Genomic DNA, 72,089 nt, shown 5'->3' with positions numbered 1-72,089 from the left:
GCTTCATAAACTGCCCATTTCTGTGTCAGTCAATGAGGATTCTCAGTGTGCGGAGATCATCGGCAGAAGAACGTGTTCAAACTTGTTCTCCCATCGATTATCTCTGTTTCATAAACCGTTTATGGACTGTGATCAGTGGCGATCCTTGGGATCACCGCTGTTCACTGCTTCATAAATGGACACCTTAGAGTCATTCGACAAGAGAGGTCAAATGAGCTTTTTTGTGGTCTAAGTGACTAGAACATCCATGAACCGGCTCAAATCCTTCTCTCCTCGCTGCGATCTGTAATCAAAGGATTAACCTTGTGGCATTAAAAAAGAAAGCGGACTGCACAGACATCTGGCCTGTTAGTGGGTCCTGAGGACAGGAGTTGAGAACCACTGTCCTAGACTGAGCCTGAATTGTCAGTGTGCATGGGGCTGTGCTTGTGTGACTGGCAGGCTGCACTAAATTGGGAGAACCTGTCTATTCTCAGTGGCCCCTCCAGGGATAAACGCTATAGAAATAAATGAATGTACTGTACTGTGTGTATACATATGTGTTAAATACACACTGCATTTACAGGCACCAGGCTTCAAAACTGCAGCCACGCACAAAGTCTAAATTTAGGCTAATATTTTAAAAATTGATTCTCTCTATAAAATCTGACATCTTGTTTAAGGGCATGAAAAGTTTTCTACGACAAAGCAATGTTGCAACCATCCACAGTGACTAACAAATTTTCAAACCATTTTCAGTGTGTTGATGGAATTACATATACTGTTTGAAGTTTTTATGTATATCTTACAAATAGCTCATAAGAAAACAATACCAGAAATGTAGTAAATGGAAAATTCTCAAGTTTGTACTAACAAAGACCTGTGTTTATCACATGATGGAATCATAGACCAGCACTGTGTGGTGCCCTTTTATACAGATTATACCAGAAATTGAGTGTATATAAATGGTTAACAGTTTTTTTTACAGGTTTACATATATGGGATTGCTAAGACATTGGCCATGAGGCTTTGTCCGATCAATAGCATTACCAGGTCTCTGGGATGTGGGGAATTGCCTGCAGTTTGGCCACTTAGTGGCTGACTTGTTGGGACCACTGCAATCATTCAGGAGCTGGAGTGACAAACTGATACTATAGAGGAGAGTGGGAAGAAGGGCAAGCTTTCCTCCATGGACAGAGAAAGGGATAAGGGGATCAATGCATAAAGCTTGGAGGCCTGGAGCATAGGTAAGGACAGAGAAACTACCGTAGGTGGAAAGAGTGGCTTCCAGTGATTGTCCCTACATTTTATTTATATGTATCGCCACCATTGTCTTTTTTTTACCATATATTGTAATATTTGCCTGATTGTTGCATGCATATTGTCAGAATTGCCCTTTTGTTGGCTTTGTAGTGCCACAAGTGTCTTTGGCTCATGTCTTGCCTGTTTGTTGACCATGTATTGTCATGATTTACCTTTTTTGGGCATGTATTGAACATTTGTTGAACATTTGTTGCCCCTGATTTGTCACAGTTGCCAAAGTGTTATCATGAATGCCAGTGTTTTATCAGCATGTCACAATCATTGCCAGTGTGCTAGCCAGCACTGTTTGTTTTTGGGACCATAATAGTGTAGGACTTAGGGTGGTGGGGGCCCCTGGACTTGAGTCACTTTCGGGCCCTACCTTCTATACATTACCGTATTGTATTTATTGTGTATAACATGCACCGGCGTATAACACGCACCTCAAGTTTAGGAGGGAATTTTAAGGAAAAAAACTTTTAGGAAGGAAGTTTAAGAAAAAAAAACGTACATTTAAACACCCATCAATGCAGCCTTGTCAGTGTCCATCTGCAGCCTTGCCCATCCATCTGCAGCCCTGTCCGCTTTAATTGCAGCCTTGTCAGTGCCATTTTCAGCCTTGTCAGTGTAGCCTTGTCATTTGCAGCCTTGCCCCAGTGTCATTTGCAGCCTTATCAAGTTTAAAAATGGCGCCATCGACATACAGAGTCCTGTGTATCTCGGTGGCTCTTGGGTCCTTTTGGTGGCTCTTGGCGGCTCTTGGGTCCTCTCGGCGGCTCTCGGGTCCTCTTGGCAGCTCTCGGCTCGGCTCACAGTCATACCCAGTCCTTGTGTTATGTCCATCATAGGGCGGGACTGGGCGTGACTGTGAGCCGATTACACTTGACTATGTATCTCGGCCGTGCCCGCGGGGCCCCCTATTGGGCGGGGCCCAAGGGCTTGAGCCCAGTCAAGCCCAATTGTAAGTCCTGCCCTGCACGTCTCTATTAACCAGAAAACGTAAACGTTCTGATATTTTGGCCTTGCCCCCAATTTGTCCCTTGGCAATTTTACAGGATTGTGTATACTGTATTGTGCATAAAGCTATCTCAAAGCAAGGCAATTTTAACTAGAGTGGTATCACAAACACTATAACATGGAGTCTGAATTTAGTTGCTTTCTTATAGGAAACTACAAGCCTCAGTAGGAGCTGTTCCATCAAGTGGAATACTCAAGCCAAGTCCTTTTTGCAAAGCTGGGCTACAAGTACGTTCCCATTTTTTTCAATTTGCTTATACCAAAATTGGTAACAATTGCTAAGAAAAGATATTAGGATCACATCCAATGTCTGATTCTTGTTGCCATCTGTGCAGGGGCAAAAGCCTGTACACATTACAGGCCCAAAAAATCAAACATCGGAGTCCTGTTGGTATGTAAGTCAATATATGCACCAAACGAAAAAAAAAAAAAAATGAATTGTGGACTCAATGATAACTTTAAACATGATTTACAAAAAAAAAAAACTACAGACCATGAGCTGTTTGTCACCAAGCCTCCCATCATAAGATTAATTGTATAGCACATGTAACTAGAAACATGTTAAAAAACATGGTAAGTATTAAAAAATATAACACACCCCCACTGGAGTGTAATCACAAAGGAATAAAGGAGAATATCTTCTTATAAAATTAACCTCACCGGTAAAAAATATATCACAAATCACTAAAAAGCGACAGACGTAAGCATCTTGAATCCAGCATACAGCAGCAGAAGATTGAGCTTCCCAGCCACCAAAAATAAGGATCTAAACTTAGTAATGACAATTAAAGTAAAAAGGGGGCAATTGCAGGAGTCACAAATAGTAGTTATCTGACAAGAAGTGTCTTCTTTAGGATTAAATGCCAATACAGACTGGGACATGGTGGACTTAGCAGCTGGGTTCCTGCCCAAAAAATGTATTTTACCAGTCCTATAAAGGGGCCTAGCAACTTGGGTATGACAGTTGTATGTAATAAACCTGCCAAAACTGAACTCACTGGTGATACCTAAATGACAGGTCACACAATGGTATAAATACAGTAAGTGCCAATAATCAACCCTCTGATGAGGGGCAAGACATTGCAGTCATAGTAAAACTATCACCTGCAAAAAAAAGCTCCCCACTTTGAGTAAGAGGCCAATAAATAAAACACATTTACTTGAATCTCTATAGAAAATGCAAAATACAGTTAGAGAAAAGATTCTGATAGACTGATGTCTGTGATGCAAACTATATGATTTTGTTCATCATATTCTGTTTATTGATTTTAAAGTAAAAAGATAAAAAAGTACAAAATACAATACAGAACAAAAAAAACATGTTAACAGTTAGCAGCAGGTTGTGCTCCACCCGTTAATGTCCACAGAATAAGTCATTAGCAGTAACTAAATATTGACATGCCATGCCAGAGAGGGACTCATACCAACCATAGCCCTAGGTACTAACACACACACTACCAACAGGATCTAAAGGAGTAGTGTGGCAACTCAACAGCAAAGGGCAAACTATATGATTTCACAAGACCAAACAATAATACATATGAATTTCATCACAAAAATAAATGTCCATTTGGTAAGGTGCCTTGTCCTGTCAGAAGTCTCAAACAGTAAGTCCAATAGTGTATATAGAACAGTTCCAGAGACATGAAACATATCCAAATGAGACAGTTATTAATGGCAAAATACAGCTTCAATATAAAGCTAGGGATCCATATTATGTCAACAGGTAGGCATCCTAATCCTGAATGGTAAAGTAGTCCAACAGATGACTGATAAATAAAATAACATACTTAAGGTCTCCAAAAGAAAAGCCTGGATAACATATTCAAAGTGTCCTAAATGCACGAGATGAGTCCAAGTGCCATATCAGAGATATCCCAATGTCCAAAGTCTTCTAGCTTGTGAGGTATCTGAGGTATCTAACCAAGGACAGAATCAAAGGAACAGGTAACAGAAATTGTATATGTTAAAAAAAATTACTTTCCACTTTTATGTGCAAATAAATGATTATGTTTGTATCAGATGAACCTCAGAGACTGAAGAAATGCTTGTATAAATTTAAAATCAGCATACTGAACTGGGATTTGGGGCCATCAATAAATATATATAGAGCCACCCAGCAGAGATGCATAGTCACTGTCATGAGTTATTAACATGTGTAAATTACATAATTTTATACCTCTCTTGCAATATTGCTTTAAATCACAGAGAACAATGAAAAGAAAGTTTAGCTTTGTGGGATAAGATCTGAGGTTAGAACAAGATTCTACAAGTCAGAGCAAAGTCTGGGAAGCAATGAAAGAAAACAGAGGCAGTTGGGACTGTGATACAGACCAGGGAGGTATCCAACATCTGCTCTGTAACATCTTAATGTAATTCTGCATATGCAGATGTTATACTATGCAGTGTGCACTGTTCTGTGTAGACCCCTGGCTATGCCTAGAGCTCCTGTATTCAATTAATCAGGAGATCCCTTGTATAAACAAGATGTCAGCTACTAAGTGTCCACAGTGACTGGGAGTGATGGAGGATAGTTGGTGAAATATGTAGAGGTTGCAGAATCCACACTGGAATGCTCAGTGGTGGGAAAGTGTCACTCTATGACAGACTGTAGTAGGGAAGATCAGCAAAGAATTCCTGGAAAGGCTTTGGGTCCCAGTGATAAAGAGGACATGTGTACGTGCTAGTGTAGCAGAAGTTCTGTAGACATTGGAAACATCATTATTCTGTTAGAAGTGCCACATTGGAACCTAAACATAATACTAGTATGTAAAGTGTATTATTCATCATGGGTCTGCATGACTAGTTTGCCAGGCCAATACAAGTATGTGTATTCGAAGAATATAATTCATTGTTTCCAAACTCTATTTAACCATAAACCCCTTTCAAAAACAATGTTTGTCAAACCCTTACTGGTGAAGGGTCAGCTTATCTTAACTACCTCCTAACTTGGCCATATTTGTGGGTATCGCCTTAATCTGTTTCAAAGGCTCCTCCATACCTTTGTGTAGCAGGGTGGGCATATAAAGCCTCATGCAGTTAGATGCAGTGTACCATCAGAATTGCCCTTTTATTGTTGTTGCCATAGCATACATAAAACCCATAGCAATTATTGCTCATCTTTACCTCAAATTAGGGGTTTATCTATAAAGAAGAGTGGATATTGCTTTAGATTTTGCTGGGGAACACACACAGTGGTCTGTGTTATATAGATCATTCATAAAATGCGGGCCACAATGTGGTACCTGTAATGTCCCATGGAGTTCTCCCTGCTCTACGCAGCAGAGACAGCTTTATGATTGGAGGAAAGCAGGTCATGACACTTTTTTTTTTTGTGTGTTTCTACTCTACCATTGATTTTTAAGACACTCCATTCCAGAAGCCAGAGGCATGCAATGCACATTTTTAAAAGCGCACCACTGTACCCCATAAACGTGTTGCCATTTTTTTATAGGCATTGGGCACTTTGGACAAAACGATATCTAGTTTTGAGCAAGGGGCCTTATGTGCTTGGGCTATACTGCTGATTTTTTTTATTGTCTAAAACAGTGTTCTCAACATGTATTCAGTCACAGTGACCCTTAATTGTTTGCTGACAGCTGAATGGGCCAGTAATGAGCTAGTAGCTGCATATCCAACAGCGTCCTAGCAATGACATAGGAGAATACTGACAGTGGGAAGAGCCTGATGTGAATGCTGAGAGACCAGTTCCCCACCAGGTCCACTTGCCTTGTGATTGACAGCAGATGGCAGTGGGCAGATTCCATATTCAGTCTTTTAGCAGCTAAGGAATCTGACCTCTGTCTTCTGCTGTCAATACATGTAGGGCCGTAGATAATTTTTTGTTTTGGGTGGGCAGTAGCAGGCAGAGGAAAAACACACTACTGCTTAGGAGATACGCGGAGATTAGCCTGCACCAGATCACATTCACAAAACGACCATGCGGTGCAGTTCCAAAATCAGTGCATGCATGACTTCGGAGCGATTTGAGCCCATTCAAAATGAATGGGCCTTGATTGCACCACAGTCAGCCCAGTAAGCGTGTTGTATAGTGTGGGTTCACACTATAGTCTGCATGTAAATCGCACAGGAACTGCACTGCATTCCTGTGCAATTCACATGCAATTCTGTGTGGTGTGATTTGAGCCCATTTTGAATGAGATATCGCACCACATCACACCAAAGAAGTGCAGGCACCTTTTTTTAAAAACCAACCATGCGATCTGGTTCAGACAAAGACTGAATTTGTGACCTTCTTTTGGGGAGTTGTTAACTTTGAATTGACACCTGCAGCAGATCAAAAACACAGTGTGATTGCAATGCAGATCGGGAAATGCACAGGGATCACAGTGTTTCCTGTACCACATATGTAGGGATGAGCTGAACACCCCCCGGTTTGGTTTGCGGCAGAACATGTAAACAGACCACAATTCTTGCGACCACGTGAACCCCGTTAAAGTCTATGGGACTCGAACGTGAAAAATCAAAAGTGTGAATTTTAAAGGCTAATATGCAAGGTATTGTCCTAAAAAGTGTTTGGGGACCCGGGTCCTGCCCCAGCGGACATGTATCAATGCAAAAAAAAGTTTTAAAAACATCAGTTTTTCCGTAAAAGTGAAATATTCCTTTAAATGTCATGCCTGGGGGGTGTCTATAGTATGCCTGTAAAGTGGCGCATTTTTCCCATCTTCAGAACAGTCCCTGCACAAAATTACATTTCTAAAGGAATAAAAGTAATTTAAAACTGCTTGCGGCTGTATTGTAATGTTTCTCCCCCCCAGCCCATTACCAGGCCCTTTGGATCTGGTATGGATATTAAGGTTCACCGCACACCCAAATTAAAAAAAAGGTGTGGGGCCCCCAGGCCATATATACTCTGAACAGCAGCAGTATGCAGGCGGTCCCCAGGTTACAAACAAGATAGGGACTGTCGGTTTGTTCTTAAGTTGAATCTGTTTGTAATTTGGAACAGGTACATTTTGTACGTGTAGCTCCAGCCCAAAAATGTATTTTTAAGCTTTTTGAATAACATAGGGAAGGGTTATCATCACCCTGCAACATTTGTTTTGCTTTTTGTGCCCCTGTTCAGAAGATTTCACCTCACTTTCTGTCCCAATGAGAATTGGATTTTAAAAATTTTGGGTTGTTGTAGAAACAAGGATTGATGATAAAGCATCAGTGGAGACACCTTTATCCCATAGTAACTCTTAGCCCTTGTACACACGGTTGGACATTCCGATGGAAAATGTCCGATCAGACCATGCTGTCAGATAATCCGACAGTGTGTGGGCTTCATTGGACTGTTTCTGTTGGAATATCCGACCGACAAAGTTTTAGAGCTGGGCTATAAAGTTTTCCGACTACATGATCCGATCGTTTGTAGAGAATTCCGATCGGATAAAGTGCCACGCATGCTCAGATCAAATTCCTAGACCAAAGCTATTGGCTACTAGCCTGAACGTAGTCCCGTCGTAACAAAATAACGTCATCACGTTCTGAACGATCGGATTTTGTCCGACCGTGTGTATGCAACACCAGTTTTGGACAAAATCCGTCAGACAAAATCATGAGTCATTTGTAAGTTAGATTTTTGAAAATAGGGGACTGCCTGTATATGCTATATGGCCTGGCCTATACACTCAGCGTAAAATTGGGCCAGTTACTCTTAGTGGGCGCTGGAACGGGCCCTGCTGTGAAATATTATATCAAGAATTTTAATTACACGTCCCTGTTAAACAGGGGCATACAAATTGGGCCTTAGGCAATAGTGGTGGTAGCACAACACTGTAAAGCCTCACAGATACTTTTGTTGAGCGTAGGAACAGCTCCTGCTGTGAAATATTAGATCAAAAATTGTAATTGAGCGTCCCTGGTAAACAGGGGCAGAAAAATTGGGCCTTAGGCAGTGGTGGTGGTACCACAACACTGCAACCCCTCACAGATACTCTTGTTGAGCACAGGAACAAGCCCTGCTGTTAAATATTTGATCAAAAACTGTAATTACGTGCCCCTGTTAAACAGGGGCATAAAAATTGGGCCTTAGGCAATAGTGGTGGTAGCACAACACTGTAAAGCCTCACAGATACTTTTGTTGAGCGCAGTAACAAGCCCTGCTGTGAAATATTAGATCAAAAATATAAATTACGCGCCCCTGTTAAACAGGGGCAGAAAAATTGGGCCTTAGGCAGTGGTGATAGTGCCCTGAACTGAAAATATTCCTATAAGCTATCATCATTAAGATTGAGGAGGAATAGGATAGTCACTCGGCATAATAGGATAGGCACTCAGCATATGCAGTCTTCAAGTCTTCAAGGGATCCCACATTCATAGAAAAATCTACATCAGCATCAGGTGCTTGGTAGCTGGTGATCCAAGACTGATTCATTTTTATGAATGTGAGCCGATCAACAGAGTCTGTGGACAGGCACACTCTGTGATTGGTTACAAAGCCTCCAGCACCACTGAATGTGCGTTCAGAAAGAACGCTGGATCCAGGACAGGCCAGTAGCTCAATTGCATATTGAGCAAGCTCTGGCCAGCGGTCCATCCTCAAGACCCAGTAACCCAGTGGATGCTCTGTTGGAAAGATCTCCAAGTCTGATCTTGCCCCTATATATTAATGCACCATGTAAATCAGATGCTGGCGATGGTTGCTGGAACCAATCAGACCTGGGTGCTGAGGACTGAAGAATTGTCTGAAGGTATCGGTCAGCCGACCACATTCTCAACCGCTCTTTCTGTGACTGCACAAAGCCTCAGCAACACGTTGTCCAGCACCAGGAAATTGCAACCTCCCAGGCTCTGAAAACGCATTGCACAAAGCTTTCTGAAAGGCCTCCCAAAGATGTTTTATCCTCTGCTCCCTCTGCAAAGGCTGGATAAGTTGTGCAACCTTACCCTTGTAACGTGGATCAAGAAGGGTTGCGAGCCAGTAATGATCCCTCTCCTTGATACCACAAATTCTAGGGTCCTTTTGCAGGCTTTGCAGGAGCAGAGAGACCATGCAGCGTAGGTTTGCAGAGGCATTTGATCCTGAGTCCTCTGGGTCACTAAGGATCACATGATCCTCAACCACTTCCTCCTAGCCTCGTACAACTCTATGGGTTTCTGGTGACTAAAAACGATCCCTTGAAGACTGCTGCTGATGCTGAGTGTTATCCTCCACCTCCATGCATGTTATCCTCCACCTCCATGCTGACACAATCCTCCTACTCCTCTTCTTCTTCCTGTGTGTGCCTGCAGGAATACTAGTATCTGGATAAAGGGGGCCTTGAGAGGTAAGGAAGTCCTCCTCTTCCTCCCGCTGTTCTGCCTCAAGTGCCCTGTCCATTATTCCATGAAGTGTGTGCTCCAACAGGAAGAAAGAGGAACAGTATCACTGATGCATGCACTGTCACTGCTTACCATCCTCGTGGCCTCCTCAAATGGTGACAGGACAGATCATGCATCCTTGATCAGTAGCCACTGGGGTAGTAGAAAAAAAACAAGCTCCCCTGACCCTGTCCTGGTGCCATACTCACACAGCTACTCATTGATGGCCCTCTGCTGCGTGTGTAGCTGCTGCAGCATTGCCAACGTTGAGTTCCACCAGGTTGTATTCTCTTTAAATTTCAGACAGCCAAGCACTGGCATTACATGACCGGCAGAAATGACCACAGACTTTCCTGGCCTGCCTCAGGAGATACTGTAAGCCTGAGTACCTGCTCATGAACTGCTGCATCACCAAATTCAGGATGTGAGCCAAACAGGGAACATGGGTCAAGTGTCCCTGTCGGAGGGCGGAGAGGAGGTTGGTGCCATTGTCACATACAACCATACCTGGCTGGCGTCAACGACATCTGAGCCTGCCCCTGCAGAGCTGACAGAATCTCTGCCCCAGTGTGGCTCCTGTCCCCTAAGCAGACCAACTGAAGCACCGCATGGCATTTTTTTGCCTGAGTGCTTGCGTAGCCCCTTGAATGCCTATGGAGCACCATTGGTTCAGAGGAGAAATCTGTAGAGGAAGAGGCCATAGAAGAAGAAGAAGCGGAGGGATGGAGGAGACAATAGGGGTGGAACAAGCTCAAACAACACTGCACCCTGTCCTGCACCCTTCCCAGCTGCCAGCAGAGTTACCCATTGCGCCATGAAAGAAAGGTAACGCCCCTGTCCATGCCTTCTGGACCATGAGTCAGCAGTAATATGCCCCTTACTGCTGACTGCCCTGTCCAACGAGGCCAAGACATTGCCTTCCACATGCTGGTAGAGCGCCGGAATGGCCTTCCGTGAAAAGAAATGGCATTTGGGAACCTGACATTGAGGTACCACACATTCCACAAATTCACGAAAGGGGGCAGAGTCTACCAGCTGAAAAGGCAGCAGTTGCAGTGCTAGCAATTTGGCCAAGCTATCATTCAGACACTGAGCATGTGGATGGCTGGGACCGAATTTCTTTTGATGGTTTAGCAACTGGGGTAGGGAAATTTGCCTGCTAAAATCTGATGTTGTGTACCACTAGCAGATTGGCGGCAAGTACTTGGGACACCTATTTCTATACTTTCATTCCTCTCGGTGCAGGTTTCTGAGAGTACTGGAGGTATAGTGGAGTTGGAGATCCCAGCTGATGAGGAGCAAAGAGAAGTCCGCCTTGTTCTTTGATGTGCGTCTTTGTGATGCAATAGGGTGGCTACCCTTAAGCTGCCCCCTGGAGGGCATCCTGCCTCGTTGGAGATGTGCCTCCTCCTCCTCTCTTTTATCAGGCACCCAAGTAGAGTCAGTGACCTCATCATCCACTCTCTCCTCATCACTGGTGCAAACTTGGCAGCATGCCACAGCTCGGAGAACATGACTGCCAGTTTCTTGGGCACCCCCTCTTTCTAGGCTCATGTTATTCCCTTCCTCAACCTGGGTACCATCATAGGAGCCTTCCAATTGCCGCGCATCCTCCTGCAGCATGTACCCGACACAGTAGTTGAATAGTTTGGGGGACTCCTCCGTGCATGGTGGGGGGGCTAAGGAAGGAGTGACTGCTTTGGCAGCTGCATTGGCAGACAAACTACTCTGAGACTGAGTGACAGAGGATAAGGAGGATGAGGAGGGCTTTGTTATCCATTCCACCGACCCTTCTGCATGTTGTGGTTCAATAACACGGCCAGCTGCAGAAAAAAAGGACAAGCGTGCCCCACTGCCACGTGCTGAGCATGCACCGTGTCCACGGCCAGCACTGTCGACTGTAGACACAGAGTCTGTTTGCCCTCTTTTAGTAGCATGTGAGCGTCTGCCTCTCCTTGGTGGCCTTTCGGACATGCTGTAAATTCTGTTTAGCAAAACCACCCTACACTTTATTGTGTACTGTTTACACCACCAGGAAAGTAGTAGCAACTGCACTAGGGGTGTACTGTACTGTGTACACCAACAGAAGTTTAATAACTATGGGTACACTGTATGTATTGTGTACACCACCAGGAAGGCAGTAGCAACTGCCCTAGGGGTGCACAGTACTGTGTACACCAATAGAGGTGTAATAACAACTATGGGTGCACTGTATGTATTGTATACACACCCAGGAAAGTAGTAGCAACTGCACTGGGGGTGTACGGTACAGTGTACACCAACAGAAGTGTAATGTATAATGTGTATGTATATATATATATATATATATATATATATATATATATATATATATTCAAGACTATTTGTATATATATATATATTAGCTAAACTGTATGCAAGGGATATATATATATGCCTGCAGTATATTAGAAACAGTACACCAGGAATGGCCTGCAGTGAGATATAGCTAAACTGTATGCAGCGGATATATATATATATATATATATATATATATATATATATATATATATATATATATATATATATGAGACTCTCTGTGTATATATATTAGACATGTGCATTTCGTTTCGTTCCAAATTGAAATTCGGATGAATTTTCATTATTCGGACATTCGGATGCATCCGAATAACCAAATTACAATGCTAACGAATGCAACCGAATTCGGACGAAATTCGAATCAAATTCGAAAAAATTACATTTTTCGAACCGAATTTTGGGCCACGTATCTCAGGGTCACTTGGTGCTAGAAACACCAAATTTGGTGATTTTGTAGTGCTAGTTCTATTGTGTTTGCATACCAAATTTGGTGTTTCTAGCTATAAGTGACCCCGAGATATGTGGCCCAAAATTTGGGTTGCAAAATGTCATTCTCTTCTGCAGAAAAGTACTTGACATATTGTCCATATCTCGGGGTCACTTGGTGCTAGGAACCAACTTGTGGCAGGTGACGTGGCAAGTGGACAATACACAATTTGTGGCAGGTGACGTGGCAAGTGGACAATGACATACAGCATATGTACTTGCCTTACGATCGACATCCGTAACTTCTTCAATCAGGCATGCTGACAACTTCATTGATGTGATAAATATAAATGAAATAAGATGTGTGTGTTTTTTTACACTGGTACACTGCAAGTATGAGAAGTTAATGTGACAGATGTATATAAGTAAGTAACTAACCATCTTCCAAAATTTCTAATTCAAATAGAAAAGATTAGAAAAAAATATAATTTAATAGAATAAAATAGAAAGAATATACAACCATCTTCTGAAATTCAAATTTCAAATAGAATAAATTAGAATTTCGAATAGTATGAATTCAAATTTTTTAATTAATTAATTTTAAATTTAGTTAGAAAAGATTATAATAAAATAGAAAATAGACTAGAAAAAATAAAGAACAGAACAGAATAGAATATATTATATTTTATTCTCTTCTGTTCTATTGTTTTTCTAGTCTATTCTTTTATATTTTATTAAAATCTTTTCTATTAAAATCAAAATCATTATATACTAAATTCGAATTTCGAAAGATGGTGCCGAGTGCCATGTGACCGGCCACGAGTGCCACATGACCAAGTTGTGGATTGTCCACTTGCCATGTCACCTGCCACCAAGTGACCCCAGATATGGGCAATATGCCAAGTACTTTTCTGCAGCAGAGAATGACATTTTGCGACCCGACTTTGGGGCCACATATCTTGGGATCACTTATAGCTAGAAACACCAAATTTGGTATGCAGATGCAATAGAACTAGCACTACAATATCTCTAAATTTGGGATTTCTAGCACCAAGTGACCCCGAGATACATGGCCCTAAATTTGGGTCACAAAATATTTTTGAATCCAGTTGAAATAGTTTCGAATGCGGTTGAAATGAATTTCGAATCATGTTGAAATCATTTCGAATCCGGTAGAAATTGGTTGAAATATTTTCGAATGCGACCGATTTTTCGAATTCGGTAGAAAATGAAACGAAATCCGAAAACGAATTTAATGAATTTAACGAATATAACTAAACAAAATTAATTCATTAACGAATTAAAACGAAACGAAACTAAAAATGTTGTTCCTTTTGCACATGTCTAATATATATATATATATATATATATATATATATATATATATATATATATATATCAATACACTGCAGCTAACTGAATCACCTGGCTGAAGTATATTATAAACAGTACACCAGTAACGGCCTGCAGTCAGATCTAGCTAAACTGGATAGAGTGTATATATATTAGACATGTGCATTTCGTTTTGTTTCGATTCGAAATTCGGACGAATTTTCATTATTTGGACATTCGGATGCATTCGAATTACAATGCTAACGAATTCAACCGAATTCGGCCGAAATTCGACTCAATTGAAAAATTGAATTTGAAAACAATTCGAATCGAATTCGAAAACAATTCTAGTTGAATCGAATTTGAAAACAAATTTGAATAAAAATTGAAAAAATATAAATCGATTTCTAAAAAAGAATACAGTAAAATAGAATATAAAATAATAACACAATAGAATGAATATATATATATATATATATATATATATATATATATATATATATATATATATATATATATATATATATATATATATATATATATACCATCTTCAGAAATTTGAATTTCCTATAGAATGAATTAGAATAGAAAAGATTTGAATACAAAAGAATAGACTAGAAAAACAATTGAACAAAATAGTATAAAATATTATTTTTCTATTTATTTTTATTTTATCACTGAGTCCAAGCCATATTCTTCAAGGGGAAACCCTAACCCCAACCCTAACCCTAAACCTAGCCCGAACTCCAAGTTGGGGATTGTCCACTTGCCACATCACCTGCCACAAGTTGTGTATTGTCCACTTTCCACGACACCTGCCACAAGTGACATGACACCTGTCACGAGTGCCACGTGACCAGCCACGAGTGCCACATGACCGGCCACGAGCGCCACGTGACCGGCCACAAGTTCCACGTAACCTGCCATGTGACCAAGTTGTGGATTGTCCACTTGCCACGTCACCTGCCACATGTTGTGTATTGTGCACTTGCCACATCACCTGCCACAAGTTGTGTATTGTCTGCTTTCCACATCACCTGCCACAAGTTGCGTATTGTCCACTTCCCATGTCACCTGCCACAAGTTGTGTATTGTCCACTTCCCACGTCACCTGCCACACGTTGTGTATTGTCCACTTGCCACGTCGCCTGCCACAAGTTGTGTATTGTCCACTTGCCACATCACCTGCCCCAAGTTGTGTATTGTCCGCTTGCCACATCAACTGCCCCAAGTTGTGTATTGTCCACTTGCCACAACACCTGCCATGAATGCCACGTGATCGGCCACGAGTGCTAAGTGACTGGCCATGAGTGACACTTGTCCGGTCATGAGTACCACGTGACTGGCCACGAGTGCCACGTGACCTGCCATGGGTGGCACTTGACCGGCCACGGGTGCCACGTGACCGGCCACGAGTGCCACTTGACCGGCCACGGGTGCCACGTGACCTGCTACGGATGCCACGTGACCTGCCACGGGTGCCACGTGACCGGCCACGGGTGCCACGTGACCTGCCATGAGTGCCACGTGACCAAGTTGTGGACTGTCCACTTGCCACATCACCCGCCAAAAGTTATGGGGTTCCTAGCACCAAGTGACCCCGAGATATGTATCTCGGGGGCCACTTACAGCTAGAGTGTGGCCCCCGAGATATGTGGCCCCAAATTCGGGTCGCAAAATGTCATTCTCTGATATGAACAATATGTCAAGCACTTTTCTGTAGCAGAGAATGACATTTTGTGACCCGAATTTGGGGCCACATATCTCAGGGTCACTTGGTGCTAGAAAACGCAAATTTGGTGATTTGGTGAAATCATTATATACTAAATTCGAATTTCGGAAGATGGTGGTTTTATAATACATATATTTTTTTTTCCGACATTCGAATTTCGTATAGAATGAATTCGAATTTGAATAGAAAAGATTAGAATGGAAAAAGAGAATAGACTAGAAAAACGATAGAACAGAATAGAATATATTATATTTTATTCTGTTCTGTTCTATTGTTTTTCTAGTCTATTCTTTTATATTCTATCGAAATCTTTTCTATTAAAATTCGAATTCATTCTATCCAAAATTCGAATGTCGAAAAAAAAATTATATATATATATAATTTTTTTTTTATTTTTTTTTTAGACATTCGAATTTCGTATAGAATGAATTCGAATTGGAATAGAAAAGATTTCGAATAAGTCTATTCTTTTATATTCTATTAAAATCTTTTCTATTCGAATTCATTCGAAAAAAAAAATGATATAGTTTCTAATGCAGTTGAAATCATTTCAACTCCCATTGATATAGTTTCTAATGCAGTTGAAATCATTTCAAATCCGGTTGAAATAGTTTCAAATGCGACCGATTTTTCAAATTTGGGCGAAAATGAAACGAAATCCGAAAACGAATTTAATGAATCTAACTAAACAAAATGAATTACTTAAAGAGGGATTTCACTGTGGAAAAAAATATTAAAAGCCAGCAGCTACAAATACTGCAGCTGCTGACTTTTAATAAATGGACACTCACCTGTCCCGGGGTCCAGCGATGCCGGCAGCCGAGGCCGATCGATCGCTTGGCTCTCGGCTGCTGCCGCCACCATTCTAGGTGAGGGAATCAGGAAGTGAAGCGCTGCGGCTTCACTTCCCGGTTCCCTACTGCGCATGCGCAAGTCGCGCAGCGTAATAGGAATTGTCTGCGCTGTCTCTGGGACTCGTGTGCGCGCAGGGACAGGAAGAGGCATAGACTCCCGTGGGAGTCTATGCCTGGAAGTCGGTGTAAATACCTGTCTTTCACAGGTATCTGCACCCACCTCCCCCCTGAAAGGTGCCAATTGTGACACCGGAGGGGGGGAGGGTTACGATGAGCGGAAGTTCCACTTTAGGGTGGAACTCCACTTTAATGAATTAAAATGAAACAAATTTTTGCCTTTTGCATGGCACGGATTTCATTCGCAAGGCAAATACATATGCTGTGTATCATTGTCCATTTTGCCAAGTCACCTGCCGCAAGTGCCACGTGACCGGCCACAAGTGCCACGTGACCTGCCACGAGTACCACGTGACCGGCCACGGGTGTCACGTGACTTGCCACGGGCCCACGTGACTTGCCACGGGTGCCACGTGACCTGCCACGGTTGCCACGTGACCTGCCACGGGTGCCACGTGACCTGCCACGGGTGCCACATGACCAACCACGAGTGCCACATGACCTGCCATGGGTGCCACTTGACCGGCCACGGGTGCCACGTGACCGGCCACAGGTGCCACGTGTCCTGCCAGGGGTGCCACGTGACCTGCCACGAGTGCCACGTGACCAGCCACGAGTGCCACGTGACCAGCCATGAGTGCCACGTGACCTGCCATGGGTGCCACTTGACTGGTCATGGGTGCCACATGACCTGCCACGGGTGCCACGTGACCTGCCAGGGGTGCCACGTGACCTGCCAGGGGTGCCACGTGACTTGTCACGAGTTTCACGTGAATAGCCATGAGTGCCACGTCTACCACGTGACCTGCCACAAGTGCCACATGACCTGCCACATGACCAAGTTGTGGATTGGCTACTTGCCACGTCCCCTGCCACAAGTTGGGGTTCCTAGCACCAAGTGACCCATAGATATAGGCAATATGTCAAGTACTTTTCTGCAGCAGAGAATAACATTTTGCGACCCGATTTTGGGGCCACATATCTCGGGGTCACTTATAGCTAGAAAATTTGGTATGCAAACACAATAGTACTAGCACTACAACATATCCAAATTTGGAGTTTCTAGCACCAAGTGACCCTGAGATACATGGCCCTAAAGTCGGGTCACGAAATATTTTCGAATGCGGTTGAAATAATTTCGAATCATGTTGAAATAATTTCGAATGCGGTTGAAATAATTTCGAATCATGTTGAATTCATTTCGAAAGCGGTTGAAATCATTTCGAATCATGTTGAAATCATTTCGAATCCGGTAGAAATATTTTCGAATTTGGTTGAAATATTTTCGAATGTGGCCGATTTTTCGAATTCGATAGAAAACTAAACGAAATCCGAAAACGAATTTAAGGAAATTAACGAATATAACTAAACGAAATTAATGAATTAACGAATTAAAACGAAATGAAACTAAACAAATTTTTTCCTTTTGCACATGTCTAATATATATATATATTATATATATATATATATATATATATATATATACATATATATACAAGACTGACTATATATATATTAAATAAACTGCAGCTAACTGAATAATCTGCCTGCCTGCTCAACATAAATGAGACTCTCTCTCTGTCCACGCCAACAACACACTACAAAAGGACGATGTACAGGCAGCTTTATATAGTGTGGGGTGTAGTCCCCCTGAGCCATGATTGGCGAAAGGCACCCTGCTTTTGGCCAATTATGGCTTTCTTAGCTGAGGGCGCTGTGATTGGCCAAAGCAAGCAGGTCATGGTGCATGCCAATCGTCATACAGCAATGCAATGCACTACCGCAGTGCATTATGGACCGTTACGTGCCGCTCGAATTTGGGGAGAACGGCCCATAATGTTCTGTTTTCGACGAACAGGCGAACCGCCAGTGTTCAAGTCAAACTCATGCTCAACCCTGAACAGAAAGCTCATCCCTCCACATATGTATGAGCCAGGGGTAATACACGGTTCATACACCACTGAGGGCCACTGAGGGCAGCAGAAAGTCCAGCCTGGCTCTGGCATTGACAGACTGGCGTCAACTGCTGAATCAGTAAGCTGGTGAGCACCACAAGAAGCTTGCCAGTGCCAAGCTGGACTGTCAGTAACACAAGCAATAGACAATTCAACTTAGCCTCAGTGAACTGTCAGTAACACAAGCAATGCAAACTTTAGCCCAGCCAGCCTCAATCACATACTTTGGCAGTTGCCACACAGAATCACAGACAGTCTCTCACTGACTCACGATTACCTAGTATGAACAGCAGAATGCCAGCAACAGCACACCAGTCTGAGCAGTGGTAAGTCTGAGGACACTCTCTGAGACTAGGCCAGAAGAGAAAGAGGGACATACCTGGACAGGACAGCAGCAGTTCATCCATGTGGGGGGCCGACGGCTACACAGCACTTTACAAGCACTCTGCGCTCCAGGGTCCAGGCAAAGCTCCTCTCCCAAGGCCAAGGTGGGAGTGGCACTGCAAGCCAATGGGAATACATGGTGTGCAGTGGGCAGGACTACATGCACCACTGGTTCCCACTGTGCTGCCTGGTTATATATCTGTCAGCCTTCACCCCGAGCCCGATAGACCAGCCTGGTGGTGTATCACAACATACATGCGGATATGCCTAATGATCTATTATACTTGCTGCAGCGGCATTATTACACTCTGTGTGCCACTGACTGCAGTGCTGCCTGTCGCTGGTGCCATGTGCGGCTGCAGAGCAGGGACACCATGCATTTCATTTTGGCCCTGGGGGGTTTGAACACCCCTGGCCCCCCATTATCTACGCCCCTGATTACATGGGAGGAGGAAATAATGAGAAACTGGTTATTATCAGGCTCTGCTCACTCCACAAGAAAACTTATCACATGCTGCGCAGGTCTGAGTGCTGGGCGCAGTACCTGAGGTGGGATGTTAGTTAAGCTGTGCCTGTGATTTGATCTGGTCAGGGTTAATGAGCTACAGTGGGAATGAAGTATGGACACTCCAGCCTCAGTGACAGCTGCCTCCTGTCGGGAACAAGTACATGAATCTGTTGAAAGCACCCACATTTGTGATGCAGAGGTGCAACAGTATTCCAAGAGTGTGTACGACACTGTTTACAAATTCCTCTGAACGTGTGTTGAGGGTTCTACATAAGTCTCCCCCTTTCTTTAGGCCTCACAGTAGGTTTTTCTGTGCAGGAGGAATCTGGGTGAGTCATTAATCCAGGAGTTTAATAAGTCTGTCATCAGAGGCTTGTTCTATCAGGTTTCCTAGCAGCACTTCACTCCCTTAAGGCCCCATGAACACTGGACGTTTAGCTCCGCTGTATGAGACTCTGGTGTTTAGGTGTGGGTGGAGGGCATAGGTGCACTGTCCAGCCTCGCTGCCAGCAGCCTGTCAAGCTCTATGACATGCTGACAGTTGGTGAGGCTGGACAGTGCACCTAGCAGTACTTATGTTTTGGACAGTATGCACCTAGAGATGAATGCTCAGAACCAAAGACTGCTTGCTTTCCTGGTCCACCAACAGTGGGGATGGACAGTACATCTGTGCCCTCTGCCCGCACTTAAAGCGGAGGTCCACCCTAAAGTTGACCGTCCGCTCATTGGAATCCTCCCCCCCTCCGGCGCCACAATTGGCACCTTTCAGGGGGGAGGGGGGTGCAGGTACCTGTACAGTACAGGTATCTGCACCCACTTCCGGGATAGCTCTCTGCGGAAAGGGGCGTAGATTACGCCCCTTTCCGAAAGTCCCCCGCTGCCTGCTGGGAAACACACAGATCCCAGAGGCAGCAGGTCCATCCTTATTGTGCAGCGCGACTCGCGCATGCGCAGTAGGGAACCGGGAAATGAAGCCGAAAGGCTCCACTTCCTGATTCCCATACCCAAGATGGCGGCGGCAGCACCCGAGAGACGATCGAGAGATCGGCTTCGGGTGCCGACATCGCGGGCACGCTGGGCGGGTAAGTGTCCTTATTTTAAAAGTCAGCAGCTGCAGTATTTGTAGCTGCTGGCTTTTAAAAAAAAAAAACGGCGGAACTCCCGGCAGACTCCCGCTTTATGCCTGAGGCTTTTGTGGCAAGGCTAATTGCCCAGTGTGCATGAGGCCTAACTTTAAAATGTTTCTCTTCAACAAGTATTGAGGGGTTATATTTTCTGGCAATATTTTTATTACTGTCACTGCCTTCCTGGCTAGTGGCAAAGGGAAAAAAAAGGCAACACCATTAAAAAAAAAGCATGTGGCACTGGTGTGGAAGCTTGTGTGCAGAGGCGGCTCTAGACTTTGTGAGGCCTTAGGCAAAACTTAGACATGAGGCCCCATTCACACCCATAATGGGAAAAATATTATAAAAACAATAAAAATTAACTGTATAAATGTGCATATATTAACTTAAATCCTATGAACCATGAATTCACAGTTTCTATAAATTTGTCTAACCAATTATTCTTTAATCAAATATTAAACATATGGTGGGTTGGTGTGTGTGTGTATATATATATATATATATATATATTATAAATATATATGTTACACGCACACAGATATAGATCAAATTGTGCAGCTGCCTGCTTATTATGCTCTGTGATGGTCATAGACTGCGGAAAATTATACAGGAGATGGTCAGAGCCTGCGTGTGGACAATGATATAGGAGATGGTCAGAGACTGTGTGCGGCCATAATACAGGAGACGGTTAGAGACTGTGTGCAGCCATGATACAGGAGATGGTCAGAGACTATGCAGCCATGATACAGGAGACGGTTAGAGACTGTGCTGACAGTGATACAGGAGACAATCAGAGACTGTGCAGACAATGATACAGGAGACGGTTTTATGGTAATGACAAGCAAACCCTTACCTGGCTAACACGGTAAGAAAAGTTGAAGCCACAGACAGGGTGCTGACAGACAATCACACCAGAAAGATACAGGAGATGGTCAGAGACTGTGCGGAAAATGATACAGGAGATGGTCAGAAACTGCGCAGCCAATGATACAGGAGACGGTCAGAGACTGCACAGACAATGATACAGGAGACGGTCAGAGACTGTGCAGCCAATGATACAGGAGACGGTCAGAGACTGTGTGGCCACGATATAGGAGACAGTCAGAGACTGTGCGGCCATAATAGAGGAGACGGTCAGAGACTGTACAGCCATGATACAGGAGACGGTCAGAGACTGTGTGGCCATGATACAGGAGACGGTCAGAGATTATGCAGCCATGATACCGGAGACGATCAGAGACTGTGCTGCCATGATACAGGAGACAGTCAGAGACTGTGCAGCCATGATACAGGAGACGGTCAGAGACTGTGCCGACAGTGATACAGGAGTTTTATTATGGTAATGACAAGCAAACTCTTACCTGGCTAACACGGTATGAAAAGTTGGAGCCACAGACAGGGTGCTGAAAGACAATTACACCACAAAGATGCAGGTGATGGTCAGAGACTGTGCGGAAAATGATACAGGATATGGTCAGAGACTGTGCAGACAATGGTACAGGAGACGGTCAGAGACTGTGCGGACAATGATACAGGAGACGGTCAGAGACTGTGTGGCCATGATACAGGGATAATCAGAGACTGTGCGACCATGATATAGGAGATGGTCAAAGACTGTGCAGACAATGATACAGGAGACGGTCAGAGACTGTGCGGACAATGATACAGGAGACGGTCAGAGACTGTGTGGCCATGATACAGGGATAATCAGAGACTGTGCGACCATGATATAGGAGATGGTCAAAGACTGTGCAGACAATGATACAGGAGATGGTCAGAGACTGTGCGGACAATGATACAGGAAATGGTCAGAGATTGTGTGGACAATGATACAGGAAATGGTCAGAGATTGTGTGGACAATGATACAGGAGACGGTCAGAGACTGCGCAGCCATGATAACAACATACCGTATTTTTCGGACGATAAGGCGCACCGGATTATAAGGCGCACTAGCAACGACCGGCTGATATGATGGATATTTCCATATATAAGGCGCATCGGACTATAAGGCGCGCTGGATTATAAGGCGCATTTAATGAAACACAACTCGGATGCGGTACTGTAAGTCAAATTTTATTCAACTCTTTAGCAATAACCATAAAATGGTCTATAACAATAACTCTTAACACTGTTCAATTAAATACAAAACCAGACACTCACTTTTTCACTTTATTCTTCAATAACTCTTAACACTGTTCAGTTACCGGTGAATACCGTACAAAACCAGACACTCACTTTTTCACTTTATTCTTCTCCCGCAAATCCATCAAATTCTTCATCTTCAGTGTCTGAGTTTAACAATTGGGCAATTTCGGCATCAAGCACGCCCGTATCCCTCTCATCATTCTCATCAGTATCCGAGTCAGTCTCGTTGCTGTCATCGGTACCGGTACTTAGCTGTTCAGTGATAATTCCGGACTTCTTGAAAGCTCGGATTACACTGGTGACTGATACCTTCGCCCAGGCATCCACGATCCACTGGCAGATAGTGGCGTAACTCGCCCGGCGTTGCCTCCCTGTGTTGGTGAATGTGTGTTCGCCTTCTGTCATCCAATGCTCCCACGCAGCTCGCAATTTAACTTTAAATGACCTGTTGACACCTATATCTAGTGGCTGCAGTTCTTTGGTTAATCCACCCGGAATGATGGCAAGCACCGAATTAGTTTTCTTCACTTGGGCTTTGACAGTATCTGTCAGATGGGCGCGCATGGAGTCACAGACCAATAGGGATGGAGATTCGTGGAAAAAGCCACCCGGTCTCTTGACGTAAACCTCTCTCAGCCACTCACTCATCTTCTCCTCGTTCATCCAGCCCTTCGGGTTAGCCTTGATGATGATGCCAACCGGAAACTTTTCTTTTGGCAGAGTCTTCCTCTTGAAAATTACCATGGGTGGTAGTTTCTGGCCATTAGCCTGGCAACCGAGAACTACAGTGAAGGATGACTTCTCGTTTCCTGTAGTGCGTATAGATACCGTACTGGTCCCTGTTCTCTCGACAGTACGGTTTACAGGGATATCAAAGGTAAGGGGGACCTCGTCCATGTTGGTAATGTGTTCTGGTCGGATTTTCTGTTCATTGATCTTGTTCTTGCAGTAGGTATGGAAAATGGCCAGCTTTTCTTCGTAATCCTTTGGCAGTTGCTGTGACATAGTGGTTCTTGTGCGGATAGAGAGATTCCGCCTTTTCATGAAACGGAAGCACCAAGAGGGACCTCCTCGAAAGTCGTTGATCTCCATGTCGCGTGCGATCGCTGTTGCTTTGAGTCGAATAGAGACAGTAGAGACACTTCTACCTGCGGTTCTCTGTTCAATAACCCACTGTTCAATTTTGTCCTCCAACTGTGGCCATCTTGCTTTGTTTCCTCGGAAACTCAGTTTGGTCTTCTTTACCTGGCGCAGGGCATCTTCTTGCTTCCTCCACTTCCGTACCATTGATTCATTAATGTTGAATTCTCTCGCAGCTACTCTATTTCCATGCTCTACTGCATGACTGATAGCCTTCAGTTTGAAATCCGCTTCGTAAGCATGTCTCTTAACAGGAGCCATTTTTGGGGCAGCGGGTATACCGTAGAAAATGAACGAATGAATGCGCACACCTCCTGACTAAGATGGCCGTAATGCCCACGAAGCTGCACTGCTTGGATTGGGCATTACGGCCATCTTAGTCAGGAGGTGTGCGCATTCATTCGTTCATTTTCTACGGTATACCCGCTGCCCCAAAAATGGCTCCTGTTAAGAGACATGCTTACGAAGCGGATTTCAAACTCATCGCTATCAGTCACGCAGTAGAACAACCTGAGAGAGGTTTACGGTACGTCAGTTTACGGTAAGAGACCGGGTGGCTTTTTCCACGAATCTCCATCCCTATTGATCTGTGACTCCATGCGCGCCCATCTGACAGATACTGTTAAAGCCCAAGTGAAGAAAACGAATTCGGTGCTTGCCATCATTCCGGGTGCATTAACCAAAGAACTCCAGCGATGTCAACAGGTCATATATAAGGCGCACCGGATTATAAGGCGCACGGTCGATTTTGTGAGAAAATTTAGGCTTTTACGTGCGCCTTATAGTCCGAAAAATACGGTAATTAGCATAATTGATAACTGTCTAATGCTTCTTCATCGTCAGCAGGTTTATGGAGAGGGTAACACTGCTGTATTACTTAACTGTAATAGAGAAGGTGGTACTGTCACACCATTCTGGGTGTACTGTCTGGCAGAGGAATATGAATCACAAAAATATCTGCACAGAATTATATATCTTTTGGTAGAGGAAACATTTCACATATGTGTGTGAATAGATGTTTGCCTGGCGTTAATTTTGAAAGCAGAATGAGCAAGATAAGTAGCAATATAAATAATTAAAATAATTAAAATTAAAAATAAAATAAGCCCTCCAGTTTGAACAACAGCCAGCCTCATTAAATGGCATTCAACTGGAATGTACATGCCCTCAGCCTGTCATTCAACAAGTAAGGAGAAGGGCACAATGATGATCCCATCCAGTGGTGGCTGGCGCTCAAAATTTTTGGGGGGGTGCAAACAAACTGTGCCATCAAACGCAGCCACTGTGCCCATCAAACGCAGCCACTGTGTCATCAAACGCAGCCACTGTGCCCATCAAACGCAGCCACTGTGTCATCAAACGCAGCCACTGTGCCCATCAAACGCAGCCACTGTGTCATCAAACGCAGCCACTGTGCCCATCAAACGCAGCCACTGTGTCATCAAACGCAGCCACTGTGCCCATCAAACGCAGCCACTGTGCCCATCAAACGCAGCCACTGTGCCCATCAAACGCAGCCACTGTGCCATCAAACGCAGCCACTGTGCCAATCAAACGCAGCCACTGTGCCCATCAAACAAAGCCATCAAAAGCTACTAAGGTCCAAAGAGAATAAGAGAACCAACCTTCAGTATGGTGGAACTATTTTAATCCTATTGATCCAGGCAAACCAAAACCTCAGTAAAGCAGATGACAAGTTATTTTTACAATATGGGAAAATAAAACTGTACATGATACATGAACTATTATTAATTTGAGAAAAGAAGCATTTTGCCATGAATGAAGAAGCTACTCCAAAAATTGATAATATGACCTAAAGCCCATGCAGAGATAATATAGTCTTTGACTTGGGGGTGCATTGTTGTAGTTATATATATATATATGCACTATAATATATATATATATTATAGTGCATATATATATATAAAATATAGTGCATATATATATATAAAATATAGTGCATATATATATATATATATATATATATATGCACGCACTATATAATATATATTATATATATATATATATATATATATATATATATATATATATATATATATTATAGTGCATAATATAATATATATATATATATATATATATATATGCACTATAATATATATATATAAAATATTGTGCTTTCGGCTAAGTCAATGCTGTATTCTAACTTGACATTACATTGGAGCAAGTACAATTTACATTATATATATATATATATATATATATATATATATACATATATATATATATATACATATATACATATATATATATATATATATATATACATATATATATATATATATATATATATATATATATATATATATATATACATATATATATATATATATATATATATATATATATATATATATATATATTACAGTTATAGACACTACCTACCCCTGCTCCTCGCCTTGCTGACTAAAGGTGGCAGGATTTAGAGAAGCAACACACAATGCTCTCTCTGTGCCCTGCAGTGCAATCTGGGAGTTGTAGTCTCTGCAGAGCACAGGCACCAGACGGCCATGTTGAAGACTGTGTGCCTGTGCTCTGTGGGAGAACTACAATTCCCGCCATGCACTGGGGCCGCCGTTGGTGACTTTAGGGGAAGGGCTAGGACACGGAGGACGGCGCTGCAGCAGTGGAGCCTGCTATTGGACGCAGGCAGACTGACCATGCCCACACCATGTTGAGTGACTGTGGACATTAGTGTTATCCCCCCCCTCATCCACCAACGCGGAGCGCGGCGATGGATCAGCTCACTCTGCACCACAGCTGTGTGCAGCGTGCCCGCCGCCCACTCCACCTGCCGCTTGCAAATCCCATTCCCAGTGTCCCACACTGAGACACAACAGCAGCACAACACCTGAAAGGCAAATTAGGCAATTGCGCGACGGCGAGGCCCTTTCTGTAGGCGAGGCCTAAGGCAATCGCCTAATTTGCCTAATTAAAGAGCCGCCTCTGCTTGTGTGTATTGCAGAAGCAAGCCTTTAACAATACATCAGGCTCCAGCCACCAAAGGCAGCACCTTTCGACGGGTTCCTACAAAAGGAACCATTTCACACAGTGGTTGCACAGACTTAACAGTGCACTTGGATGTTACCCCTAAAGATTGCAACTTTTGCTTAAAGGATGCTCCACTCACAAATTATATTTTAGTAATAGTTGGAGCCTGGTGGACTGAGTCATCCTTTGGCTTAAATATCTTGGATACTCCACCAGAGGGATCCCCCTGTCATAATGTGTGATTGTTTCTGTCCACTCGGGAATTTGCAGTGCTTCCGTTTCCCTTTGGGTTTTGATTACCTTCTGTTGCATTCACCATAATATAAAATAATACGTCAAAAATACAAGAGGGAGTGAGGAGATCGCACCAATAAAGTGAAGTAGGATTCTGTTAGGTGATATACTGTACTTCAGCACCCCGTCGGGCACAATGACCGCGGGCTCCTGCGATCGCTCGTGGCAGAAGGAGAACCTGGGATCTATGTGTATAAACACACAGATCACGGTTCTCTCAGGGGAGAGGAGGCAGATTGTGTGTTCATACTATGCATGAACACCGATCTCTCTCTCCTCCTAGACAGTCCCGGACCCCACTGTTAGAAACACACATAGAGAGCACAGTTAACCCCTTGATAACCCCTTAGTGTTAACCCCTTCCCCATAGCTTTTCAATTGTCCCTGATTTCGAGGGACTGTCCCTGATTTAGTGAAATGCCCTTCTGTCCCTCATTCCTCCTCATTTGTCCCACATTTTGGTCTGATCTATATAGATGTATATAAAATACATTTTTTATCTATCAAAAAATGTTTCCCAGCTAAACCTTTCATCTGATTTCTAAATTGCTGCATTTGTAAATTCCAAAAGCCAATATAAAGGAATAGTAGTGGTTAGAAAAAGCACTTGTGGGTTTAACCAATCTTGTTTTTTTGTACAATTCTCCTTTATGTGGGTGTGACAAGGGGTGTGTCCTATGCCTGCATACTTTTTCTGATAGGTATCCCTCATTCCCATCTCAAAAAGTTAGGAGGTATGCTCTTCCCTGCAAGTGACATTTACACAGTAATCAGTGCATTTTTATAGCACTGATTGCTGTATAATTGTCAGTGGTTTCAAAAATGTGTCAAGTGTCCGATGTGTCCACCATAATGTTGCAGTCCCGATAAAAATGGCAGATTACCGCCATTACTAGTAAAAAAAAAAATAATAATAATAAAAATGCCATAAATCTATCCCCTATTTTGTAGATGCAATAACTTTTACGCAAACCAATAATTATACGCTTATTGCGTTTTTCTTTTACCAAAAATATGTAGAAGAATACATATCGGCCGTAACTGAAGAAAATAATAGTTTTTTTGATAAAAAATGTGGGATATTTATTATAGCTAAAAGTAAAAGATACTATTTCCGAAAAACAAATCCACTTTGCACATCAAGTGCAAACTGCACTTGAAATTGCACTGAAAGTGCACTTGGTAGTGCGGTCGCTGTAAATCTGAGGGGTAGATCTGAAATGAGGGGAAGCTCTGCTGATTTTATTATCCAATCATGTGCAAGCTAAAATGCTGTTTTTTTTATTCTCCTTGCATGTTCCCCTCGGATCTACAGCAACTGCACTTCCAAGTGCACTTTCAGTGCAATTTCAAGTACACTTTGCACTTGTAGTGCAAAGTGGATTTGCCTTTAGTAAATAACCCCCCCCCCCCCCCCGCCCCCTAGTTTTTTTCAAAATTGTTGCTCTTCTTTTGTTTATAGTGCAAAAAATAAAAACCGCAAAGGTGATCAAATACCACCAAAAGAAAGCTCTATTTGTGGGAAAAAAGGACGTCAACTGTGTTTGGGTACAGCATCGCACGACCGCACAATTGTCAATTGAAGCGATGCAGTGCCAAATCACAAAAAATGGCCTGGTCATTGAGTAGCCAAATCTTCTGGGGCTGAAGCAGTTACGCTTACAAATTTGCATTGAAAATATAAATAATGGTGTTTTTGGAAATTCTGATGCAATGTAATGTGTTGTTATCCTCAGAAGTGACTTTAAGGTTTGTGTATGGTGGTGGCAGTGAGCACAGAGATAAATCAACTGTAAACATGTATCTTGGAATCCTCTTTGAAAGATGGAATTTGAGAAGGCTTTGAGGTTACAGACTAAGAGAACGGAACATGCCACTCGGCTGTAGTTTGGGCGATTTTCCACATTCTTGAATAGGCTGACTTTTCCTTTAGTGGCTGAGTGTTAATGCTGTTCTGATTGCCCTCCAAATTGCTCAAAATAATGGACTGATGATGCCCTGAAAGCTCTTTAGCACCGACATCACACGCGTCACTGGAGGAAAAAAGGATGCAAGATTTTGCTCAGCAACATTCCTTGAATTGTTTCTTGATGACGTTCTGAATTTTAAATTAAAACAGCTTTCCATTCACAAATATCTAATATTACCTTTCGACTGGTACACTCATAAAATTTGATGAAAATCTCAGGAACTGCAATTACTTAAATTTGCCATGTTTTGTTGGGCAGTGTTGTTTACAGATTCGATGTATATGAGATTAAAGTAATATTAAACCCACAGTTTTTTTTTAAGCACTTACTGACTATGCACCTTTTTATCTTTAATCCTTGCCTAGGTTCTGGTTTAAGCTGGTGTCATGACTACTGCTCCAGGTTTTCTGTTTCAGGGTGGCTCCTTCCTTTTTCAGCATCCTTTGAAGTCACCCTTGCATGCAGGGACTGGAGTTATGTCTTCTACACTGTGCACATCAATAGAAACACACAGCCCCATAGCCTAGGATGGCAAGGCACTCCCATGCGTCTCCCTCCTCCAAGCTAACAGACTGGCTTGAGATTGCACTATCCATGGTTAACTCTTTCTTGTGAAGACTGGAAGTTCAGGGAAGCAGCTCTGAGAGAGCAGGAATCAGCAGCATTGAAAGTTGTAAACTGCTGAGGTAAGAATTTTAGTAAATAGGTTACTAGGGGATGTTTATTTTTATTGTGCTCAATGTGCTAAGCTAAAAAAAGCTGAAGGTTTACTACTACTTTAAACATGTACCTACCGGATTAGTGTACTGTATTTTCAATTGAAAGTATATCATCATGCTGTCTTGCATGTGTCCCCAACCCTTACCTATTTGATTATTATTATTATTACTTTTATACAGGTTTTATATAGCACCAACAGTTTAGTCGGCATAGTCACTGTCAGAAAGGGCTCTACCTACATTAGAGAAGACTAACATGTTCCAGAGTGACTTGGTATAGCGTTCCTGTTGGTGGCTTGCCGAGAGGACGAGATCCTCCAGCGCATTAATTTCCTCTACCTTCTTAAGCCACATCCTGACCATCGGAGACTGTGGGGATTTTCATTCAAGAGGAATGCATGCTTTGGTGGCATCAAGCAGATGGTGAATAATTGATTTTTTGTAGATTCTCTCTGGGGCATTGGAGGCATGGAGGAGGAAAAAGGCTAGGTTGTCCGATACCGGCCACTCTGTGAATTTTTGGGCAATGAGTTTAACCTCCTTCCAGAAATGTTTTAGTTTGGGGCAGGCCCAAAAATAATGGAGAATGGTGCCCTATTCTTCCTGGCATCTCAAGCAATAATCAGAGATTGCGAGGAAGTTTTTTTGTAACTTCACTGGTGTTCTATACCATCTGTTGAAAAGTTTAAATTTAGTTTCTTGCACCTTCGTGCAGATAGAGGAATTGTATGTAAATTGGAAGATATGTCGTCTTTGTTGTAAGCTGAGAGTGCAACCAAAGTCTTGCTTCCATTCGTGGAGGAAGTGCAGGGAGTGGGGTTCTGGAGGTGTGAGCAATAGGCTGTAGTTTTCCAAGAGTGTGTGTGACATCACCCCGAATCCGAGCAGTACTCTTTCAGAGTTGTAAGAGGTCTACTGAAGTTGCTGGGGGGCAGAATAGATCTGAAAAAATGTGTGAGTTGTAGAGCCCCCTAAAATCCCAAGCAGAAGGAACCCATTGGGTTGGTGAGGGCAGAGATGGATGGCCAACACCTGTCAATTAAGAATTGAGAGGCCGGTGAACGTTCATCGTCCATCAGATCCTGAAAGGCTGTATCTTGGTATCCCAGGGTAAAAAGTGGATTTCCCAATATCTGGAATAATGGGGAGGTCGGAAAAAGAGAGACGTTGCATAAACAAAGATGGAAAGGGTTTCGCAGTCTGGCCTATTAAGGGGATGGTTTTTCACGTCCCTTGGCAGAGAGACATAGCACCAAGGTGCCCAAGGTGTTCCAACTGAACCCACACTTTGATGGCACCGTGCCTATTCCAATCAATGAGTCTACTTAATTGCATAGTCACGCATGTTTGGTACCGCTAGGCTCCCATATTGTTTAGGTAGTGTAAGTTGGCTTTGTTTTAATCGTGGGTGTTTATGGGCCCATATAAATGAAAAAAATGTTCTTTCTTGTCTAGGCAGGGTACTCATTTTGAGGATGTTACATCGGCCAAACCACGAGTGGATCCATTCCATTTGTCCAGAAAAGTACGTACTTTTTTCAATAATGAGTGGAGTTGTGAAAGAGTAGTTTGCGAGAGGTTAATTTCCGATCGCTTCTGATTTGTTAAAGTTGATCTGGAGATTGGAGAGGGCTCTATATCTCTCAAATTCCTTAAGGAGCTTCGGAAGGGAGATCAAGGGGTTTGTAAGGGAAAATAGCATGTCATCAGAGTAGGCCGAGAGCTTTTGTTGTGTGTCCCCGATAGTGATGTTAGTGACACCTGGGTTTAAACATACGGTACATAAGAAAGGTTCCAGTGGCAGTGCGAAGAGGAGAGGCAACAGTGGGCATCCTTGCCACATCCCATTCATGATTTTAAAAGGCTCCGACAAGATTCCATTGGCTCGAACTCAAGCTGAGGGGTGGGAGTAAATTGTGGAAATCCACTGAAGCATATTGGTGCAGAAACCAGCATGTGTTAAAACTGAGAGCATGAAGTTCCAATTCACCCTATCAAAGGCCTCTTCCACATTGGTGCCAAGAAACACACATTAAGTATGGGATTTGTTGACCACGTGTAGTAGGTTTAGGACCTTGGCGGTATTGTCTCTAGCTTCCCGGGTTGGGACGAATCCTACTTGATCTAAGTGGACTAGGTGCAGTAGATGATGCTGAATCCTAGTCGCCAGGATCTTCATGAAGAGTTTAAGGTCCGGGTTAAGCAACGAGATCAGCTGATAACTCTCGCACGAGGTTGGGTCTTTGCCCTCTTTAGGGATCACTGATATGTGGGCCTGTAAGGTATCTACAGCAAAGGATGCGGTAGATCCCACTGCATTAAATAGTTTAACCTTAAATGGGCCGAGAGAGGGTAGTAGGGCCTTATAGTATTGGATAGTAAGTCTGACTGGGCCTGGTGCCTTCCCTGATTTAGTGGCCCCTATGGCTCTCTGAAGTTCCTCTATGGTGATGGGGGGTTCTAGGACAGGTAGGAATTTATTTGTTCCTGTGATGGGGGCAACGTTTTCAGATTGTATAGGTAATCGTAAAATTTATGGAACTCCCATGCGACATCGTGGGGCATTGTGACGATGTCCAGGTTTGCGTGGTGGTATAAAGTACGGCACATAAGTCATCAGTTTCTGTTCCCTCAGGGATTGAGCTAGCATTCTGCCACATTTGTTCCCGGATTCATACAATAGTTTCCGACAAATCTGCAGTGCTGCTTTGGCTTTAAAGTGCAAGAGATTTGCAATTTGTGTACGTCGGGTGGGGAGATCCTTCACCAAGTAAGGTAACGGTGCATGTTTATGGCGGGCTTCTAAGGCTCTTGAGCCTCAACCCATGCTTGATAAGCACACCGTGAATGGAGCCTATAGAGGAGGCATGTACTGCATGTAGTTGAGCGTGTGGCACCAAAAAGTAGTCAATGCGTGAGTATAGCTTGTGACATAGGGAACAGAAAGTGTAATCCCTCTCAGTGGGATGTAGAAGGCACCATATGTCCACTAGTCTACTACTGGTTCTTATACAGAGACTGAGCAATGCATTTACGAGAGATTGGGGGGGTGGGGCAGAGGATAGACCCTAAGAGGTGTCCTCAGAAGGGAGCAAGGGGACATTTAAGTCTCCTCCTTAAGGAGGAAGGAGGAAGTGCCCTTCTGCGAAATCCATTAGGCGAGCTAACGCCCTGTTTAAGAAGACGTCTTGGTGGTTATTAGGGACATAACAATTCGCCAGAGTCACCTTGACACCGCCAACCATTCCCTTCAAAAACAGGAAGCAACTCCCAGGGTTCGTAATGCAATCTAGGCAGGACCAGGGTACTCTGCTCGAAAGAAGAATAGACACCCCTCGTGACTTTCCTGTCAAATTGATTGAATGGTAGGCCATCAGGAAAGACCCATTCTTGAGTATGGCCAATTTGTTGTCTCTAAAATGGGTCTCCTGCACGAAAGCTACATCCTTTTTAAACCGATGTAAGTCTTGCAAGAGCATCCGCCTTTTCTCTGGAACATTGAGTCCCTTAGCGTTGAGCGAAATGCAAGATCAGTATCTCGTACCAAAAGGGGGAGCTACATGCCAGCAGAAGCATTAAGCTGTAAAAGTGCCTGACGTGGCTAAACGCTTGTTAACTCTGTATACAGCGCTCGGCTGGGTACACACTATTGCTGAATGTGGCTCACAGCAGGGGCCCAGTACATTCCAGTTCACTGTTTCAGGTCTGATTTCAGCCCAAATTTTTGGGCTGAATTCGGACCTGAAACAAACCAAAAGACACACAGGAACCCTGTGCAAATTTGCACTGGAGCCGCAGCAGATATGTGCGAACCGACTCCATAGAGAACCAGTCACAATCTCCTGCCATGCAAATTGGAGGAGGAAAAAACCCACATCCAATTTGCATAGGTGTGAACTCAGCCTTAAGCATTTTCAAGCTGTAGTAATTGGATTTGGTTGAAGAAAATAGAAGAGGGAAGAGAAACGCTGCTAAACGCGGCTAAACAGGCATGGACGCCAATGCAAAATGCTTCTAAAAACACTTTTTTACAGCAGCTTTTTCCTGGCATCGGTATTGGCTTTGCATCTTGTTTTTGCATGAGGCCTAAGGCTGGGCATAGATGGATTTACTGGAAGAGTAAGGATGTCCAACATATCTGGTAGGATGCAGTCCTTGTTTGTTAGATAATGTTCCACCTGGCTCAGTCAACTTTTAAATTAAATTTTGTTAAGCTGGGTGGTACTTTCAGGTCTACCCATGGCTGGAATTTTGATGATTTAACATTAATTGGCCAAAGCTCAAGCCATCTATACCCCTATACTCTATATCTGTTTGAAACAGATGAAAAACTACTGGCCCAACAATCCTGTTAGCATATATGGGGGAGTCAAGTTATTTTCCTTTTTGAAGCTTAATGCCACGTACACACGACCGGACTTTCCAGCAGACTAGGTCCGACGGTCTTCCCGACGGACTTTCGGCGGAGTTCCGTCGGTCTTTCCAAACGAACGGACTTGGCCGCACATGAACAAACTACTAAGTCCATTCGTTTTGAACTTGATAACGTAAACGGGACTAAACAAGGAAGTTCAATAGCCAGTAGCCAATAGCTTCCCTTGTTTGTATTTGGTCAGACCAGCACACAGACGAACAGTTTGCCCGATTTTAGTCCGTCAGAATTGGGTCCGTTGGATAGATTTGAAACATGTTCTATTTCTAGGTCTGTCGGATTTATTTTTCGAAAAACAATCGGACTAGCCCACACACATTTGGATTGCCCGACGGACTAATCCCTTCGGTCCTAGTCTGCCGGAAAGTCTGGTCACGTGTATGTGGCATTACTGTCAACCTATGCCTCAGTCAGTTTTTTAATTAGCCAGGTAGTGTTGAAGGGCCACCCAAGGCTCAAATTTCAGCTGATTCAACACTAATCAGCTAAAATTCAAGCAGTCTCTGCCTAGCTTCATTTTAAGGGCCCTTTCAAATGGGTTTAGTTCCACTTTAACTCCTAACCCTACTTTCCTTCTGCAGTAATTACCCTAACCACTTCTGAAGTACCTACCTTATTCTGTGCCAGAGCTGTCTATCCTGAGAGATGACAACCCCTCACTGAAATGATGCAGCAGAGAGATGCTGCTTCTAAAAACTCTTGATTTTTTTATTTAGGATTTATGTTCACATAATACACCATATGTTCTATACAATTGTGTGATGAAATAGCCCCATTTATTGTCCTCCTATTAGAGCAGTCTTCATAGAGCTCAGAATCTTGCTCTTTTAATCCATAGACAGGTGGTGTTGGATTATTGTCTCATTATGAATGATGAAATGGAATTGGCAATGTTGTAAAAAATCTTTTATTAGACGAAGGAAGATCTGCGCACTTCATTAACTCATAGACTTTACAGTACTCAGTATATCTAAGCTGCGTGTCCTGCCTAATGCCAGTACTGGGATTACGCTTTGTTACATTAAAGAAAACCTGTCACATCTAAAGCAAGATCACAATATGGTCAGATCATTAGTTCTCAGCACCGGCATCTGGGCGCCTGTTCTTTTGGGCACAGAACCAGAACATTTCATTGCAGCTGCTCCTGGCACAAGGTAAGGCATATCTAATGCACCAAGCATAAGGGATTCATTTAGAAATTGTTACTTTAGTGATTGGCTGGGTTTTGTTTCATTTGGGTTAGGTTTAGGGTTTTGGATCGGGTGGGGAACAGTTGGAGCCCCTGTCTGGTGTTTACTATTATCTGAAGAACCATCAGAGAGATTTACACTAATTTCTTGTCCAGGTGATAGCTTTTTACCAAATTGAAAATGAGGGGAACTATATTTTTAGTTGGGTAAAGGAATCCTTACCTTTTCTATCCCAAAAAAAGGGGGAAGGGGTAGCAAGGTCTCAATTTAGCAGCTGGATTAAGTGATTAAGGCCTCATTTACATGGGCGTGCTTATGCATATACCCTTTTGAGGGCTGTGTTTTGCCTTCATGGGGTACACAGGTGTTCCATGCATCTGCATGCAGGCAGTCGCATTCATCTCAACTGGTACACAGAAGCTGCACAGACACAGCCGCTGCTCCCAATTTGACATCCATGTAGGTGTGTGTGCATGACCCCAAATACAGGCAGTGTGAGTTTGGGAACACGCACCCAATGAATGTCAAATTAGCAGAATGAAAATAAACTTTTCATTATATGTTTATGCTTTTTAAACTTTTTGTATATATACTTTGTAATTCTATATGTACAGTACATTGATGCAGCCATAGGTTTTTTTATTACATACATTCGGTAGGTTCTGCTCCCTATTTTGTACTTACAACTGTGTTTTTTCTCCTTGTTATAATGCAAGTCTGTGGGTCAGCTGACTAACTAAAAGCAATCCACCGTATACTAGTATCAGTATCGGTGCCAATGCTGAGTATTTGCAGGAGTACCTGTACTCATGCAAATGCTCCCAATGCCTAATAAAATACCTGGACACTCAGGGATGATCGGTGCGGTGACAGGGGAAGTTATATAAAGCAGCTGACAGCCGCTTCTCCTCCTCTCCCCTCTGCACCTTTCAGCTGCTTTATTAAAAGCCACACAGGGATATTGGTGATTTTAACTTCGCCACACCGATCATCCCTGAGTGTCCCCTGTACCCTCCTCTGACTCCTCTCTGTGCGCCTCCATGGGCTCCTCTGGTCCCCCCTGTCCTCCTCCGTTCCCTCTCCATTTGCTCCTCCGGTCCACCCCCCGTCCTCCTCCGGTGACAGGGCTGGGCTCAGCCCTTCCTTCTCAAAGCTGGCCGCTCAGCTGTCGGCTAATGCCAGCTCCTATCTCTCACACAGTGACTCACCTGTTGATGATACCCTGCTCGTCAGTTCTGCTTACTTAAGCTGTCCAGCCCTGATGATCTCTGCCTTCACTTTGGTCACATCGCTAGAGACACTCTCCTGTGTTCCTACATTCCTAAGTTAAAGATTTGCTCGGCTAACCTTCCTTCTGGCTCCAGATCCTACTTGATGTTCTATTACACTCATCTCTGGCTCCCTGACGTTTTGTCTTGTCTGACTATCCGTTCCGGTTTCTGAACTCTGGTTATGTTTTGACTACGTTTACTCTGTTTACCTTTTTTATTATTATTAAACAAGTGAGATTTAACTGTACTTCTCAGATTCATGGTTTCTGACATCCGGTCCCCCTCTGTTAGTGTGTGAAACAAGTCTACCATTTGAACTGTTCGTAACACTTGGGATTTTCGTTTATTAAACAAGAATTTTGATGGATCTTGGAGTGCAGCCATTTCTTTAGTCCAGATCTCTCAGGATGGAGAGTGGAGGAAGGAACCAGTAAATCTGTAATTTAGTGGCTCCTTCCTTTTCTGAATGAACAGAGTCAGTGATCACTGACTCTGTCCATTCATAACTGAGCATCATAAACTGTTTTTACGATGCTTACGTTTATGATGGGGGAGAGGAGCCGCTGTTTCCTGTCTATTCATGTTCAGAGCAGCTGAGGCTGCTGAGAAAGGGACTGGGGAATCTCTATCCTCAGTCCCTTTCCATGTCTCTAAACAGACCCTTGACATCTCGTATATAAATTGTAAAAGATAATAAAAACAATTAATTGTAAAAGATTTAAATGTTCTTTATCTTTTAATCCTAGCCTATGTTGCAGTTTAAGCTTTTGCAGGTATCTTGCTTAGGGTGGCTTCTTTCTCTTGAGCATCCTATGAAGCTAGTTACCCTCGCATGCATGGACTAGGTTTCTGTCCCCTTACACAGTGTGCATTAATAGAAACACACAGCCCTATAGCCTAGGATGGTAAGGCACTCCCCTGCTCTGCCCTTCTCCTTCTCCAAGATAACAGTCTGATTTACCACTGCACTGTCCACTGCCAACATTTTTGTAACCCCAGCATTTCATGTTCCTGATAGGTGCCTGCTGTCCCATGTACTTGTATGAAAAAGTATCTTGTCCTCTTTGTATTGTTTCCTTTGTGGGAAATCCCTGGTGTTCCTGTCAGCCCCTCTGCTTTCTTATTCAAAACTGACCACACTAAGCAGGAGATCATAGCATGGTCAGTTTCCTAGCTATGCTGGGAATTCCGGCTGCTCACCTCTAATGATCAGACTTGTCCAGACACGCCTCCTCTGCACAGTCGTTTACTGGGAAGCTCAGTGTGTTGTTGTTACTCCTCCTCCCCCCCCAGCTCTAATGCAGCTGAGAACAGAGTTTATGTTATAACTTATGAAAAAGAAAAAAAAATATTTAGAATGTTTTTATATATCTATACACAAAAGGTTTGCCTTTCATTTCTATTTTAAACTGTATATTTGCAAGGTGATTATTTACAATCACTTTAACTTTGGTGTTTTATTTCTGCCATCAGCTTTAACATACAAAAATGCCACATCCAAAGGAAGGAATATATAATGACAAAATAATTATCTCTCCTTCTGAAAAATTTTAATTCACCAGTTTGAAAACTTCAAATAAATGAGATGCACGCTCCCCATAGCACCAAATTGCTCTGCACCTGGATTTCCCTGACATGCCATTTTCTTCCCTATGTGATCTGACAAATTGGACATTTTAATTACAGAGTTTCTTTTATTTTTTTTCTCCCGCTTACAGTGGAAATAGATATTATTTCCAAAATGTGTTGCAGTATTGCAAAATAGGCATTACATTTCCCAACCTTCCGATTTGCTGTTTTGAAAACTAATCTTGCTGGATTTGTTTGCTGGAAAAAGATTTATCACGCAAGTCAAGAAGATAAACATCCCTGATTGTGGATAAGTGATGGTGTTAGTGTGGCAGCCCACTACACTTCACTCCCCTGGTACTTTTTCTCTCTCTGGATGGTGGGCTGGACTCTGCTCTTGTACAGGCGGCTGACATCACGGAAAAGCTCAGTCTCTGATCACTTGTGCCTAATATAAACCAGAAATGCTGAGAAAGTCTTAGAGACAGACAGAGAGCAAGAAAGGACTTAATCCATCCTTCTCCCCGTGTGCCTGAAATCTGTGTGCAGAAAGAGTATTCCACATAAGACAGAGCAAACCTCACTGGTAAGTGGTGTCTGCATTACAAATCATTAAGAATACATCTACAGATATAATATAGTGCTAAAATAATATAATAATTAGCTAATAATATTATAAAATACACTAATATAATATAGTGCTAGGATCACTCGCATGCATTAACCAATCAGACACAACTTTTTTTAATAGTCTTCATGCAATCTAATGACTGCATCTTCAGATTGCTAATTTCTGATTGGTTGCTTTGAGTTACAGCACATCTCTGATTTTAGCCCTATTTTAAAAAATGATTCACAATTTATAAACGGCACAATTTAAAAGTAAATATCAGTTATAATTGTCATAATATGATGTGCAGAAAGGACTATTTTTCTCAATAATTGAAATTAGCTTTAAGTAGCTGATGTTATTTTTTTTGTTAATGTGTGTAGTTGTGATACTGGATATATATTATACTGTGATTGCCTGAAAGCTGTGAATAGTATATTTAAGCATTTAACTGTTTGCAAAGGATTTATGGACTTTAGGTCCTTCTGCAAACAATCAACAAATGTCTTTCATTGTGTTTTAACCTGATGAGAAGTAAAATCTGGTCTCTACAGGAAACTGTGCTTCATTGATTATTTAAAATTGCGGGCTAAATATACTTGTCTTTTGTTGGCACTTTAATCGTTTTTTTAATGAAGTTATCAGTTATTTAAGTTGATAGCCAAACTAGTCATTTTTAACTGTGGGTTCACCTTTGCAGTCAGACTTGAGAAACCCAGACTAATTGTTAACATTCACACAGCATACCTAAAAATATTTCTTACTACTTGTTTCTTTGGAGTGGTTTTAAACATATTATTATTATAATACAGGATTTATATAGCGGCAAAAGTTTGTGCTGCGCTTTACAATACAGTACAATACAAATCAATACAAGAGAGAAAGAAGGGTCCTGATCATGGGAGATTACAATATAAGGGGAGAGGCAAGTAATACTAGAGAGGTGATAGGCTACACGGGCAGCTTGTTCAGAATAATTTGCAATGTGTATTTAGGAAATTATTTAGAGACAGGTAAAAAATGCATTAACATACAGTGTACCACCCTTGCTTTGAGATCTTTAACCCTTTGTCAAGACAAAAAGGGGAAGATATACTAAAACCGGAGCACTCAGAATCTGGTGCAGCTGTGCATGGCGGCCAATCAGCTTCTAACTTCAGCTTGTTAAATTAAGTTCTCACAATAAAACCTGGAAGCTGATTGGTTTTCTATGCAGAGCAGCGCCAGATTTTGCACTCTCTAGTTTTGGTAAATCTTCCCCACAGTGTGCACAAATAATGAGAACTGCCAGCACAACGGCAAAGTTAGTTATGATAAATCTAACTCCCCAGCTCCCTTCTAGTGTTACTACATGGGTAAAGCCAAGTAAGATTTTTAACCAAGAAAAAAACAGGTAAAAAGCTAAGAAGCAATATTAGAATTATGCTATGTGAATGGGAACATTTAACCATTTTAAAATAGGTGTTATCTCAATTTGACAGCAAAATTGGAAATACGCTTTAAATGACATTGATCAGCGTCAACGTTTTGAGTGCTGCTGAAATAGATGCCCTTCTATGTTACGCCATTAAATTATATTGTTGTATAGTAATGTCCTTGGCAGGAATGCTGGGATTTGTATTTCCACAGTTTGTTAGTTGATAGAAATAGTGTGTGTTATACATCATTTCAAAAGCATGGGTTGCTTATGCTTGGATAGATTGTCATCCCTTAAAGTCCTGGTATTTCAAGGGTTACTATAGGTGTAATTATCAGTTGCCACTTTGGTAATGGAGTTGCAGAAGTAACCTTACTAAACATGGTAGAAGAATCAAGAGTTGGAGAGAGTATTCCCCATCCAACAGCTACACATCCCAGATGCTCCTCAAAGGCTTGTTTAGACAATGAGGGTTAACCTGCCTGGCTGCAAAGATTTGTTGACGTAACATGCTATGAACTTATGAGCTCTTCATTGCTCTCTTAAACCCCATGTGGCCATGGCCCACAATTGCAACTCTACCATACTATATAGATGAGGCTTATTTGTAAAATTCTAACTGGGATGAAATAATAAAAAAAAAAACGATTCGATAAATAAGCTTGGAGTATATACAAGACTTAATATTATAGATGCAATTTCTTCTAATATGCAATACAACAGGCCTTTTTAAACCAGAGTTCTGTGGAACCCTAGGGTTCCTTCAAAGGTTGCCAGGGGTTTCTTGAGAAATTAACAGTTTCTGCCTCTCATATAAGTGGCCGCTAACACCAACGGTCACCACTTTTTTTTTAGCTATCTACTCACCTCCAATGTAAGAGACATTCTTCCCACTGACCACCAATGTTTTGGTGTCTCTCTGCCACTGATCACCAATGTAAGATAGGCTTTCTCCCAAAGACCACCAATATAAGTAGGCCCTTCTTCACCAAAGTTAGGTAATTCTTCAATGACCACCAATGTAAGGGTCACCATACGTGTACAATCTGACTGAACAACATCTGTACAATCAACTTTAGATTTACCAAAACTATGTCATATAAACACTTACTGTATTTATCGGCGTATAACACGCACTGGCGTATAACACGCACCCCAAGTTTAGGAGGGCATTTTAAGGAAAAAAGTTTTAGGAGGGAAGTTTAAGGGAAAAAAAATGTACATTTAAATGCCCATCAATGCAGCCTTATCAGTGTGCATCTGCAGCCTTGTCCATCATTGCAGAATGATCAGTGTCATTTGCAGCTTGCTCAGCATCATTTGCACCTTGCCCAGCGCAGTTTGCAGCTTGCTCAGCATCATTTGCACCTTGCCCAGCGCAGTTTGCAGCTTGCTCAGCATCATTTGCACCTTGCCCAGCGCAGTTTGCAGCCTTGCCCAGTGTAATTTTCAGCTTGCCAGTGTCATTTTCAGCTTGCCAGTGCCATTTTCAGCTTGTACAGCTCCATTTGCAGCTTGCACAGCGCCATTTGCAGCCTTGCCCACGTTTAAATTTCCCTCCGCCAAGACAGACCAAGCGTGCGCCGCTGAAAAATACCAAGTGCCGCCGAAAAAGACCGAGCCGACTGTACTGTGAACTCGGCTCGGCTCACAGTCCTGCCCAGACTCTTTTTCGGTGGCGTTCTGTATTTTCCGGCGGCGCCTGGTATGTTTCGGCGCCGCCAGGTAATTTTCGTCGCCGCTCGCTATTTTCAGCTCACAGACAGTGGGGATTGACGTATAACATGCACCCACGACTTTCCCCGATTTTAAGGGGGAAAAAGTGCTTGTTATACACCGATAAATACGGTACTTACAATATCCAATCAATTTGTATCTGATCAAGCAGGCCCCCACATAACATAACTGTTGGCAGATCTAAGGCTGGGTTCACACTGAAGCGATGCGGGAACGCCGCAAATCCGTGGCGGGTTCCCGCATCGCATGCCTCCCGCCGGCAGTTCACACTGCCCTATGCGGACTGCTGGGAGTGTCAGTGAAACCTTAATGACACCCCCAGATCAGTTTGCATATCGCAGTGCGATCTGCAAACTCGGACAGGAATCGGATCGCATGGTGTGAACACCCATGCGATCCGATTCTGCTGCGGACCAAAAAAAGGGTCCTGTGCGAGTTTGTGGTGGGTGCGATGCGAATTCAGCCATACTATCTGTATGGCTGAACTTACATCGCACAGAGATCGGATATGATTTGCACTGCAGTGTGGTGCGAATCACATCCGGGTCTCCCAGCCGCAGCGGTGTGAACCCAGCCTAAAGGAGATTGTACAATTGGAAGGACTATCAATGTGTGTGTGTGTGTTATCACAAAAAATAATGTTGCTAAAGCAACTCTGAGTATTTAAAAAGTTTTTTTTGTTTTGTGCTATATGTGTTATATGCTAATATATCGTAAGCTGTACCTATAGTAATTGTTATGCCCTGTACATACGGTTGGACTTTCCGATGGAAAAAGTGTGATCAGATCGTGTTGTCAGAAAATCTGATCGTATGTGGGCTCCATCTGACTTTTGCCATCGTAATTTCCGACACACAGTTTGAGAGCAGGATCTGAAATTTTACGACAACAAAATCCGATCGTTTAAATTCCGATCGTGTATAGACAATTCCGACGGACAAAGTGTAACGCTTGTTCAGAATAAATTATGAGACGAAAGCTATTGGCTACTAGCCCGTTTATAATCCCGTCGTACGTGCTGTATGTCACCGCGTTCGGAACGATTGGATTTTCCGACAACTTTGTGCGGCCGTATGTATACAAGACAAGTTTGGGCCAAAATCCGTCAGAAAAAATCAGACGGATTTTGTCATCGGAAAGTCCAACCGTGTGTACAGGACATTAGAAGGTGTGGGCTTTTCCAAATAGACAACGTCCTATCTTGGTGAGATATTGAAAAGTGAGTGATCTTTGAAGGAAGCTGAAGAACGCTGTTCTCAGATCTCAGCAATGATAGCAGCTCTAAGCAGTGATGATGGAACTAGGCACTCAGTAACAGCAGATCCAAGTGGGTATAGCCATGGACATGCTGTTAAACTAGATGAAGAAGACACATGAAGCAAGGTCATGACATCGTAAAACCCTTTTTCAGAACTGAGTGGGAAGCAAACAATACATTTATTGCATGCATATATGTGCATTTTTAAAGATATAACATTTTCTGTGTCCACAACAGCCTTTCTCAAACTTTTTATCCCAGAAGGACCCTTAAAATAATGAAAGGTTCCTAGGGAAACCTTGTTATAAAAATGATTATATCTATAGGTAACGTTACATTAACACGATCAGTGAAATGTTAGATACCAAGATGTTAATACCCAGATTTAATTATTTTACAAAGCTCCCTCCCTATATGGTAATAATAAATTAAACAAATAATAGTGGCCTATAAGAAACACTAAATGTAAAAATTGTAAAACATTGTTTATTCAGTGGACAAAATCCCTTTTACATCAGTGATCAGTGTAGAACTGACCTCTGATGCGGATATCAGTGAGAAATGTCCCCCTTATAATGGTGGATCTTGTAGGTAGGAGATCAGTCTGCAACTGATCATGGTTTGGGGAACCTGTAGCAACCTCTGGAGGAACCCTGGCTAAACAAGTCTGGTCCACAGTCTATCTATCTATCTATCTATCTATCTATCTATCTATCTATCTATCTATCTATCTATCTATCTATCTATCTAACAAATGTCAATGTATTCCTGGGGTTGCCAAATTCTTTGTCTTTTTTAACTACAGGGAAGCCACAATGACTCTCAATGTGACCATGCGGCGCAGTAGCAGCACAGCGGTGCAGAGCCAGCAGCGATGGAGTATCGCCGCTGATGGGAAGAATATTCACGTACAGAAGAATCCCAATGTGAACCTCAATCGCAACCACACCATTCATCACTCAGTGAGGCCCGAGGACTACTACAGGTGCAGCTGGTCTTCAGATTCTTCAGATTCCGTCATCTCCTCAGAATCTGGGAATACCTACTATCGCGTGGTTCTTATTGGCGAGCATGGTGTTGGCAAGTCTACACTGGCCAGTATATTTGCAGGAGTGCCTGATTCTCTGGACAGTGAAATGCTAAGTGGTAAGTAAGCCAGATCTTAGATATTAATGGCAAAAACAGTATCTCACAAAAGTGAGTACACCCCTCACATTTTTGTAAATATTTTATTATATCTTTTTGTGTGACAACATTGAAGAAATGACACTTTGCTACAATGTAAAGTAGGATCTGAAAAAAAGATTTGTTGCTCTACATAAAGATGGTCTAGGCTATAGGAAGATTGCCAAGACCCTGAAACTGGGCTGCAGTACGGTGGCCAAAACCATACAGCGGTTTAACAGGATAGGTTCCACTCAGAACAGGCCTCGCCATGGTCATCCAAAGAAGTTGAGTCCACGTGCTCAGCATCATATCCAGAGGTTGTCTTTAGGAAATAGACATATGAGTGCTGCCAGCATTGCTGCAGAGGTTGAAGGGGTGGGGGGTCAGCCTGTCAGTGCTCAGACCATACGCCGCACACTGCATCAAACTGGCCAGCATGGCTGTTGTCCCAAAAGGAAGCCTCTTCTAAAGATGATGCACAAGAAAGCCCCCAAACTGTTTGCTGAAGACAGGCAGACTAAGGACATGGACTACTGGAACCATGTCCTGTGGTCTCATGAGACCAAGATAAACTTTTTTGGTTCAGATGGTGTCAAGCGTATGTGGCAGAAACCAGATGAAGAGTACAAAGACAAGTGTGTCTTGTCTACAGTCAGCATGGTGGTTGGAGTGTTATGGTCTGGGGCTGTATGAGTGCTGTCGGCACTGGGGTGCGTGCGCCCTTTGGTAGCTCTTAAAGGAAACCTTGTACCCGTACAGGGTTTTGCGCAGGGGTGCCATTCTGCCCGGTAAAAAGACATGAGGCGGTCGGGAAATGGTTAAGGACAGTTTTGAGTTTTTAAAGAATTGTCCTTGTAATATCCCTTTTAGAATTTAATGCTTTTTTTCAAAATGGGTTCCTAGATAGCAAGGATAACTTGCTACAAATTTGTGGCAGTGTTGACTTGTAAGTCTTGTTAATTTGCTGCACATTTTCACTGGCAAGTTGTACCATTGCAGAGCACTTGAAGCACAGTTCTAGTTGAAAATTTTGCAAATTGTAGCAAATTTGCATGGCAAGTCTCTAGCAAGAGCAAAGCTGTAGCGGGGAGTCTACAGCAAGAGCTCTGCCAGTCACAGTGACCCCTGTGGTGGGATGACTATTGCACAACATAACTGAACCTGAACTTGCAGCAGACTTGCAGAAGGTTTGCAAAGAATTGCTGCAATTGTGCACCAAACTTGTGAAGCCTGGCAAGTCTAGCAATAGCTTAGCAAGTCATTTTCATTGCAGCATAATTGCTTGTTATCTGTGTAATGTTGGTTCAATATTATAGTATCTAGCCTCAGTTTTCTGTACTTTTTAAGATTTGTTGAAAAATACAGTATCTCAGAAAAGTGAGTACACCCCTCACATTTTTGTAAATATTTTATTATATCTTTTCATGTGACAACACTAAAGAAATTACAGCTTGTATAACAGTGTAAATTTGCTGTCCCCACAAAATAACTCAACACAGCCTTTAATATCTAAACCACTAGCAACAAAAGTGAGTACACCCCTAAGTGAAAATGTCCAAATTGGGCCCAAAGTGTCAATATTTTGGGTGGCCACCATTATTTTTCAGAACTGCCTTAACCCTCTTGGGCATGGAGTTCATCAGAACTTCAGAGGTTGCCACTGGAGTCCTCTTCCACTCCTCCATGATGACATCATGGAGCTGCTGGATGTTAGAGATCTTGCGCTCATCCACCTTACATTTGTGGATGCCCCATGCTTGACACCATTTGGACCAAATAAGTTTATCTTGGTCTCATCAGACCACAGAACATGATTCCAATAATCCATCTCCTTAGTCTGCTTGTCTTCATCAAACTGTTTGCAGGCTTTTTTGTGCATCATCTTTAGAAGAGGGCTGACCCCTCACCCCTTCAACCTCTGCAGCAATGCTGGCAGCACGCATACATCTATTTCCCAAAGACAACCTCTGGATATAATGCTGAGCATGTGCACTCAACTTTTTTGGTTGACTATGGCGAGGCCCGTTCTGAGTAAAACATGTCTTGTTAAACCGCTGTACAGTCTTGGCCACTGTGCTACAGCTCAGTTTCAGGGTCTTGGCAATCTTCTTATAGCCTGGGCCATCTTTATGTAGAGTGACAATTCTTTTTTTCAGATCTTCAGAGAGTTCTTTGCCATGAGGTGCCATGTTGAACTTCTAGTGACCAGAATGAAAGAGTGAGAGCGATAACACCAAATTTCACACACCTGGTCCCCATTCACACCTGAGACCTTGTAACACTAATGAGTCACATGACAATGGGGAGGGAAAATGGGTAATTTTGACTTGGGGGTGTACTCGCTTTTGTTGCCAGCAGTTAAAACATTAATGACGGTGTTCAGTTATTTTGAGGGGACAGCAAATTTTATACAAGCTGTAGACTCACTACTTTACATTGTAGCAAAGTGTCATTTCTTCAATGTTGTCACATGAAAAGATATAATAAAATATTTACAAAAATGTGAGGGATGTACTCACTTTTGTGAGATACTGTACATTTTGCAGTACATATTTATAGTAAGGCTTTCATTAATAAATTGACCACCACCCTCTGGTATTTGTGCTAATCCTATGAGCACATCAGTAAAGTGGAAAATCACCTCCATTTGTCTTGTGGTTATGACCACCAGGGCTGAGTCATCAGTGTCCCCAACAATCAGGTGTTTCTGGTGTCTATCAGCAGAGTTATGAGGTTGCTTGAGTGCGCATTTTTACTCCAACCCAGCTCCTCACTGACAATGCCAATGACCTTTGATGGGTTTTTCATGCCAGCACTATAGTAAAAAAGATATAGCAGCTTTGAGCAGCTGCAGAACTGCTTTTTAAGTCTTTCTAAAGTGATATTTCAAATAGTCACATTCAACTGGAGTGATCCTGTAATAACTGCTACTAGCTTTACCATGCTCTGGATAAAAGAGAACCTTCACAGAGATATTTCAAATTGTGGCATTTGTTGTAGAATTATCAGTTTATATTGCATATATCTCTTGGGCACTTTTGTGTGGTTGCTGCGTTGCAACCTACCATGGTTATTTCAAGGTACTCCACTATCAATGCTGGATTTTTAGGATATGGTAATATGAAGAATATAACAGCAGGTCGATGGAAAGTTGAAACAACAAAAGAAAGTCTGAAAAGAGATTGAAACAGAAACAGTGCCAGGTAGACCTGTCCTTTGGAGATCCAAAAGTTAATTTGGAGATGCAAAGGTCTGGCTAGTAATACTCCATATATAGCAGTTGAGACAGCTGATCAGTGGGTGTATGACCACCCATGACCACCATCTTAACTGTTTGACATGGCAAACCAAGTTAAATTGAATAGGAAAGCTGGAAACTTTCCCTGAACCTAAATGAATCTTCTAAAGCACAGATTTACTGGACTGACAAAAATGTTACAGCCTTTATTATCCACCCATATATAATATGATTTGTGTTGTAGTAGAGCAATAGTAGCCTGACCTTTGAAAATTAAAGGGTCAGTCCACCCCAAACTGACATCACATATTGTAGAAAAAATTAGAGAGTTCCAACACCTGACAGTTTTGTTTTATATTTTTTGGTTACTCTATTGGCAAGATCTCTGCACTTCGGCTCCTGGGTCTGCACTCTTGCTGCGGCCACTCTGTGGTTCCCACTCTCCCTAATATTTTTTTAAATATTTATATAATGAAGAATGCAACAAGGTGCTGGAATAATGATAGACAAGGACACCCCAAACTCCCAGTTGGACAGAAACAAAGTACGTTTTTGTGAAAGGGAGATCTTGCTGCTGGAATATCAAAGTCCTGTTGGAAGCAAGATGATGAGAGCCTACTAAGCTCCATCTATATTAAAAAATTAAAATGTTAAATTTGGGTAAACTGACTCATAACATGACACTGGCTGTAAGAAAAGAGAATCTAGGCTGAATATGGCTGAATTGCTTTCTATTCTTCTAATCTTTTGAGTTCATCAGCCCTACATGGCCTGATTTTTGCAAGTACTTAAATCTATTATAGTGATTGCGCTTTGGGAAACCTTTAGAATTATGTAATTTGTGATGCTCATGTGACTTGATCAAAACTGAAAACTGTGTGACCAGATTTGCTTGTGTGCAAAATTAAAGAATATGTTTTTGTGCAAATTGGGTTTAATCACATTTTAACGCTATTTTAGTTCTGACTGAAAAAGAAATTAGAAGCGCTTCAGATATTTTTTAACCTTAAGGCCCCATGCCCATGGATGTTTTTATAGCCGCTTTTTTGTGCATTTTTTGCAGCTTAAAAATGCCTCTCCATGTTAGCCTATGGCCTCATGCCCACCATGGCATTTTGGAGCTGTAAATGGCATAGCCGTTTTTAAACTGAAAAAAAAACCCCGGACCAGTGCGTTTTGAGGCTCCAGCACTAGAGCTGTAAAAACGCCAGACACTAGCAAAAGGTGTTAAACATGATTTAACGAGGCTTAACGACGCTGTGTTAAGCCTTGTCCGGCATTTCTGTCTCTATTCAAAATCAATGGTTCCCTATGGGAGCCCATTTATTTGAATAGAGGTCACACCAGAAGTCAGATCAAGAGGAACCGACTTGCGGAGCGACTTGTATGCTGAGAATCTTGAGGGGGGAACCCAGCAAAAAAATTTTTTCAAAATTTGCGTGAGGTTCCCCCTCAAGACCCCCCTGCCCCAAAGCACCAACCCCCCCCATGTTGAGGGCATGTGGCTTGGTATTGTCCAGGACAGGGGGCACTTGCTCTGCCCCCTTTCTTGACCTGCCCCGGCTGCATGCTCGGATAAAGGTCTGGTATGGATCTTGGGGGGACCCCCATGCCATTTTTTTGCTGTTGGGTCTCCTCTTAAGATCCATACCAGACCAAAGGGTCTGATATCGTCTTGGGGGGGGAAACTCACGCAATTTTTTTCTCAAGATTCTCAGCACACAATTCCTACCGCAAGTCCACTCTTCCAAATCCAATCCACTTGATCCGACTTGATCCAAAATCAATGGGCTCCCATAGGGAATCATTGGTTTCGAACTTAGACAGAGAAACGCATTTGAAAGCCAGTGCGGAGTAACATGCATTGAATTCAATGCAAAACGCAGATAAAATCACGTTTTTAACACCGCTTTTTTCCTGCCATCTGTACTGGCTTTACAGCCCATTTTTTTTAATATTCGTGGGCATGTAGCCTAAAATGTAGTTTTAATGTGTACAATGTATCAAATATAATTTTTATACTTAATCCATCAGTTCTGCTTGAATCGTAAAAGTAAATCAGATTGCAAATGAATATGATATTCAGCAATGTGAATCTATTTTTCCCTGACAATGTATTGAAATTTTATTTTGGATAACAAAAAAAACAAAAAAACAATAACCAACATGTCAGCTGAAAAAAAATCAAATAAGGCAATGCAAGTGTAGCTAACTAGCTGTTTGCTTTCAGAATGCGTCTCTCTAATTGAAGGCCTGTATAGGGTTGAATTGAACAGAGAAAGAAAAGGACAGGGAAAAGGGTAATACCTAGGAGTTCAACTATGTGCATAATCTGAGCTTCAGCTATCCCATTATGTAAAAAACATTAGATTAACTGGGCAAATTTATGAAAAGGAGCTTAGAACTTCTGCTAGGAGGAAATCCCAAGCATAACATATTCATATTTAATATTTGACATTTACCTGACAAAACAACACAAAAAAAATAGCTTTACATTTTTATTTTTATTTATTTTTTTAGTTATGCATGAAAAGCACTATACAGCATAAAGCACTTTACACCAGTAACTGCTAGACTGTGAATTAATGTTAGTTTGGTGTGTGCAAGGTTAACTGTGCTATGAGCAAATATTTTCCATTACAGAACAAATCTGGAGTTTATCACAGTCCACAGTAGGAGACTTTGCAAATCTTCATCATGATGTTTTATTCCATGTGCTGGATTAATTTTTAGAAGATGTGGAAAACTCACAGGAGCGCTGCAGCTGGGGTGCTGTGGAAAAAAAACATTCCTCTAGAGAGAATATCCAGTAGAGACAACGTACTTATAAAACTGATTTTTAATAGGGCACCAAATGTTTGTAGAAGTATATGTGCACATGCTTAGAGGTGTCTGTTATATTTTGGGGATATTTGCTAATATATTACAACATGACAGTTAGTAATAAAAAAATCAGCTTATACATTTAGTCAGAATAGTGGTTAGCTTCTATGGGTTATAGAAGATGAGTGTTTTTGTGTTAGCCTTTGTACACATGGTCGGAGATTCCAACAACCAAATCCGGCGGAAGAAATTCCGACGGATTAATTCCGGAAGAGGTCTGGAAGTGATGTTGCATACACACGGTCGGACTAAATTGTCGGGAAATCCAATTGTACATAACGTGATGACGTTATTTCATTACGACGGGACTACGTTCAGGCTAGTAGCCAATAGCTTTGGTCTAGGAATTTGATCTGAGCATGCTTGGCACTTTGTCCATCGGAGTAGGCTACACATGATCGGAGTATGTCCGATAGGAGCATTTTGTCTGAAAATTTTACCGGCAAGTTGGAAAAGTTGGTCCGGCGGATACTCTGATGGAAACAGTCCGTTACAGACCACACACAGTCGGAATATCCGACAAAACAGCCTGATAGGAAACATTCCGACGGAATCTCCGACCATGTGTACAAGGCTTACATTATCAAATATAGTAATACAACAATTCATCAGCACACTCTCCAGCTGGTTAGAACAAAAAACCTAATAAAACCTTTAGCATCTCAGGTTAAAAAGGTGTTTTGTTACATACATTTGAAAATACATGTGAAGCCACATTGCCATCAAGGCACCATTGTAAAGTGTGATCCTTAACTATAAGCTACCTAAGCTCCCAGACTTATGCATAGCAAAGAATAAATAGAACGCAGGTTGTCTGGTCCAAAAATGGATAGACTGGAGTTATCTATAAGTCTTGATCTGGTGACTATAAAAAATGTGAGGTTTTCCCCAGGTTGAGTCCAAGTGACAGAACAAATAGAGGAGTGAATTTCCCCAGCTGGAACACAGACAGCAATAAAAACCTTACAGAGTTTCTAATGGCTCACACCAGGGCCGTTTTTAAGGCAGGGCAAAAGGGGCAGCTGCCCTGGGCCCTGTCATTGTTGTGGGGCGCAAAGCAGCTGCCTTATACTTGCCAACTATCCTGGTTTAAATTCCCTCATCCTTTGAGGTTTTAGTCCTGTGCTGTGTCCCAATATCTCAGTGTGAAGTGCTGCTACTAATGCTGCCCAGCTCTGCCCTATTGTTGTATAAAGATGACTTACCTGCCAACCCTGTGTTTACATGTAAATTACCGGCAGAAATCATGTGTTGTAACCTCTAGCAACCAGTCAGTGAGCAGTAATGATACACTGTAACCTCTGGCAACCAATTGCAATAGCTGCCTGATCTGATTCCGTAAACTGATTTTGAGTCTAACTGCTATTTATTGTATGTCTCAGAGCAGGTGGAGAGCAAAACTGCATGGGGGGGGGGGGGCCCAAGAAAAGTTTTGCCCAGGGTCCAATCAATATTAAAGATGGCCCTGGCTCACACCATTAGCGAAAAGACAATTCCGCGTGTAGACAATTCCGAAGGACAAAGTGACATGCATGCTCAGAATAAACTAAGAGACGAAAGCTATTGGCTACTGGCCCATTTATAGTCCTGACGTACGTTTTTGACATCACCTCGTTCAGAACGATCGGATTTTCCGACAACTTTGTGCGACCCTGTGTATGCAACACAAGTTTTGGCCAAAATCCGTCTGAAAAAATCAGACGGATTTTGTGGTCGGAATGTCCGACCGTGTGTATGGGCCATAAAAACTAAAATCTTGCCTTTAGATCATAACAGGCATACATGGGCAAGAAATTAAGCTAATACTCTGATTTTATCACTTGCTAATTGGCTTCCTGATTAGTACCCTTTTTCCATTTGCAATTTAACTAAATAAGACCAAATACAGTCCCTTATGATGTGATATATTGCTATAATGGCAACGGGAGATGACATAATTGCATTCCACAAGTATACCAATCAATTGTGTTAATCTGGCATGACTATATAAACAAAATAAAAATGTGGGATAGTAAAAATGTCCTATAAATAAATAAATGCACACATGAGGCATACATTTACTTATGTTAAACTTGACAAATGTGGAAAATAAAATTGTTCTTCTTATTTAAAGTGCCACTTGTTTGATTTATATTGCAAAACAAATATAATAATATATAACTTTTTAAATTCCTGAGTTGCTAACATGCAATGATTTATTTTTTTAATTTTTCCGTAGAGAACACATATGAGAGGACCCTGATGGTGGACGGAGAGAGCGCCACACTTATACTTATTGACATGTGGGAAAATAAGGTATTGTATTCTTAAACATTGTCTTCATTTTTTGCATAATGATTACATAAAGGCTTTTTTAATAGAGCAGCACAAAAAAAAAAAGCATTTGTGGTGTGTGCAACATGCCATAAAGTCCATAGTGACCAATCAGATTTCAGGTTGAGATATGTTGGGAATTATTTTTTGTGATTCGGTTACTGTACTTGGCACTTTGGCCTCTGCTTTACCTAATAAGACCAACAGTTTTATTGCAGAATAATACTATGATAATTCAAATGTATTAAAGGAAACCAGTCACAAGATCCTAGTTGTCATTATGTCATGCTGCTGGCTTCAATATTTTAAGTCAGAGGTCTAGAGTAAGCATGCCAAAAGACTTTTCTAAATGACATACTTGTTTCGGTGACTAGTTTTGGTGAATAATGAGATCGGCATAAAAGTCAGGGAACTCAAATCTTTACAAAGTGGTGAGCGACAGAAATCCCCTCTCTTGACTGCTTTCCTTTGGTTACTACATAGTGAAGGCAGCTACTATGAAGACATCATTATAATAGTGTTATTTGTCTAGGAGTTAGAGAGATTATGTTATCAGAATGCTAGACCAATTAATGAAGACTGAACTAGGAGAAATAAGGAAGACTACCATTACTTACCTCTTTCTAAAAATGCTGGTTTCCTGGCTGTCTCTGTCTTCAGTACTTAAGTCACTAACCGGAACAAATACGTAGATCAGAAAAGTTGGAGTGAGGTCAGAAATTCTGATCTGCACACTTATAATAGGTCAGTGGCTCTGAAACCACTGAAACTATTGAATCAGAATAACAACCAGTCAATTATACATAAAATAACATTTTCAGAAGGAGAGAACAACAATCATAGCTGATTCATTTTCTAAGTACAACTTTATTTTAATTGGGGCTAGGATAAAGAAAAGCATGTCTGGTTATATTACTTAAAGTGGTTGTAAACCCTTACACGCCGCTTTTACCTACAGTTAAGCCTATAATAAGACTTACCTGTAGGTACTTGAAAAATCTACCTGCACGGTTTAGGAGATATTTACCATATACGCTTGCACCCATGTCATCGGCGCATGTGCACTAAAGAAAGGGCGCAGCTCTGCCGTTTCTATAGGGCCCGTGCCATGACATCACATTTCTTAGTTAGGGTTTGCTTTATGTTGCTCCTTGGTAAAATTTCTTTAAAGCAAGGGTATAGCAGTGCAGCAACAATTGATACTGTAAGGGAAGTTTGTCTTATAGCCCATCGTAACAGACTGAAGTAGCAGTTTCTTTTTTTTTTTTTTAAACGCAATGTCTCAAAAGGGAAAATACATCACTTATTATTATTTTTTTTTGCTTGCAGAGTCAAGATAACTGGATGTACGATCACTGTATGCAAGTGGGAGATGCTTATTTAATAGTATATTCCATCACGGACAGAGCAAGCTTTGAGAAGGCCTCTGAGTTACGTATACAGCTACGTCGGGCGCGGCAGACAGAGGACATTCCGATTATACTGGTTGGAAACAAAAGTGACTTGGTTCGATGCAGAGAAGTTTCTATATCAGGTACTAGCCTTTATAAACATGCATCCACTTGCCTTACATTACTCAAGTCAGGGGTTGTTGATTTACCAAATGTAAATACGCTGTTGACTGTGCAAGGGAACTTTTACTTATGTCATCCAATCATGTGCAAGTAAAAAAAAGTTTTTTTATTCTGCTTGCTTGTGATTGGGTTTGCAAACTGAATTTATATTACATTGGATAAGCTAAATGAAATATCCTATGCAAAGTGAACAGCCTATTTGCCTTTAGTAAATCAACTACATAATAATCAATGTCACCCATAAGGCCCAGAAGCTTTAATGAGGAGGACAAGATAACAAATTTGAAGGAGAGACACAAAAGTGTGATACCATCTAAAATGATGACAAAATCAAGGATAATGAACTTTTTTCTGTCTGAAGTAACCAAGCCTCAAAAATAATACTTGAACTTTGTGGGGAAGACTACTGGGAAATAGTACAGTTGTCATACAAATTTTATTTAGCTTTTGTTAGAAAGGGAATTTCCTTTAGCTTATACAATTTTATGAAAGTTCACAAAGAATACCCAGTCACATGCAAGAATATTAAAAAATAAAAAAATATTTTTTGTTTGAACATAATTGGATAATAGAAGTCAGCAGAGCCTCATTCAGTAAGCTACCGTAAGTGAAAATACCCTTGCAAAGTGAACCTCCTATTTGCTTTTAGTAAATCAACCGCTATAATTGTCTTACAATTTTAGATGATAGAAATACTTAGCTATGACTTTCTGTTCACAGAGGGAAGAGCTTGTGCCGTAGTATTTGACTGCAAATTCATTGAGACTTCTGCAGCTGTTCAGCACAATGTGAAGGAACTGTTTGAGGGCATTGTCAGGCAAGTGCGTCTGAGGAGGGACAGCAAAGAGAAAAACGAGAAGAGGATGGCCTTGCAGAAGAGGCGGGAGAGCATTCCAAAGAAAGCCAGAAGGTTCTGGGGAAAAATTGTGGCCAAGAAAAACAAAAACATGGCTTTTAAACTTAAGTCCAAGTCTTGCCATGACCTCTCTGTACTATGAATTCACTGGACTGGCCAATATTTACAAAATATGTTCTCTTGATGGACGTCATTTGGCTATTTTGGGGACAGTAAGCAATCTATATTAGATTGGATAATGACACAAATTACTTGTGTTTTCCACAGCCATAATGAAAATGTTTCAGTTTATTAGGTAAACTTGAATATTATTGACTGTTATTATTTATATGCCAAAAACAAAACTGGCCTTGCTTGTCAAATTTGTATTGCTAGCTTGTTCCACTCTATTTTACAATTTTTTAAGATAATTTGCTTACTCTTTAAAACTTTCATGCAGTCATTCATTATAATGTAAAAAAAATATTTTTTGATTATGCTTAGATCAATACTGCAATGTTTTGAATATTTGAAAGCGGTTTTCCACTTTAAGGTCTATGCTCATCCAAAACTGGAGCTGCTTCTTGGTGATTCTAGTGACAACATTTCCCTGCTAGTATTCCTGTTTTTGCTTCACTTGACAGAGGAGTCTCAAGCCTTCTGTTAAGCCCTGTACGCGCGGTCGGAGAATCTGTCGGAATGCGTCTTATCGGACCGTGTCGTCAGATAATCCGACTGTGTGTGGTATGCATCGGACTGATTCCGTCCGAATCTCCGTCCGACCCAATTTTCCAACATGTTGGAAATATTTCAACTGGGCTGGTCGGACCTAATCCGATCATGTGTATAGCATTTTGATCGGACCAAGTGCCACGCATGCTCAGATCAAATTCCTACATCAAAGCTATTGGCTACTAGCCTGAATGTAGTCCCATCGTAACGAAATTACGTCATCACATTCTGAAAGATCGGATTTTTCGCCAAGTTGGCCCGACTATGTGTATGCAACAGTTTCGGACACAATCCATCGGACTAAATCCGATGGGCAAAATCCGACGGATTTGGTTGGCAGAATCTCCGACCGTGTGTACAGGGGCTTAGAGAAAACCTTAGTTTTTAAGGTGAAAGGATCTTGTAATGCAGCCATGGAAATTTTGACATGGATGCTCAGGAGAGACAAAATAAGACAGTAGGTTGTTCTACCCAACATTAAACTTTTGAGGGCAGACTGACCCTCTAATTAAAATAGTATCCCTGCCTTTGCTTCTTTTCTTGCAGTAATTCCTTTCCAACCCTTAGCCAAAGGAATCTCTTCTGCTATGAATGCAATTTTAGCATAAAGTGGAAAATCCTTTTAGAGCATTTTGCAGTTCCTCTCCATTTGTGTGCAGTGTAACTTCGTTCTCATTACAGATCAAGCTAAAGCAGCAATAAAGTGTGATGGTTAAGATTTTGAGAGACATAGTATAATATCTATAACAGAATCATTGTTAATATTCTATATACCAGTGGTCTCCAAACTGTGGCCCTCTGCTTGCCTTAGGGCTCTATTCTTCCCACTGATACGAGACACTATTCTGCCATCTGGCACCAACAATAGGGCACCATTTCTCCCACTGACACCAAAAACTATTCCTCCCTATGATACCGATGATGGGGCATTTTTCCTCCCCCTAATATCAAATGTGGCGATGCTTACTCCCACGGATGCCAGGAAAATTCCCACTCCCCCCGGCCATAGTCTGGCCCCCCCTAGAATCGGAAGTACAATAAAATGGCCCTTTGTTTAGACTGTTTGGAGACTCCTGCTATATACTAATATTAAATATGACCTTATACAGTATATAAAGTAATACCACTTAAACCTTCAGTTAAAGATACAGTAAAAGTTACTCAAGAAAAACACATTACTGTCACACATCCAATATTATTCTGAAAAGCAATAAATGTTTTCTTTCAAACCTTTAAATTGAAATTCCACCAAGATAAAATATAATATTTTATGGATTCTCTTACCCAAAATGCACGATTTAATTGAATGGACTTCCTAGTGTAGAGACTTATACTATACAGGTTGGAAAATTTTGTTGAGTTTACTGTTGAATTGAAGTTCTAAAATCTCTGAGCATCCCTGTTTCAGGAGGATGGTCTCCGTTTTCTGAAGGAGTGGACCTTAGGAAAATAAATGTGGTCTTGCTGAAAATGATGAGATCATAGGCTTGTTTTGAAGGGTTTTGGAAATGTAGATGGGATCAGTCTGACACACTTCTGAGCATTTGACTTCCTCCTGTTTTGTATTCCCATAGATTTATATGGGAATACAAAAGCAATTTGACAAAGTCTGTTGATGTAGACCCTAAAGCAGGAAGCAAGACTTCAAATATTCTGCTTTTATTTGCAAAGAGCAAAACTAAAGTGCTCAATTCGGTAACCCATAGAAACCAACCACATTTCTCAGAAGTCAGATCAGATCACTTTTGACTAGTTGCTATGGCTTACTGGGCTTTGCACTTAGCTCTTTGCCATAAATCAGCCTGGAAACGTTTAATACCATTGTAAGCATTTGTAGGTAATTACATCAAAAACTTTTTGTTTTTCACTAAGCTGGTTTTAGTTTTAAGTTATATTTATGTTAAAAGATTCAGAATGTTAATTCATTTTACTTTTAGAGAGTGCAGAAATTCGCTTTACAACCTTCCATGACTTACACAATAATAAAGCGCTTCCCAAATCTAATAGCAGAAGCATCTTCCCTCTCCTAGTTGGAAAAAACCCAAAATGCTCCATTGTGGGAAGTTGCCATGGAAAGTTGGGAAGTTGCCACTGTGCCCAATCTTCTCTCCTTCCATTCTCCATAGCTGGTCAACTGACTGTGTTGATGGAGGAATCGGGCGATTTTTCCTCCTGCAACTCGTGGTTGCAGGAAAGAAAATGTTGCTATCAATAGCCGGCTTTACAATAAATATACTGTGCATTTTGTTGCCCAGAGTAGAAATTCATTACAAAGGAAGGGATTAACAGCTCTTACACAGAGTATTGGACCTCCCAGACAAAAAACTACAGATCAGAAGAAATGGATAGCTAGCTCATACCAGCTGTTCAGAGCTGTCAGTTTTCTTATTCTCATCTTCAATAATAGCATGTATATCAGATTAGGATTGGCTTTTATATGTGTCTGCATCATGTATACTTTTACACAATTTAAGGCTTATGGAATAAGGTAGTACAAAGACTTACTGTCAAGTGCAAGGTGCAGTTAACCCATAGTAGCCAGTCATTAACAGTTTACTGCAAGTGAATCAGATGAGAAGTGATTTCTGAATGTGTGTTACTCCATTTGGACATCATATTTGACTTTGTGGTTTCTTACTAAATATGTCTGCTAATTTGATTTCATAAAAAAGTCCCATAATAGTGTAAAGTTTTCATAATTATAAAACATTTTGAGACATATAGTGCTGACTGGTTTGGAAGCTATCATTTGCATGAATTTTATTCATATGAATAGAAGACCTCCTGGTTCTTGCCTTTAAATATATAAATACAGAGAAATTGCTACAATTCAACCATTGAAAGTGGGTGGAAATATGTTGATGCTTTAGCATTGTGGTGTTTTTCAGCTCAGGTACAGATACCTGACCTCATTTAGTCAGTGATGCCCAATACAAGTTATGTTTTACAGCCGTATAGGGAACAGTCAGACTCAAGAATGATGAGTAAGCCGTTCTGTTTATTTTTGTGCATTTTTGGATTACATATACAGAATGACATATGTCATGTAGGTTTCTATCAGAATATAAAATTTACCAATCAAAGAATAATAAGTTTACAGATAACATAGAGTTAAATGTCTTGTGATCACCAAAATGCTATCATAAGAAGATGTTTATTCTTGTGGTATATGCTGTCCGTTAAAAACCACATCTAAAGACCATCTTTCAGGAACTTCTTTGCCACAGGTTCTCCAAACGTAAATCATGAGTTTCATAAATCATCATATTCCAAGACCCCAAGTGTATGGAAGGAAAGAAGACAAGCACAGAATACATTCTTATAATATGGCCATCTGATCATCTCAATAAGCTATTTTGTATCCCACCACAGTGTAATTTTTTTCCAATCTTCAAATCTTTATTTTCACATGGTATAAAACTGTAAAAAATTAATTAATTTAGCCACACTTCACAAAAACATGTAACACCATTTTACACTCAATCTTCCGTCTACTGAATGTAACACTTCGCTGTAGACATTTTTGGTTTATTGGGTTAAACAGTGGAAAGCGCTATGTGCTAATTAGAAGGTACAGTATCAAAAACAACCAATCAGAATCCACCTTGTGCTGGACTGAGTGCAGTTAAAGGACATTCTGATTGGTTATTTAGTGCTTTGCTCCTTGTACTGTTTTACTGAATAAGCCTTGTAATCATGGTGGACTTGATCATGGGCTAAATTAATCCACAGGGATTATGGTCTGCTCTCTATATTCAATATCCAGGTCAACTTTGCCTAGTCATATTTAACATTTACATGTTCATAGTAGACATCTTACACAATGAACTTGTTTTTCATGTACTTTTTTTTATTATACTGCTAATGTTTTAGTCACAAAGTACAAAAGTATAACAATATTGGGGTGGCAGGGGTCAAAAGGTTGTCAATATGCACATAAAACAAATTACGCTTGTCTTTTAAATGGTAACCTGGAGGCTTTCTTACTATCTATTTAAAAATAAGTAAGACTTATCCTTATTAAGATCACCCTAACCTGTGGACTACAAAAGACTACATTAAAATATGTATTGACCAGCTGCCATGATCGGAATTTGTGTTGCTCGCTTCGGGCTGTACAGAAAAATATGCATATTTATTATGTAATTTCCTATGAATATTTTAATAATGTTTTTCAGATTTTTATATTGTTCTTTATAAGTGAAAAGTAAAAATAAAAATAAAGAAGATCCTTTATATTGTGTCCTTTATCTTTCATCCTTTGGGCTTGCATCATGGTATTTTCCAGTGATATGAAAGAAAGGAGCATTGATTGTGAGAGGGCTAAGTGAGGCTTCAATAGCCAATGTTACTGGATAGCAATATTTCCCTTCTTAGTAGATAAAGGTTAAAGAAGCCTTTTACTATGTGCATGCTACATCCGAACAACGGCCAAATAGACGCAAAGATTGCAGTCTGTCATAGTGGTTCTCCAATATGTCTTTTGTAATCTGAGATTTCTAAATCGAATTACCATTTTTGCTAATGCCACCACCCTGTGATGATGGTCATGACAGAAATTCAGCATTAATATCATACACATGTGGCTTCAGCCTGATTTCCTGCCTTCTTTTATTGGTTAATATTTCATTAATCTCCCCTAGCCTATCTATTTCATTAGCTTAGAGGTAAGGAACACCTATGTTGTGTAATGTCTCTCTCTACTGCATAGATAGATACTGTTAGAGCAACCAGACAGGAAATCAACTTCTGACACGTAACATATAAAAGACAGTGGTTAGCTGAGGGAAAAAGACAGGAACTCTGCATTGCAAGTCATAGTTCACTTACTGAAGGAGCCTGGATCCACTGACTGTGATAATTGAACTTGAACTAAGATAACACATCCCTACTGGCAGGTAAGTAAATAATTTGTATAAGATAACGTATATATGGAATGCGTGCAGCAGATGGTTCCAATGATTAACAATGAGCCTTCAGAGTTCAGAAAATATTATTTAAATTGATTTGTAAAATACATTTAGGGCTTCTGTATACAGCCACCAAGCAGGTACACCATGCTATTCTGTGCTCAGACACCCCTTACGGCTTGATTTACTTGTTGTACAAATGGGATGCACATCCCAGCATAATACACCAAATAATGGAGAAGGATGAAGAATAATTTTGAGTGCTGGGATCTCAGTGCTGTTTTGCTTAGGCTTGTTAATGTAAGACTTTGGCTCACAGTGCAGAGGACAAGATCACTGTAAGTTTTATAATTGGTTTTAGAAAATGAGTGTAGGCATTGGTATTAGGGAACATCAGTAGAACCAAGAACAGACTGCACAGAAAAGCAAAGCTTTAATAAATGAAAAGAAAAGAAAAAAAAATAAATAAAAAATAAATAAATAAATAAATAAATAAATAAATAAATGGGCCACTAGCAATGCTTGAATATTTAAAAAAAAAAATGTCTGTGAAGCATCAATTGCTATTTTCTTCACTTGATATGCATACATTTATTTCAACAAAAAACAAGATGTCACGCTTTTGGAGCACCACTACATATATATAAACATATTGAATTTATTGTTTGAAATTAACAATTAAAATAATTGGTATAATTTTCATAAAATTATGACATTTGGAATACCAATATGCACATTTTCCCCCGATAAGCACATATTAATACCGGATGTCATACTTCATTTTTCCCACTGACCAATTATTATTATCACAGTATAATATAATATAAATCCCAATGTAGCTGTTATATAGAGAGATATAGACTTTCTGGTAATTGATCCTTATGGGCCAGTGAGGAAATTATATTACTACATGTTTCACAGATAACCCATAGGGCGTTATTTACCAAAGGCAAATCCACTTTGCACTGCAAGTGCACTTGGAAGTGCAGTTGCCCTAAATCTAAAGCCGCGTACACACGTAGCCGTCTGTCCGACGTACTTAGTCTGGCGGACTTTCCGCCAGACTGTCCTTCGGACTTTCCGAACGGGCTACTTGCCCACACGCGGCACTTTTTCAGCGGACTAATACGCCGTACTAAGTCCGCCGTACTATCCGCCCTACTTTTGAAATGAACGGACTCGCCCACAAACGCGGAGGAAAGTCCGCTCATTTCGAGCGTGTCTCCAGGTAGGCGGGGCCCGCGAAGGAGACGTTGCTGCCCCCCTTCCCCAAGGCACCCCCCATGTTGAGGGCACGCGGCCTGGTACGGCTCAGGAGGGGGGGGGTGCTCGCTCGCCCCTCCTTTCCTGGCCGGCCGGGTAGCGTGCTCGGACAAGGGTCTGTTGTGGACTTGGGGGGACCCCCACGCCAATTTTTTTCAGCGTTGGGGTTCCCCTTTAAGTCCATACCAGGTGGCGGGGCCAGCGGCGTCTCCTTCGCGGGCCCCGCCTACCTGGAGACCTGCTCGAAATCAGCGGACTTTTCTCCGGGCGGGAAAAGTCCGCTCATTTCAAAAGTACGGCGGACTGGCATACACACGGCCGGATTGTCCGCCGAAATGCGAGTCCGGCGGGAAGATTGGATTGCAACACGCCATTCTAAGTCCGCCGTACTTTCGGGTCAAAAAAGTATGCTGGAGGCTACACACGGGGGGATTGTCCGGCGGACTTGAGTTTGCTGGACTTTTTCACCCGCTTGTTTGATCGTGTGTACGCGGCATAAGGGGTAGATCTGAAATGAGGGGAAAATCTGCTGATTTTATCATCCAATCATGTGCAAGCTAAAATGCTGTTTTTTTTATTTTCCTTGCATGTCCCCCTCGGATCTACAGTGACTTTACTTCCAAGTGCACTTGCAGTGCAAAGTGGATTTTCCCTTAGTAAATAACCCCCATAGCCTGCTTCATAAGGAGAGCATCAAGAACTGTATACATACAAAGGTTACCTGTGTTATCCAAATGTGCCACATATGAGACCTGGAACTCTCCTACCTGCATGAGTGCAAATGTACCAAGAGTGGAGATGCTGTTTGAACAAATTACAGATTAAATATACCATTACAACTTCTGGCAAAGGGCTTCATATACACTAGAACTACTTTGACCACCGTACACGAGAAAACACAAAATTCACTGCGATTTAGTGCATTTTGCAGCCAGCGGTCAAAGGCTTAATGTACACGGGATTTTTTACAACCACTCCTGACTTTTTTAATGTCCGTTTTGCTGTGTTTACATGCTGCGTTTAATTGTGTTTTTTTTTTCCTTCAAATAGTCAAAAATTAAAAAGGCCTGTAAACTGAATGCAGCTAAACGTGAGTTACAGCGTTTACATGCATTTAGGCCTCCTGTACACTACTGCTGGAAAACAGACGTTTAGGAGCAGTTGGGCATTTTTTTCAGCTGCCCCTGAACTCTCCTTTATGTTATCCTATCAGTACATTGTTTATAGTAGTTTCTAGGCAGTTGAGTTTAGAAGCATTTTTTGGAATGCAACAAATGGGTTCAGATGGATGTTCAGAGGCATTTGAAATGCCAAATGCCTGTAACAGCTTGTAAACACTGGTAACTCGCATTTAGCAGCGTTTTGTTTACAGACATTTTTCATTTTAACAAAAAAAAAACACTCCTATAAGCAAACAAAACATCGCTAAACGCGGCATGTAAACACGCCTAAAAGGATGTTTTTAAACGTCAAATTCTAGCTGTCAAGTTGAATTGTTCAGGAGAGGTTAAACAATGTCCCGTGTACATGAAGCCTTACAAGCTGTTACAGGCGTTTGCCGTTTCAAATGCCTCTGAACATTCATCTTGAGAGCATTTTTTTGCTTTCCAAAAAATTCTTCTAAACTCAACTGAATAGAAACTACTAGAAATGACCCTGTGTACATATACTGATAAGATAACATAGAGGAGAGTTCAGGAGCAGCTGAATAAAACGCCCAACTACTCCTAAACGTCCGTTTACCAGCAGCAGTGTACATGAAGCCAAAATGTTCCTATCCTAAACGCAATTCTTCCACGTTGAACTTCCCCTAACTGCAGCAGCTCCTAAATGATTCTAAAAGCCTATGAGGGTTATTTACTAAAGGCAAATCCACAGTGCACTTGGAAGTAAAGTTGCTGTAGATCCGAGGGGGACATGCAAGGAAAAAAAAAACAGCATTTTAGCTTTCACATGATTGGATGAAAAAATCAGCAGAGCTCCACTCATTTCATATCTACTCCTTAGATTTAGAGCGACTGCACTTCCAAGTGCACTTTCAGTGCAAAGTGGATTTGCCTTTCGTAAATAACCCCCTATGTGTACATGGACACATAGGGGTTGATTTACTAAAGAAGGAGCACAGAATCTGGTGCAGCTGTGTATGGTAGCTAATAAGCTTCTAACTTCAGCTTGTTCAATTAGGCTTTAACCATATAATCTGGAAGCTGATTGGTTTCTATACAGAGCTGAACCAGATTTTGCACTCTCCAGTTTTAGTAACTCTGCCCCATAGTCTTTTATGGAGTTGAGTTTATGAGCTCTGGTAAAAAAAAACTGAAGTTTAGGAGCTGCTAGAGCTTTAGACTCAAATTCCCGGGATAAGTTCAAAGATTTGTGGTTAATCTGAATCCATGAAACAAAAAATCGAACTCCCCTTTTCCTTTTTCCCTCCCCTGCAATTGGTATATTGGATAAATTAAAAGTGTTATAATTATTTTATGAACTGCTATTTTACCCTGACCAATCTTTCAATCCTTATAACATCGGGTTTCCAGGTCCGCACTTTATCTACCTCCTCATCTCTTCACTTCTCCACCTGTTCTCCTTACTTTTTCTCACTTTTCTCTTGCTTTTTCTGGTTGTCTTATTGTACTGTATATTCTGTCTTCACTTGTTACATCTGTAATTCTTGGTAACACCAACTCAGAAGGCCAGTATTTATTGGTACTTATTTATACTGTATACTGATCTATGTGATATACATGCTATTATTCTTCCTATGCGTATTGTAAGAATGACAAATAATTCTCTGGAATCGACATTCCTTGTTTGTGTACAGTGTGTATATACATATATATATATATATATATATATATACATATATATATATATATATATACTGTATATACATCTAGAGGGGCCCAAAAAGTGTATAAACACTTCAACATGAAAAATATATGCATAAAAAAAAACATCAAAGGGTAGCTGTAAGTCATGTTTTAATTATGCAATCACATTAGGTGCTCAAAGTGGTCATCATTTAGCATCCAGACACTTTTAATTTTGGTAAACTACTGCATGAACAACATTGACTGGAGTGTCCACGGGAATGGCTTTGTGTGATGTTTCAATTTCTTCCTGTAGTGCAGACAGTGAAGGTGGTTTTCTATGATACGCCACATCCTTTAGTCTTTCCCACAGAAATCAAGGGTTGTTAAGTCTGGGGAACATGGAGAGTATTCAACCATTCCTATCCAGCATCCTGGCAAAATGTCATGAGATAGTCTGTCACGTACCTGGATCATGAGCCTGACCTATAGAGGAGAGCCTCTCTTGCCACACCGGCTTGTGGGCCCCTGAGGTTGAGACAGTAGCCACAGAAGCACGGTGACGCATAAGTGCCTGGGATCAGTCCAGTATCGGTATGGCTGGATGCTCGTGGCTGGATGCAGCAGGCAGTCCGGTAGGGCTGGATAGACCAGAACTGCGGCAGACTGGATCGCAGATGAAACAGGAACTGGTGCGATTAGCAGAGCAGAACTGCAGCATGCTGGAGGAGTAGATGCAGAGTCAAGCAGGCCGAGTCAGTAATGTTCTGGTGGATCAGGCAGAGGAGCAGGCAGAAGAGAAGTCCAAAATACAAGTCAGGGTATCAAGCAGACAGGGTTAGTAAGAGCAAGACGGGTCAAGGATCAGAGGATCAGAAACAAAATACTACACATTGCTGCCATAATTCAATTTAGGTTTTAAAAAAGGGCATAGATAACAACTGTTGAAGTGTGTATACATTTCTGGGCCCCTCTGCATATATATACTGTATATGTTTAACCTCTTTTTATTAAGTTTTTTCAAAAGTTGCCAAAGTTACAGAACCGTGACAAAACAAAGGCAAAAACTTTACTGTACAATGACTAATGTAGAGGCCAGAACATAGACATACATGTCATGTGTCTGACAGATTGAAAATTTCAAATATTAAAAATAAAATATATGTTACAGAACACATGAGAAAAATGAAGGTAGTGTCATAGCCAGAATGAGGTTGTTGTAGTATCAAACACGTCAGTAGAAAAAAAAAAACTAACACATAACAAGCAGACATTTGGTGATGAGTGGTATACATCAGCACGCATGGGGATAAGATTATCAACTAACCATTGGCAATACTAGTGGAAGGAAACCTACATTGGCAATAGCCATTACATACTGCTAGCAAAGGGAAAAGTAAGAGAGATGGGAAAGAGATGGGTTGAAGGGGGAGGAGAAAAAAATATATTTTAGCATGAGTAGTCCCCAGGGTGGTAACACTGTCAAACTTTTTGATAGATGAAAGATTCAAAATTTGGGGATTATCGAAAATAGTAAAATACAGTGATGGTGTATTTAATCTATGCATGGCATTTAAAACTACTGACCATATGATCGATGGGGGACTGGACACGGGAACTGAAGGGTGTGCCTATCTGACAGTACTGTTACCATACAGAGTGGGGTCACATCGCCACTCTCCCTCCCCCCTCTTGGCCTGTCAGTCACTGGCAGGGAGGAGAGGTGACTGTGACATGGCTGCAAAGATTTCACCAAATCCTCGGAAATTCCAACTCAGGCATATTCACTCAGCTCAACTAACTGGCTGCTATGAGGATCTAACTAAGTCACAGACCAAACACTGCAATGTGGGTTAGTGTCAAAATTCACCAGCCACAAGTTTGCCTAAAGTTAGCAGGTTCAAATTGCATTTAAATCTTGGAGAATCGAATTAGACTTCAAGTTCAACCCAAATCTCATTCCTAGTGTCTTCTGTCCAACAAGTAAACCATTTACAGATTTCATTGATTTCTTTCAGCATTTATCAAAGAATGCATTGTCTGTCTTATCATTCCATTTACTAGAGGTCTAGTTAGGCTTCATGTACATGGGACGTTGTTTATAGTGATGGAAGAACTTCCGACGGGACGTTTCGTGAACGCGGACCGCGAACGCGGCCGATAGTTCCCGAACCAGAACGTTCGCGGCGGGCCCCATTGACTTCAATGGGAGGCGAACTTTGCAAACCTACAGGTCATATTTGCAGCCACAAAATAATTAATAGCTGTGCAAACATAGTCCCACCACATGGCCAATGGCATAACACATGTATGAGGTGAATCTGGGATCGACAACTACAAGCATTCTTTTTTTATATGGGAAATTGTTGTGACAATTCAGGACTGTGGAGCGCATGAAGGCAATGGAGGAGAGGGAAGGTCAGGGACCAGGGTAGGCAAAGAAGAGGGTGCAGGAGATGATTACCAGCAGCGTGACATACAGCAATGACACCTGCACCGTGATAGAATCATCTGACACCAGCACCGTGATAGAGAGCACTGACATCAGCAGAGTGACATAAAGCACTCACACCAGCACCGTGATATACAGCACTGACAGCAGCACCGTGACAAAGAGCACTGACATCAGCACCGTGACATAAAGCACTCACACCAGCACCGTGATATACAGCACTGACAGCAGCACCGTGATAGAGAGCACTGACATCAGCAGCATGACATAAAGCACTCACACCAGCACCGTGATATACAGCACTGACAGCAGCACCGTGATAGAGAGCACTGACATCAGCAGCGTGACATAAAGCACTCACACCAGCACCGTGATATACAGCACTGACAGCAGCACCATGACAGAGAGCACTGACATCAGCACCGTGATATACAGCACTGACACCTGCACCGTAAGCAGCCCCAGGAGGAAGTCAGCATAGCACAGGGATGGTGGGAGCCCCTCATAATGAGCATAGCACAGGGATGGTGGGAGCCCCTCATAATAAGCAGCCCCAGGAGGATGTCAGCATAGCACAGGGATGGTGGGAGCCCCTCATAATAAGCAACCCCAGGAGTAAGTCAGCACAGCACAGGGATGGTGGGAGCCCCTCATAATGAGCATAGCACAGGGATGGTGGGAGCACCTCAAAATATGCACAGCAGAGGTACAGCCCCAGGAGGAAGTCAGCACAGCACAGGGATGGTGGGAGCCCCTCATAATGAGCATAGCACAGGGATGGTGAGAGCACCTAAAAATATGCACAGCAGAGGTACAGCCCCAGGAGGAAGTCAGCACAGCACAGGGATGGTGGGATCCCCTCATAATATGCACAGCAGATGTACAGCCCCAGGAGGATGTCAGCACAGCACAGGGATGGTGGGAGCCCCTCATAATAAGCAGCCCCAGTAGAAATATCACACCGCTCAACCTCTTCAAGGAGGAGGGTACGGGCATATAGTACGGTGTGCTTTTTTTGGACAAGGAAGTGAGAAATGAAGAAAGAAGGTCTCTGTGCTCGATTAAAAAAATTGTTTATAGACATATACATGGTCTACTGGTCACATGTGTTGAATTCCTCCGAGATCCATGCCTCATTCATTTTTAGAAATGTGAGGTAGTTAACACTGTCGTGAGCTAGGCGAGTACGCTTATCGTTCACGATCCCCCCCTGCTGCGCTGAACGTCCTTTTGGACAGGACACTGGATGAGGGGCAAGCCAACAGTTCCATTGCAAATTGAGCAAGCTCTGGCCAGAGGTCAAGCCTGCCCACCCAGTAGTCCAGGGGTTCATCACTCAGAGCGTCCACATCGTCCATATCCGAAGTCACCAACACATCTTCAAACCGGCCTCTTCTTGCAGGCGCTGTTGGATTGGTACCCGCAACTCCTTCTCTGGGAGTGGGAATTGCTCCTCTGCCAGCGCACGCAAAAGCAGAATGCAGCATTTCTCGAAGCAAGGCCTGGAAGTGCTGCATTCTGACAGCCCTCTGCGACGGCGGTAACATTTCCGCCATTTTGTGTTTGTACCGGGGGTCTAAGTACGTTGCCACCCAGTACTGGTCCTTGACCCTTATGCTTTTTATACGGGGGTCCCTATTAAAACACTGGAGCATGAAGGCCCCGATTTGCACTAAAGTGGAAGCGGTGTGGTGGCCTGGCTCCTGCTCATCATCCAGGATAATGTCGTCCTCTTCATTCTCCTCTCCCCATCCACGCACAACAGGGATCCCAGAAAGGTTTAAAGCATGCTCTTCTTGCTCCTCCTCATCCGCCCCGGCACCATCCTCCTCTGACTCCTCTTCAGACTCCTGTTGTTGACTTGTCTCAGATAGAGTAGCCCCCCGGGAATTCATCCAGCATTGCGACTTCCTCATCTTCCCGCTCCTGCTCCTCCACAGCTTGATCAATGACACGACGCAATGCACGCTCCATAAAGAAGGCATAAGGTACCATGTCACTGATGGCGCCATGGCTGCGACTGACCAGTTTGGTGATCTCCTCAAATGGGCGCAGAAGTCTGCATGCATCGTGCATGAGCAGCCACTGGCGCGGTGAAAAAAAACCCAGCTTCCCAGAACCGGTTCTGCCGCAGAGTTCATACAGGTAGACGTTAACTGCACGTTTCTGCTGGAGCAGCCTATCAAGCATATAGAAGGTTGAGTTCCATCGCGTCGGGCAATCGCAAATAAGACGTCTGACTGGCAGATTGTGTCGCCGCTGAATGTCAGCAAGGTGAGCCATGGCCGTGTAAGATCTTCTGAAACGGGCCGAGATTTTCCTTGCCTGCCGCAAGATGTCCTGGACCCCAGGGTATTTGACAAGGAATCGCTGCACGACCAAGTTTAAGACGTGTGCCATGCATGGCACGTGCGTGATTTTGCCCTGTTTCAATGCGCTAAGCAGATTGGCACCATTGTCACACACCACTTTACCAACTGTCAAATTGAGCGGCGTTAGCCACTGATCTGCCTGTGAACGCAAAGCTGAAAGGAGTGCCGGGCCAGTGTGGCTCTTGGCTTCCAGGCACAACAGACGCAGCACGGCATGGCAACGTCTCACCTGGCATGTTGAATAGGTTCTGGGGAGCTTGGGCGGCGCAGCGGAAGAGACGTTAGCAGCGGAAAAGGAGGAGTCAGCTGAGGAAGAGAGGGAGGAGGATGGAGTAGGAGGAGGAGGAGAAGAAGAGTCAGGCCTGCATGCAATCCGTGGCGGTAAAACCAAATCTACACGGGTGCCACGGGTTACATGCTTGACGGCCATCAGAAGGTTCACCCAGTGGGCAGTAAAAGTGATATACCTTCCCTGCCCGTGTTTGCTAGACCACGTGTCTGTGGTCAGATGTATCTTGACACCGACACTGTGTGCCAGAGATACATTCACTTGCCGCTGAACATGGCCATATAGCTCTGGGATGCCCTTCTCTGAGAAATACTTCCTTCCTGGGACCTTCCATTGTGGTGTTCCAATGGCCACAAATTTGCGAAAGGCCTCCGAGTCCACCAGTTTATATGGCAGTAGTTGGCGGGCTATGAGTTCTGACAAGCGAGCCGTCAACCGTTGGGCAAGAGGGTTATCCGGCGTCATCATTTTTTTACGCTCGAACATTAGGCCCACGGAAGCCTACCTTTTTGCAGAAAAACGTGAGCTTGGCGTGATGGAAGGTGGAGTGGAGGACAATTGTGAGGAGAGAGGAGAAGGAGAAGTAGAAGACGAGGCTGGATGGTGAGAGCCTGCAGTGTGGCTTTGTGTGTTCCGTTGCTCCCACTCGGCTCGGTGATGGCTGCCCATGTGCCTTCTTAAGGCGGTCGTCCCTAGGTGAGTGTTGGGCTTACCGCGACTAATGCGTTGACTGCAAAGATTGCAGATGGCAACGCTATTGTCAGCAGCGGACATGTTAAAAAAAGCCCACACTGCGGAGCCATGTGCCGGTGTCCTGGGAGCACCAGATGTGACCGTACATGGTCGATGACTCGCTCCTGATACATTTGCAGTCTGCTTTGTCCCTCCTGTGCAATGTAAGTTATTCCTGCTTCTCCTCCCTATCTGCTGGTCCATATCTCCCTCTGAACTCCCCTCCTCTTCCTCTCTTGTGGGCACCCACGTGACATCACTAGACACGTCATCATCAACGTCACCTTCCCCACCGCTATAAGTAGAGATCTCGGAGTAGGCAGCAACACCGGGGACCAACCTCCTCTTTGGGCTGATCTGGGTACTGTCGTCAGACTGCTGAGTAGCGGTTGTTGCTACCTCCTCTTCCTGATCCAATACCAAGAGTGGCTGCCCATCAGAAATGTCCTCTTGATATGGATCGGAAAATAATTCCTGTGACTCAAGCGGAAGGTATGTGGTGGTGGTGGTGTTGTTGGTGGTAGTGTCTTTGGGGGTGCACATAGCAGAGAGTGAAGAAGAGGGTGCAGATCGAGAGGATGAGGAGGGTGCAGAAGAGTAAGGCTGAGCGAGCCATTCAACCAAGTCTGGTGCATCCTTTAAAGTAATTGAACGCACCTTCTGCAACTTTCCACTTTGGCTCAAGCCTGTTGCTCCTGCCCTACCCCTACCACCCCTGCGGAAGGGCCTGCCTCTTCCTCTGCCTGTCATTTTTTAAATGACCCTGTGACAAAACTCTCAGTCCCTATACCGATGAAGGACTGCTGCAGTATAGGGCAGCGGTCAGCAGTAGTGCACCTCAACCCTATGTATTGTGGACCGATACCAGTCCTTATAGAATAGCAGACTGTACCTCACTCAACCCTATGTACTGTAGCACCCTAGACAGACCAAGTTACCAGTCCTTATAAGGAGCTTTGTGGACCAAGTAGGTTGTGTGTGAGTGATTAGCAGACTGTACGTCAGTCCCTATACCGATGAAGGAATGCTGCAGTATAGGGCAGCGGTCAGCAGTAGTGCACCTCAACCCTATGTATTGTGGACCGATACCAGTCCTTATAGAATAGCAGACTGTACCTCACTCATCCCTATGTACTGTAGCACCCTAGACAGACCAAGTTACCAGTCCTTATAAGGAGCTCTGTGGACCAAGTAGGTTGTATGTGAGTGATTAGCAGACTGTACGTCAGTCCCTATACCGATGAAGGACTGCTGCAGTATAGGGCAGCGGTCAGCAGTAGTGCACCTCAACCCTATGTATTGTGGACCGATACCAGTCCTTATAGAATAGCAGACTGTACCTCACTCAACCCTATGTACTGTAGCACCCTAGACAGACC

General features: G+C 42.3%; 1 protein-coding gene across 1 annotated transcript; it reads left to right on the top strand.

Annotated features, from left to right (window-relative positions):
• Positions 1-38,530: 38,530 nt before the first annotated feature.
• On the top strand, positions 38,531-60,118 carry GEM (GTP binding protein overexpressed in skeletal muscle). Its single transcript, XM_077493039.1, has 5 exons — positions 38,531-38,704; positions 43,946-44,286; positions 52,647-52,723; positions 54,071-54,275; positions 55,036-60,118. Exons 2-5 carry the CDS (start codon positions 43,956-43,958, stop codon positions 55,311-55,313), a joined length of 891 nt encoding a protein of 296 aa, XP_077349165.1. The 5' UTR covers positions 38,531-38,704; positions 43,946-43,955; the 3' UTR covers positions 55,314-60,118.
• Positions 60,119-72,089: the final 11,971 nt, after the last annotated feature.

This window comes from Lithobates pipiens, unplaced genomic scaffold, assembly GCF_037356315.1.
Source record: "Lithobates pipiens isolate NorthernLeopardFrog02 unplaced genomic scaffold, aLitPip1_a1.2 Scaffold_19, whole genome shotgun sequence".
In the NCBI taxonomy this organism is placed as follows: domain Eukaryota; kingdom Metazoa; phylum Chordata; class Amphibia; order Anura; family Ranidae; genus Lithobates; species Lithobates pipiens.
The sequence above is the reverse complement of the archived record's forward strand: the minus strand, read 5'-3'. Positions and strand labels throughout refer to the sequence as shown.

What these genes read in the sequence shown, in the direction of transcription:
- GEM (XM_077493039.1), top strand. Translation starts at nt 43,956, where the DNA reads ATGACTCTCAATGTGACCATGCGGCGCAGTAGCAGCACAGCGGTGCAG. An exon ending in GGACAGTGAAATGCTAAGTG is followed by an intron (nt 44,287 to 52,646) that starts GTAAGTAAGCCA and finishes ATTTTTCCGTAG; the next exon opens with AGAACACATATGAGAGGACC. An exon ending in TTGACATGTGGGAAAATAAG is followed by an intron (nt 52,724 to 54,070) that starts GTATTGTATTCT and finishes TTTTGCTTGCAG; the next exon opens with AGTCAAGATAACTGGATGTA.